The sequence below is a fragment of the Microtus oregoni genome, unplaced genomic scaffold, assembly GCF_018167655.1.
Source record: "Microtus oregoni isolate MIOR12 unplaced genomic scaffold, Mior012 000017F_ref0000208, whole genome shotgun sequence".
Classification (NCBI taxonomy): domain Eukaryota; kingdom Metazoa; phylum Chordata; class Mammalia; order Rodentia; family Cricetidae; genus Microtus; species Microtus oregoni.
In genome coordinates this window covers 33,104,496-33,168,162 of record NW_024543076.1, presented here as the reverse complement: position 1 = coordinate 33,168,162, position 63,667 = coordinate 33,104,496, and the positions used below count along the sequence as shown (strand labels likewise).

General features: G+C 46.5%; 2 protein-coding genes across 2 annotated transcripts; one reads left to right on the top strand and one right to left on the bottom strand.

The window, feature by feature from the left end:
* Window positions 1-26,839: 26,839 nt before the first annotated feature.
* On the bottom strand, window positions 26,840-53,004 carry Rdh10 (retinol dehydrogenase 10). Its single transcript, XM_041667753.1, has 6 exons — window positions 52,716-53,004; window positions 51,044-51,279; window positions 31,294-31,392; window positions 30,217-30,362; window positions 27,191-27,322; window positions 26,840-27,109 (listed from the first exon to the last, which is right to left on the bottom strand). Exons 1-6 carry the CDS (start codon window positions 53,002-53,004, stop codon window positions 26,986-26,988), a joined length of 1,026 nt encoding a protein of 341 aa, XP_041523687.1. The 3' UTR covers window positions 26,840-26,985.
* Window positions 53,005-54,567: 1,563 nt separating this feature from the next.
* Rpl7 (ribosomal protein L7) lies at window positions 54,568-57,888 on the top strand. The gene is made up of 7 exons (XM_041667754.1): window positions 54,568-54,686; window positions 55,362-55,539; window positions 55,756-55,922; window positions 56,296-56,433; window positions 56,530-56,639; window positions 57,269-57,478; window positions 57,825-57,888. The coding sequence occupies exons 1-6, from the start codon at window positions 54,673-54,675 to the stop codon at window positions 57,475-57,477; spliced, it is 816 nt and encodes a 271-aa protein (XP_041523688.1). The 5' UTR covers window positions 54,568-54,672; the 3' UTR covers window position 57,478; window positions 57,825-57,888.
* The last annotated feature ends 5,779 nt before the right edge of the window (window positions 57,889-63,667 follow it).

Sequence of the window (63,667 nt, the reverse complement as noted above, 5' to 3'; positions counted from 1 at the left end):
TTCTCAGTCTCCCTGGAGGTCTGTAGGAACTATCTCTATTTGAGCTACATAAGGACTCTCGTCTCTGTTGTTTGTCTGTGCCACTCTCCAAAGCAAAAAGTGTGTCCTCATAGATGGCATGTTTACGTCAGAGCAGGACTTTGATGAGTGCCATTAAAGGGGCCAGGGATGCAGAGTGGGAGAAGTGAAATTGGAAAGGCCAGCTCCTTCACATCCCAGCTGCCAAGGTAACACCAAAGTAATGGTTTCCTCTTCCCAGCTCACCCCCTTATGCAGCTGGGCTAGCACAACTGAACATTCCAGAATCCACCTTGACCTTGCCCCTTTCCAACCGTGGGTTTCTGTAAAGTTTTTACTGTCCGATAAGCCTCTCCACCGACGTAATAATCCAAATCAGACCAAATCAAACCAAATTAGAAAAGGCGCAGGTTTAATGGATGCCAGCACTCCCGGGTGGCCCTTCAGCCTCCCCCAATCCTCCCCGCCCCAGGAAGACCAAAAAACCATGGAGAGGGAAAAGGAGAACCAAAAAGACCATGTGTTCATTCTTTGGGGGGCAGTTTTAATAGCCTGTGGGAGTGGTCTTGATCCTCTCTGGGGAGGTCACCCTTTGGTGGGCTTTCTTGGAAGGAGGTGGAGTCTGGATTGTGGCAACTTCCAGGGAGGGACCTTGGGATGAATGCCAGGGGTGACACTGCCGACCAAACATCCCAGACTCCTTGGATATAGGAGTGTCAGGGGGCTGGGGTCTCACTTCCAACCAAACAGTTTCCTCTGTCCAACCTGGGATTCCGTCACTTTTGGACTAAACAGATTAGGCACGAAGCTCTTAATTTGGGTGAAGACTTTTCCTTTGACGTTTTACTTGAACCACCCTTTTGAAGCCTTTCCCCCCCTAGCTACAATGAACCAAAACCACTTTAGATTATGGAAACTATTTTATTCTCTTTTCTTTGCAGTACTGGGATTGGACCCAGACCTGTCTGGTGCTGTGGGAGCATCTACCACCATGCTGAGACACAGCCCACTGGAAATCATTCTTTTCTTTGTGGAGGGATAAGAGAGTTTATCCCAGAGCCATTGTGAGGAACCACAGCCTGGGAACCCAGATTCAGGCTACTCCAAATTCCACATCCCAGTGTGGAAGCAGTTTCATGGTGTTTTTATAGTTTGAAAGGACAAAGAAAGTCACAAATCAAGGCATGTTTAAAATACGCTAATGTGTGTATCCATCAGAGAGGCAGGTACAGTGAGATGGGGAAGCCTTGGTCTAGGCCCAAGACGGAGATCATTCCTGTAGCAAAGAAGCCAGGTACTGAATGAACTGGGGGTGGGGGCACTCAGGGCAATACCCTGACTGTGAGGGCTCTTCCTGCTCCTGGGTGGAGAGATGAATAGCCACCTGAGGACGCCTTTCAGCTAGTGCAGAGGAGCTCCGGGCTCAAACCATTCTTGTTGCTGATCTTCATTTGCATGGTGGGCCTGATGGCTTTATCTGTGCTCAGCATGGTGTCAGGCCAGCTTGGATTGATTTCAGGGCCCTGAAGCCAGTGTTCCCAAGCTCCCATCCAATAGATTTGGGTGGCAATCCAGAATGCTGCACCTACAAGCATGACAGGAGGCTTCCTGTGCACATCCTGCAGGCTCAATCTCCCCGTTCTACTGCCAGGCATTCCAGGACGCTTCCAATACGCCCCATCCTACCTGCCAGTCTCCTGCGGGCTGTGAGCTTGTGAGGCCTGGAAAGCCCAGGCCTTTCCAGCTTCAGATCGCCATACCTTCTCAAAGTGTGGTCTATGCCCTCAGCAAGGGCCCGATCACTGGGGTCAACCTAGGAGGTTTATATTTCTGCTTCTAGTGGGCATTTTCCTCCCCCTCTTCTCTGTATAAGTGGGGACCTACATATAAACTCTCACAGAGCGACGGGGTGTGTCCACATGTCTCTAAACCTGTCTAAGAGTTCATGGGGCTGCATATCTGTCTATGAGGCTCACGACTGGGAGCTGTAGGGACTGCCCCTCAAAGTGCCTCAGAGATGCATGGCATGCTCCTGGATCAGTACTATCTGACTAGCTAAGCACCTTCTCTTCTCAGAGTTCTCCATGGCTTGTCTTCTTTCTTGCCTCCCGCAAGGTTTTCCTTGAGGACCCATATGTCCATGCAGGGTCTGGGACAATGCATGACCATCCCACAGCAGGCCTTCCTAGACGGTTTGCCGAATGAACTCCGAAGCTAGTAAATGAGATATAGGACACCTTTTGATCCTTAAGAAGGCCCAGTATGGAGAGTGAATTGAAAGAAAACTGGATACCTAACCAAAGTCCTGTGTTTGAGAGCTCCTTCCTTCCCTCACAGACCAGGTTAACTGAAGAAGTCAGCAGGAAGTGTGGGTGTCTCCTTCCCTCATCTATGAGATAGGCTTGATAATACTTATCTGCTATGTTCTCACCTCTTACCAAGTGCCCCACCTTTGTAGCGGAACAATTCGTGTCTCAGGAAGTAATGCAGTATTCTGTTCACATATGAAATTGCTTTTTTTTCCACAAAAAATATTTTAACTTTAATATAAACAAGCCACTTGGCCTAACATCTTGTTGGCAAGAAAATCAGGAACTGATGGAGAAAAACAAATTTAGAATTTAGACTCTTCTTCAGGACAGCTGACCTGGCCACTGAGCACAGGCTGGTTTTATGAAAATGGCTCTAAAGGTGAAGGGTTGTTCTCCATTAAGATAATATTAGGGGCGTGATGTGATGGTTAATCCCTGTGGTCGGTTGGGCAGGATCTAAAATCACCTCTGAGTTTATTGTCAAGGGATTATCCAGACTAGGTTAACTGAGGTGAGAAGACCCATTTTAACTGTGGGCAGCAGCATTTTCTGGGTTGGGTTCTGTACTGAATTGAAAATGAGAAATTTAGGGCTAGAGATGGCTCAGCTGTTAAAGGCACTTGCTAGTCTTGTAGGCTACCTCTGGCTTCAGTGCCCAGTATCCACACAGTTCCTGCTACTCCCACAGTGGCTCAAGTTCTGGGAGATCCATCGCCCTCTTCTGGCCTCCATAGGTACTGCATGCATGCATGTGGCGTACATACATGCATACAAAACTCCCATACACAAAAAATTAAAAATTCATAAATAAAAAAGGAGAAAGCAAACTGAACATCAGCATTCATTGCTCTCTGCTTCCTGTGGCTACCATATGACCAGCTACTCCCCACTCCTGCTGCCAGTCCTTCTCGGTCATGAACCATGAACATGAACTTTGAACCATGAGTGGAAACAAACCACTTCCCCCGTGAAGTGCATTTGCAGGGCTTTTTATTTATCACAACAGCAGAACAAGCAGTACAAGAGGCATGAAGTGCATGATCTTGCTTGGAATGCAGTTTTCGAAAACATCATTTGTCCAGGCGTGATGGCCTGCTATTCCAGTAGTTAGGAGGCTGAAGTCAGAAAATTGCTATGAGTTGGAGGCCAGCTGGGGTTACACAGTGAGATCCTTTCTCCAAACAGAAAAGGTAAGGGAAAAATGTCTCCATCATCTATATAGGCAGAGAGTAGAAACAATAACAATGCTTAAAATGCTCAATGAACATATAAGTGTGAATATAGTATAGAAACTATAGGCATTATGTGTGCTACCTCACCTCCAGGTTAGCTTTGACCCTGTGATCCTCCTTCCTCCTTCTTCAGCCTCCCCATCTCATACAGAGGATGGAAGGCCTCCAAAGCCTGTGCCATGCTGAAGATAGAAGACTCCTCGAGCAGGCGATCCCACTTGCTGGTTGTGGAGGATGGGAGGAGTTCAAGTTTGTAGTCTCCAAACAGTTCCCTGTATAGTGCAGTCTTGGACACATCACCTAGCCAAGCCCACCTGGGTCATAGGCTTTTCTCTTTGTTTTGTTTTGATTCTTCGAGACAGAATTTCTCCTGGCTATTCTGGACCTCATTCTGTATGAGGTTGACCTCAAACTCACAGACAGTCACTTGCCTCTGCCCCCTGAGTGCTGGCATTAAAGGAGTGTCATGACTCCTAGTTGGCTTTTCCTTTTTAAGAAAGCGGTTTTTCTTTATTCTTTATTTTTATTGTTTTAAATCCTGTGTATGCATTGTGTCTTTGTATGGATATGCATACAAAAGGCAGGTGCCCGAAGGCCAGAGGTGTTGGATCCCTTGGCACTGGAGTTACAGGTGGTGTGAGCCACCTGTTATGGGTGCTGGGATTCAAATTCAGGTGCCCCGGAGAAGCAACAACTGCTGCTAGGCTGTCTCTCCAGCACCTTCCCTTTGAAAGAATAGCTTTTATTTGTTCTTTGATAATTTCATATGTGTGTACAGTGTATCTTGGTCATTCCATCTCCAAATGCCCCCCATGACCCTTCTCCCACCATGTCATTTATTTCCTGTACTTCTCATCCACCGGGTTCATTCAGCAGCCTGCTGCAATGCCGGCTGGTTTCGTTGCCTTGATCTTGTGCCGGTGACCATAACTGCCGTGAGTTCTGAGTGCCGCAGCCATACCGTGTCTGGAAGACAGCACTCACAATTGCCTTCCCTTCTGGCTCTTATAGACCTCCCACCGCCTTTTCCGTGATGAACCCTGAGCCTCGGTGAAGGAGAAAACAGAGGTGCCTGTTTGGGGTTGAGCATTCAGCAGCTGCTTCTTCTCAGCGTTTTTTACCTGTTCTACATCTCTGCATTGTGATTGGTACAACTGCCAGGAGAGATGTGCGCCCTGGTGTGATGGTGCTGGGCCTGGATTTGCAACTTACTGCATAGGACTGAACGCATAGTCTCTATGGGGAGCAACCACTATTCCTGTTTTACTAAGTGAACAAGTTGTCAAACTGCCTTCTGCTTATGTTTATACCCAGAGATTCGTGCTATTCTGTCTTGATGATTCTTTCCTTTTGGTATTGACTTTAGAGCCTTGTACATGTTAGGCAATGACTCTACCACTGAGCTATACCCCAAGCACTGTATCTAAAAACACAATGCCAACTAAATAAACCAAGCTCGGAAGAAAAAAAAAAAAACCTATCATCTGATGCACTATAGTGTGGGCTTTGATATAAACGATGTCAGGAAATTGCTAAGGCTGTGATATGATATTTTGGCAATGTATTTCAGGAGATTTAAATACCGAAGCAAGTGGAGACATAAGCGCATTCCTTTGAAATACTGAGGAAGAGGGAGAACTAGGAGAAAAGGGGAGGGGTTAGTGTTGAACGAGTTACAGGAAACAAAGTCAGTTCAGTGCTTGGTTAGCAGTGGCAGGAGCGACGTGACGCTCATTGCATTGTATGCTTTTGTCTATGTTTCTGTCTTTAATATCAAAATTGTGCATTTTTAGCATGTGTTTGTGAGTGCAGCGCCCCCTGAGGCCAGAAGAGAGAGCCAGCAGGAGTTAAGGGCAGGTGCAGCCCCCCCCCCCCCCATCTTGGCTGCTAGGACACAAACTTAGAGCTTTCTGAAGAGCAGCAAACACTCTAACCCCGTGAGCCGTCTCTCTAACCTTGGGGTTTTTTGTTTGTTTGTTTGTTTCTTTTGGGGGGGGGGTTAGAACCCTTTCGTAATTAAAAGCTGCAAAAGCATTTCTATAGACTGCTAGGTGGCTTGGTGTGTGCTCAGGAGGCTGAGACAGGATAATTGTTTGAGCTCAGGAATGAGAGACTAGATGAGCAACATAGAACTAACTTTTAAAAAGAGAGAAATGGTAAAGAAAGAAAAGGAGGAAGAAGAAGGAGGGAGTGGGGGAGGAAGTGGGGGAGAGAGAGAGGGAGGGAGGGGATTCCGTGGACCTTTTTCCTGCGCTTATGCTGCGAGGGATATGAGCAGTTGTGGTATCCCTTGCTTCTCAATCGGTGCCCCTTGGAGACCCCTCTGCCACACCCAAAAGGTGCTATGTTGGCATGAGTTGGTTTTTTAAAACATTCCTTCTGTGTGCAGAAGAACAACTTCTAGTTGAGGATAGATTTCAGAAATCCCACTTAGGGCCGGGAAGGTGGCTCGGTAGGCAAACTGCTTCTCCGGCTGCAAGGGTGAGCAAAGGTGTAATCCCAGAGACTGCTAGAAACCTGGGGCTCAACGGCTAGTCAGTCTAGCCAGAACTGGTAAACCTCAGGTCCCAGTGAGATCCATATCTAAAAGAAACAAGAAGAAAAAGAAAAGGAGAGGAGAGGAGCTGGAAAGATGGCTCAGTGGTCTCTTCCAGAGGTCCTGAGTTCAATTCCCAGCAACCACATGGTGGCTCACAACCATCTGTAATGAGATCTGGTGCCCTCTTCTGGTGTGCGTGCATACATGGAGGCAGAATGTTGTATACATAATAAACACATAAATAAATCTTTAAAAAAAAGAAAGAAAGAAAGAAAGAAAGAAAGAAAAGGAGGGACTGGAGAGATGGCTCAGAGGGTAAAAGCACTGGCTGCTCTCCAGAGGTTCTGAGTTCAATTCCCAGCAACCACATGGTGGCTCACAACCTCCTTGCCAGCAGTACATTGTATGCTTAATAAATAAATCTTTTAAAAAAAAAAAGAAAGAAAGAAAAGGAAAGGAAAGGAGAAAAGGACAAATAGAGTGGCTGAGGAAGACCCTGCATTTCCACATTCGTGCACATAAATGTGCACGCATATTTGCACACACAAAAATGTATTCAATTTATTTAATTAATACACTGCAGGGAAGAACTCTTCACTTTCTTTAAACTTTTAACTTTAATTAGCAACTTTCATTTTATTTTTGACCCTAAATCTTTGCTTTGAGGGGGTGTTTTATGTTTCACTTAATTAAATCCCCTTATATATTTTAAGGCGAATTTATAATTATACTCTATTTGAGTTTACTTATAAGGACTTCAAATGCTTAACAATCAGAACATTCCCAAACACTTAAACGATTCTAATAAGGATAATAAATTACACTTTAAAATACAGTACATCTCAAGTACTCATAAACATTCCGATATTGTTTACAAATCTAGTAAAATCACAAATCTAAACAATTACTCAATTACACATTTTAAACTGGAATCATGAGGCTCATATATTAAATTCTTTAATACTGACTCCGTTTAAACATTGCAAACACTGAAACTGCCCTGTGTACACAGATCGCTCCTAAACCACGTAGAAAAGCGTTCCCAGTCCATCTGAACCCTTCCCAAGGTCAACAGACACTTTCGCACAGAGGAGACAATTAGATCAACCCCAGCAATTCGCAGTTTCCACTCAGAGATTGAGGCAAAGTGGAAGGTTCCGCTACTATCGTGACAAACACCAACGAAAGGAATCCATGGCTGTGCAGGGCCTGAAATCCCCGGGGCTCTCTCTCTCCTCAGATACCTTTGATGTGTTTATTTATTGCCTGATTCTGCTCAGGATCCTCATGCTACGCATTATTCCTGTCTAGTGTGGCCACAGCTCTTAGCTGTTGACTAACACCCAGGTGGAATCAACATCTCTCTATTGGCTGTTTTTAGTTCCACTTTCAAGATACAAAAGTCACACCAGAGGTTGACCTGGAGCCCAGAACTCACAGACTGGCTCCTTGCCATGCCTCTGGCACCGGTCTCTCCTACACTCCAGTCCTAAGAAGCTGTCTTGGCAAGGCAAGGGCAGGGGCCTCTTTCTCTGTGTCCCCAGATCCGGAACTATTTCCCTGCTGCGCAAGTGAGTGGATGGAGGAGGCCTCTCCAAACCTCAGGAGCCCAGGAATTTAGTCTAGACTTTGCCTTTCCCCACAAATTTCTTTTTTTCTCTTAAGAGTTTTAGAAGGGCAAGCACAACAGGTTTCCACATCTCTTCCACACCCACTTTTGTGGTCTTTTATTTATTTTATTTTGTTTCTTTGAGATAAGGTCTCGCTATGGAGTGCAGGTAGCCTCAGCCTTGCTTATGCTGGAATTAGAGATGTTCACCATTCCTGGATTGCTGTTATCCCTCCCTCCCTCCCTCCCTCCCTCCCTCCCTCCCTCCCTCCTTCCCTCCCTCCCTCTGAGCTCAGCCAGCCTGGTCTACAGAGCGAGTACCAGGACAGCTAGAGCTGCACAGAGAAGATCTGTCTCAAAAACAAAATAAATAACTAAATAAAAAATAAGGCACTTGACAGCCGCAGCCCTCATCAGATATCCCTTTGGGTCTGAGGTACTTAGTACACAGTGCACCCAGTGTCAGCAAAGCGCACTCTGTCTTCTGAACTGTAAGTGAATGGCTTCATATAATGTAATCTTCAGCCATTTGCTCTTGGCATTCAGCTATATGTTGGTGTGTATATGAACAGACCAGTCCTTCTTTCTCGGCTTTCTGAATGAACGTTGGTCCATTCTCCTCTTGATGGACAGGTTGCTTCCATTTTACCTACACAGGCATACTATACTAGAGAGACAGTCTTGCCACATCCTCTAGGGTGCGTGTGTGAACCCTTCTCTAGGCGTTCTCTGTAGGAGTGGGTTGCTGGATGATGTAGCACATGCGTGCGTCTTGGCAGAGTGGGAGGTCAGAAACTCCCACCAGCAATGATGGGAATGCCTCTCCCTCCACACCCCAGAGAACCATTCTGACTGTCGGACTTCGATAGACATGAAACACGCTCTCTCTCTCTCTCTCTCTCTCTCTCTCTGGTTTGAAATTGCATTTCTCTGATTGTCAGTAAGGCTGGCCATCACTAGCTGACCCTTCCCTGCAGGATTTTCTAAGTTGTGGTTTCCATCTCCTGCACTCCTGAGCAGAACCAGTCTGGTTATTTTTAAAAGAGATGAATAGCTTCAATAGTCCTATAAAGAATATTTATTTTTCACTCTGAGGTCCTAGGTATCAAACCCAGGGCCTCTTGCTGGCCAGGCAAGAGCTCCATGACTGAGCTCCAGGCTCTGGCTCCCACAATGCCTCCTTCCCTAGTTTGTGGTGGCCTGCAGCTGCAGGACAGCCTTTCTCCAGTGCTATCACCTTGTGTCAACTGCCAGCCTTCCTTCTGTACCCTGCCATTGCCTCACCAGTGACCTTCCTTTTCATTTTGTTTTTTTCAAGACAGGGTTTCTCTGTGTAGCCCTGTCTGTCTTGGAACTTACTCTGTAGACCAGGCTGACCTAGAACTCAGAGATCCACCTGCCTCTGCCTCCCGAGTGCTGGGATTAAAGGGCTGCACCACTGTGCCAGGCTAAGGATCCTTCCTTTAACACATTCCACAAACAATGGCCAAATCCCCAAAGGCTTGGTGCCTGTGTGGACACCTTCACACCTTCTTCCTGCCGGTATGTTTTGTTTGTACCAGCTGCTTGGCCCTTTGTGCAGTAAGCGTTGCACATTGGAGCCTTCTGCCCTTTGATGCCTGATCACCTCCTCCCTTCCTAGAGCCAAGGATTCCCAGCACATAAAGAGTCTCGCTTTTTCTCAGGAAAACTCAGACATATCCGCTGTATTCTAAGGATGTGAACAGCATTGAGCCTGGGACACCTGTTGACTTTATGCCTCTTTCACTTATTTTCACAAGAAAGTAACATCTGCATTTTTGTCATGGTTTATTGCAGTTGTGGAGGAAACCCAAGCTGCCTGCGCAGAAGTCACTGGATAGCACCGAGTCTCCCCACTGAGTCCAGGGACCCCTAAGGTGTGCCCAGCCTCTCAGTTTGTAGGCTTGAAGTTGGATTTTTGAACATCTTAAATGGTGGCATTCCCACCCATTAATGGAACATTTGACGATTAAAAGTTTATTAAAGGCTGACAAAATGGCTTAGTTGGTAAAGGCACTTGCCACCAAGTTCGATGACCCCAGGACCATGTGCTGAGAGGAGAAAGTCAACTCCAGACCTCCATGCCAGAGATGTGGCAGGAAGGCACACACTCAGTTACATACATACGTACATGCATGCATACAGACACACACACACTCACACAGACATACACACTAAATATGAATGTATTTTTAAAAGTTTATTCTACATGTTCATTTATCATTTTTTCATGTATTCTTTTTATTTAAAGAGCTCTATTGGAAGATTATTATACGCCTATACACTGCCACCGTGAAGTGCGTGGTTTAACGATGTTCGGTGTCTGGAGTCCCCCCACCACCACAAAGACAGGCTCAGTTCCCTGTGGCCACCGCAGTCCTATCCCGCCACAGACACCCTCAGTCTTTCTCAACTACTGACCTTCCTGTGACGATACATTTGTTCCTCCTGGGTATTTCATAAAAATGAAGTCATACCTTTGGTATGTTATGACTGGCTTCTTTCACTTCACGTATGTTTTCAAAGCTTATCTTGCCATGTCATGTTCAACGCTTCATTCCTTTTTTAGTGGTCAAATAATATTCCATTGTATGGATACACCACATTTGTTTATCCACACATCCTTTGATGTCTATTTGGATTGTCTTTACTTCTTAAACATCTAGGCCTGGACTTCTACGAACATTCATGTATATGTTTTTGTTTGAATACCTATTTTATTTATCTTCAATTTTTGTTTATTAACAAACCCTGGTCTAAGTTATTGTTAATTCTTTAGAGTATATACTTACCTAGGAGAGGAATTCCTAGTTCACATAATAATTTGGTGTTTAATGTTTTTAGGAGCTTCCAAAACGTTTTCTACAGAAATTATAGTGTCCATTGCCTTTCTGTCCTGTGAATTTGTCTCTTCTGGAGATTTCATAGGAATCTACAGAAGCAAGGGAGAGTGTTCTAGACTCCTCAGGTTCTCATCAGCATTTATTTTCTGTTACAAAATAGCAGGTGTTGGGGGCACAAGAGATGACAGTGGGAAAGTGGGAGGAATAAACATTATCATTGCCATTGCAGAGGGTGCACAATGGTGCCTTGTTATGGTTTTGAGTTCCATTTCTCCAATGACTAAGATGTTGATTTTTTGAAAATGGCTGACTGGGCATTTATGTACCTTCTTTAAAGGTATGTCTATTCACTGGGTGGTGGTGGCGCAAGCCTTTAATCCCAGCACTCGGGAGGCAGAGGCAGGCGGATCTCTTGTGAGTTTGAGGCCAGCCTGTTCTATAAGAGCTAGTTCCAGGACAGGCTCCCAGCCACAAAATGATATGTCTATTCAAGTCTCCTCTCCTTATTTTCTTGTTTATTTTTTGAGACGTGGTTTCTCTGTGTAGCTTTGGAGTTTTCCTGGAACTCAGGCTGGCCTTGGACTCACAGAGATCTGCCTGCCTCTGCCTCCAAGTGCTGGGATTAAAGGTGTGCCCCAGCACTGCCTGGCTTCTCCTCCCCTTCTTTTAATTGGGTTGTTTAACTTTTGAGGGATGAGTTGCTTGTATTCTTTAAATTAATGTTTTCCCGGGCTGGAGAGATGGCTCAGAGGTTAAGAGCACTGGCTGTTCTTCCAGAGGTTCTGAGTTCAATTCCCAGCAACCACATGGTGGCTGACAACCATCTGTACTGAGATCTGGCGCCCTCCTCTGGCGTGTGGGCATACATCGAGGCAGAATGTTGTATACATAATAAATAAATAAATCTTTAAAAAAAAATTAATGTTTTCCCAACATAAATTACGTGCAGGTTACCGGGCTCTGGTGCTGGGGAGGAGAACCGCAGAGGTGAACCATCTAAGATTCCTGGCAGCTGTCGTGTGAACAGAGAGTCCTCCCTCTGAGAGTCAGTGCAGAGCCGGAGGGAGGACTCCCAGCTAATCCTGGGGCCTTGTGGAGGGGGCAAAAGCTGAGTGGAATGAACTTGGAAGCCACGGTTGGATTTGGGGAAATGGTAAGAATGCCGGGCTGGAGTCCAGGGATCCCTGAGGAGGTCCTGAGTGTAGAACGCCAAGCGTGGAGGTGGAAGGAGGCATGGGAGTGGGAGTGGAAAGTAAAGGGGAGATAATATAATTAAAAACTGACTGGGTTGGGCTGGGGAGGTGGCTCAGTTGCTAAGGTGCTTGCTATGGAAGCAGAAGGACTTGGACCAAGTCTGGTAGCAAATGCTTGTAGCCCCACTGCGAAGGAGGTAGAGTTGTGCACATCCCTGGGGCTTGCTGCCCAGCCGGCCCAGCCAAATAAAGCGAGCCCCAGGTCCGTGAGAGATCTCCTGAACAGCTTCGGAAGAACAACACCAGGATGACCTGGCCTCCACAGCTACAAGCACATACTAACATGCCCCTCTCCCACAGGAGCATGAGCACGCGCGCGCGCGCGCACACACACACACACACACACACACACACACACACACACACAGTTGACAAGGTAGGCTAGGCATGTTGCTCCATGGTAGAACACTTGCCTCGCATGTTTAATCTCTGGCACTATAAAAAAATAAAATAAAATGAAACTAAAGTTAAAATGTACAAGGTAAAGGCATAATGTAAAAACCATAGGAAGTTCACCCCATGACTGATAGTAACTAGGAAAATCAGCAGCAACTCTGGACTCCCAAACTCTTGCCAGAACAACTGAACCCTTGTATATTCCCAGAAGCAACGTGCAGGCTTCCAACTGAGGTCCCCCACAAAGGCAATGAGAGGCCATAGAAGCAGCAAGCACAAAATGTTCTGCTTTGTGCCTGGGCTCATAGGAGTTGCTGAGAATAGACCCCAGGCTGTCCTGGCTCCCACCGAAGATCATCAGCATCCAATTCCAGAGTGGGACAGGGGTCTGTGACTATGTGTGGCCTCGATCCCTGCTCTCGGTCTGGCTGTTCAGGAGCCACATTGGACTCTGCAGACTGTTCTCCAAGCTCCCGGGCGCCTGCCAGTATCCCAGCCTGTAGCTTCCCATCATACCTCAGGCCATCCGCTAAGGAGGGGAAAATCAGAAGAATTTTGGAGAGGCCAGCCAGCTCATTTCTATTGAGAAGCACCTTCTAAAGCATGAGGACACGGATGTGCTCTTGTCATCCTTGGTATCTAAGTGACATTGGCTTAAGAGCTATGTGCTTGTCCTGTGCTTTCTTCCTTTCTTGTCATACACAGGCAAGGGTGACATTAACTTTGGAGAACGTGAACTGTGACTACTTGAATGTCCTAAACAAGCCAGGCCACTCTAGAATCTTACGCATATCTGTGGCTATATCCACAAGAACTTAAAGTCACTTTGTGGTGGCCAAGTACAGTGGTAGCTGTCTATAGTTTTTGTTGAGGCAGAAGGATTTCTCTATAGCTTTGGAGCCTGTCCTAGAACTAGCTCTTGTAGACCAGGCTGGCCTCGAACTCACAGAGATCTGCCTGTCTCTGCCTCCCAAAGTGCTGGGATTAAAGGCACGTGCCACCACCGCCCAGCAACTCTTAAATTCCTTACAAAAATACTGTATATATTATCCAACCCTACTTTAAAATATATTAAGCTGTTCTCCACTATTGTCAATTCTGCTTTTAAGCTTCTATTGCAAGCAGTTTTTTTCTTCTTTGTCTTCCACCAAGTATAAATCTTACCTGTTAAAATCCTGAACAGTCAAGCTTGAACCCAACTCTGGAGGCAGATTCTATACTGCAGTTATACCTGATAAACAGCCCTCAACTGCTCAGAGATCTGGGGAATATGGCATTTAAATATCTAATTATTAAAAGACTTTTCATAACAAAAAGAGACACGTTGGCTCCTAGCAGCAGCACTTTATTTCCTCCAAAGAAGACAGAAGACAGATGGGCACAGAATGACGTCCATCTGCAATTCACTACATCAACTGCCAAGCGCTGACCACTGGGTAGAACCGCCTTTCATCTAAACTGAAGATCTCCAGATAGTGGACAGAATCAGTGGAATAGACAGCCTAGCTGCTCAGGTCAAGTTAGGCCTGTCTTCCTACAGATTTCTAACCCACAGGATCTTCTGAAGCCTGGCAGGCCCTGCACTAAACAGCAGAAAGCAAATACGACCCTCAGAGACCATGGAGGACCTGAGGAGTGGCCCTAGGTAGACAACCGAGTAAGTTCTCTGTTGTTTTATACTCAATAACTCAAGTAAAATTTTATCCTTCTCAAAGATTTCTGATGCAGTTTGACAGCTGAGAGGTTTTGTCAGTTTAAAAGGACAATTTCATCAGACAAATTTCAGTATAACTTCTTCACATGGTCTAAATAAAGGGTGTTTTAAGATATACAAATGCGGGGGCTGGAGAGATGGCTCAGTAATTACGTGCACTGACAATGCTACCAGAGGACCCAGGTTCAAATCCCAGCACCCACATAGCAGCTAACAACTGCCTGTAACTCCAAGATCTGACACCCACATAAACATACATGCAGGCAAAACACTAATGTGCATAAAATAAGAATAAATAAATTTTTAAAAAGATATACAAATGCAAGTTACTAAGGTATGTGCCTACAAGTTATAAAGGTGTGAGGACAAATACAAGTTATCAAATTTCTCTCTCATGCTGCCTTTCATAGTCTTAAAGATACTTTTCATTATGCAAAAACATCTGTCACAGCCATTCTGACATAAATATGCTGCTGTTTATACAATGTATATGCCTAAAACTTATTTTTTTCACAAACTCAAAAAATTCATGTGAGTTCCAGGGAGCCAAGTTGAAGGATCTACCTTAAACATGTCAGATCCACCCCCTCTCTCAATTCCCTGGTCCTACATTTTTTTCTTCTTCTTCCTAAACTTAACTTTGTCTTCTGCTCTGCCAACACCTTGCCAGGTCCAAGAGACACAGGACAGTTCCATACCACAAGCCTTGGGCAGGAGTAAAGAGACCAGCTACCCCAGAATGTGACCAGCACCCAGCTTTCTCAGCCACCCACCCCAAGAAAGATTTCTATGCTCACAAAGAAGCAGGAAACAGTCTTGAGAATTTGCTGTCCCAATTCCTTTAACCTGCTGTGCCTAACTCCTCACCTTTTTCTTATAAGGAAAAGACGGGAATGTTATGATCTGCTGACCTGGTCTGTCACCTGGGTATCCTGTTTCTTTAAGAGACAAACCCCACCCACTCCCAACCTCCTCCTTGGATCTCCTGCCTCCTCTCCAGCCTCTCTCTCTCTCTCTCTCTCTCTCTCTCTCTCTCTCTCTCTCTTCCTGTCCCTCTTCTGAAGAGGTAACTACTGCCTCTCTCCCACCCCTGCTTCTCTCTCTTCCCTTCCTTCTCCCCTTCCTTCTTCCCTTTCCTCTCCATAACCCATTAAATAAACTATATATCCAACCTCTTTCTGCATGGCATATCTATCTCTCTGTCTCTTACCCACCGTGGTCTCCCACCCACCAAGGGGACCCACCAAGGCCTTGAGTGGCCCACCACTGCCTCTCAGGAGACCAGCCTCCTCTGGTCCCCCATATATTTATAGATGATAACACAGACTGGTCTTGATGTCGAGCCTTCTGCCTCTATGCCCCAGATACTGGGATTATAGGCATACACCACCATGGCCTGGCTCATTCATAAGTTTTAAAGAGCTGGCTTGCCTTCCATTCGTGTCAACATGGTGGGGCATTCTAGTCTTCTCCATAGCTATTTTTAAGACTGGGGTTTCATTTGAGATGAGGTAGAAAATGTAGACCACTACTACGTCCTTTTTTTTTTTTAAGACTTATTATACATACAATGTTCTGCCTGCATGTATGTCTGCAGGCCAGAAGAGGGCACAGATCTCATCTTAGATGGTGTGAGCCACCATGTGGTTGCTGGGAATTGAACTCAGGACCTTTGGAAGAGTAGTCAGTGCTTTTAACCTCTGAGCCATCTCTCCAGTCCCTTCCTCCTCTCCTCTTCCCCTTCCTCCTCTTCCTCCCCTTCCCCCTTCCTTCCCCTCCTCCCCTTCCCGCTTCCTTCCCCTCCTTCTCTTTCTCCTCCTTCCCCGCTCCTCTCTCTTATTTTCCGACCTCCCAAGAGCAGAACTTTGGAGGTGTGAGACAAGCTAGAAGCACTAAGGCTGACTGCACACCCTCTGCAGATCTACCTGGGTCTGCAAACCTCTGCAGACAGCCGACAAAGAGCACTTAGTGGCCTGAGAGGCAGCTTCTGCTCCGAACCCGGTTCTCTCCTTTTCAGCTGACATCTCACCGATCTCCAAAGTCATGTAGTGTCCCGTCAGTCCATAAAATACCTCTTCCTTTCTGTGATAAGTTATTTCAAACTGACACTCCCTTGTGGAGGATAAACAGAAAGATCTCAACCAGATGAACTTCTTACTCTATGGCTCATTGAAATAAACCATCTGAGGCGGCAATGGAAAGTTCCCAAAAGTTCTGTCCTAGGGCCTTGCAGTCCCTGCTCTCCTGAGTCCTCCTTAGTTCCCTGCTGTGTGTGCTACAGGTAAGGAACTGGTTCCTGGGTTTTCAGCTGGCTGGGGGAAGGACCCCAGGGACAGGATCCAGGCGGTGCAGCACAGGAAGTTGAGCAGCTGGAGAAACTGTAGTTAGGGAATCTCCCCTGGGCCGCAGCCGCGCTTCATCCAGCCCCGTCCATGACAGCCATATTCATTTCTTACTCCCTGGCCACGATGTGTGTTTCCTGGCTCTCAGGCCTCCAAGAATGTGAGGGCAGTGACTTGGGCTCCAGAGCCCTCAGGAGGAAAACACCTCAGGTGCAGTTCCAGGGCTTTTCCAAGACCCCCAACATCCTGCTTTGCAGCTCAGAAAACCTGACAATGCCCAGCCGGCCCTGAAGGCAGAGAGCACAGGGAGGAAGTGAAGAAGCAGGCTGTAGACACCCGGCTTCCATTCCTTCTTTCCTTAGAGACAAGCTCTTCATTGTCATTTCCAGCCAAGTGGTTTTATAGGTTCCTCTCTGCCTGCCTCTGTGGCTGCCCCTTTAAAACCCTGCCTAATTCTGTTTGCTTCTCTGAAAAGCCTGGTGGCATGAGGGCTTGGGAAGGCTCTCGCTGTTCAATCCCGATCCGACTGCCCTTGACAGAACTTTGCCAATTTCTTTGGCTTTCTCTAACTCTGCACCCAGGAGAGATGGTAAGAGTCAAGGCCCCCAAAGTCTGTATATCATGGCTTGCTTTCTTCTAGCAGCTCCTTGGAAGCGACCGAGCCGGTGAAAACAAGTACATGCTTATGCGGTGTGGGAAGTCCCTTTAAGGCAGATGTTGACATGATCCTATTTCTAGGTCATAGACTATAGGTATCTGAAGAGTGCAGGGGAGCTCAGGCCAACATTTACTGAACATCTCTGTGCAGTGTTAGGTCCAAGCCCCCTGAGATAAAGAAGAGAGGCCATGTCTTGGGTGTACAGTGATTAATCCCAGCACAACAGCTAGAGTATAATAAAACATATTTGGACAAGTGCACCGTGTAGTGTGTGCACATACCCATACATAAAAAATTAAATGCCACCCAAAACATATCAGAAGTTTGTCTGTAGTTCCCAGCTCCTAAACTCAGAGATTCTAAGGAGGTAGGGGTTTCTCTTTGAATGCATACAGCGCCTCTTTCAATCATGTCTGAGTGATGCTAATGGAGGCTGGGTGCTTGCAGAGTTTCAAGTTCTCTGTCAGAGGATGAAAGGAATTTTAATCACCACTCTACAGTGGGGAGGGAGGAGGAAATGGAATCCATCCTGCAGTGGCTAATGGTTGGATTAACCACACCTCCATAGCAAGAGCCTGGATCAAACATCTTTACCTATTCTATCTATCTATCTATCTATCTATCTATCTATCTATCTATCTATCATCTATCTATCTACCTATCATCCATCTATCTATCTATCCATCCATCTATCTATCTCTATCATCTATCTATCTATCTATCTATCTATCTATCTATCTATCTCTATCTATCATCTATCTATCTATCTATCTATCATCATCATCTAACCTTTATCTATCTAATCTATCAGTTATCTACCATCTATCTAATCTATTTACCTATCATCTATCTATCTATCTATCTATCTATCTATCATCTAACCCTTATCTATCCAATCTATCAGTTATCTATCTATCTATCTATCTATCATCTATCTATTTGATACAGAGAACTTATGTAGCACTGGCTATCCTGGAACTCACCCTGTAGACCAGGCTGGTGTCAAACTCAGAAAGATCCACCTGCCTCTGCCTCCTGAGTGCTAAGGAGAAAACAAGTGTACCTTTCCACCCACCTGTACAAAACAAAAACAAAACAAAACCTCTTGAACTGCTCTCCGGGTGTGCTACTGAAGGCATGAAGTCCTAGCACTCTGGAGGTAAAGGCCTGAGGATCAGAAGTTCTGGACCAGCATTGGCTATATGGTAAGTTCCAGGCCAGTTTTAGGCTACAAGAGTAACACTACTATGCTGTCTCAAAACAAGACAAGGCAAGACAGAACAGAACAAATGAAAACCAATAACCAAAGGAAACCCCTTGAACTATAAGGCTGAGAGTTCTAGGTTGTTGAGCACACTGGGCTCCTGGGGAAGGTCAGGACCTAGACGCCTTCCCACACCCCAGGTGCCCCTTGCCACACCCCTTGCCCTGCATACTGTCTAGCTCACTGTTCATCTTCATTATCCTCCAACAAACCAGAACTACTACAGCGTTTTCCTGAGTTCTGTGCCATTTTAGGGAATTAGTGCTCCTGAGTGGAGTGATGGGCGCTTCTGAATGTGTAATCAGCGAGGTGAGAAGCCTGGTGACCCCCTTTGCGGCTGGCATCTGAAATGGGGGCAGTGTTGTGGAATTGTACCACTTACTGTGGCATCTGTGCTCATTCTGGGGCATTGTCAGAAACTGGACTGAACTGTGCTGCACCCAGACAATATCAGAACAGGCACATGCCATCGGAAACCAAACAATGGTAGAACCTGGCTGGGGGGGTGACTACTCCCACTGCCCCTTCCGCCTGCTGTTAAGGTGAACATGCGCAGCCTCCGTATATTTCAGCCTAACTCAATCTATTGAAAGAAGTCCCAATATTCAGGAGGCAGAGGCAAGTGATCTCTGTGAATGTAAGGTCAGCCTGGTATTCATATTAAGACCCTGTCTCAAAAAAAGAAAAAATAAAGCCCGGTGGTGGCGGCACAAGCCTTTAATCCCAGCACTTGGGGTGCAGAGGCAGGGAGATTTCTGTGAATTCGAGGCCTGTTGAAATAGGAGCGGCGGGGCTGCGTCCCTGGCTCTCGGCCGCCCACATGGCTAGCTTAGCTTATGCCCCAAAATAATTACACGGAAACTGTATTCTTTTAAACACTGCCTGACCCATTAGTTTCAGTTTCTTATTGGCTAGCTTTTACATATTGATCTAACCCATTTCTATTAATCTGTGTAGCCCACGAGCTGGCTTACCAGGAATGATCTTAACCTGCGTCTGTCTGGAGTGGGAGAACCATGGCGACTCCCTGACTCAGCTTCTTTCTCCCAGCATTCTGTTCTGTTTACTCCGCCTACCTAAGGGTTGGCCTATCAAATGGGTCTAGGCAGTTTCTTTATTAATAAGAAATCACTCGCACATCAGAGGCCGGCCTGGTCCACAAGAGCTAGTTCCAGGACAGCCAGGACTACACAGAGAAACCCTGTCTCAATAAATAGATGGATGGATGGATAGATGGATGGATGGATGGATAGATGGTGGATGGATGGATAGATGGTGGATGGATGGATAGATGGATGGATGGATGGATAAATAGATGGTGGATGGATGGATAGATGGATGGATAGATGGATGGATGGATGGATAGATGGATGGATGGATGGATGGATAGATGGTGGATGGATGGATAGATGGATGGATGGATGGATGGATAGATGGTGGATGGATGGATAGATGGATGGATGGATGGATAGATGGTGGATGGATGGATAGATGGATGGATGGATGGATGGATAGATGGTGGATGGATGGATAGATGGATGGATGGATAGATGGTGGATGGATGGATAGATGGATGGATGGATAGATGGTGGATGGATGGATAGATAGATGGATAGATGGATGGATGGATGGATGGATAGATGGATGGATGGATGGATGGATAGATGGTGGATGGATGGATGGATAGATGGATGGATGGATGGATAGATGGTGGATGGATGGATAGATGGATGGATGGATAGATGGTGGATGGATGGATAGATGGATGGATGGATGGATAGATGGATGGATGGATGGATGGATAGATGGTGGATGGATGGATAGATGGATGGATGGATAGATGGTGGATGGATGGATAGATGGATGGATGGATGGATAGATGGTGGGTGGATGGATAGATGGATGGATGGATGGATAGATGGTGGGTGGATGGATAGATGGATGGATGGATGGATGGATAGATGGTGGGTGGATGGATAGATGGATGGATGGATGGATGGATAGATGGTGGATGGATGGATAGATGGATGGATGGATAGATGGTGGATGGATGGATAGATGGTGGATGGATGGATAGATGGATGGATGGATAGATGGTGGATGGATGGATAGATGGTGGATGGATGGATAGATGGATGGATGGATGGATAGATGGATGGATGGATAGATGGATGGATGGATAGATGGATGGATGGATAGATGGTGGATGGATGGATAGATGGTGGATGGATGGATAGATGGATGGATGGATGGATGGATAGATGGTGGATGGATAGATGGATGGATGGATGGATAGATGGTGGAGAGGTGGAAAGGTAGATAGAAAGAGTACAAGGTGTGGAAGGCACCATTCAAATCCATTCTTCTCACCATCTCCTACCCTCAGCACTCTCTTGACAGAAGGCCTCTATTATTTCCAGTTTGTAGACGAAGGAACTGAGATAATGCTAAGACAGAGGTCCATCTGTAGTGAGGAGCTACGGGTAGGCCTGCTTTCATCCCGCCCGGCTCCTGCATGGATAGCTTTACACCCGAAATAACAACACACAAATTGTATTCTTTTAAACACTGCTTGGCCTATTAGTTCTAGCCTCCTATTGGCTAATTCTCACATCTTGATTAACCCATTTCTAATAATCTGTGTAGCACCACGAGGTGGTGGTTTACCGGGAAAGATTCTAGCCTACATCTGTCTCTGGTCGAAGAATCATGGTGTCTGCCTGAGGCGTCTGCCTCATTGCCTTCTTCCCAGAATTCTGTTCTGTCTACTCTGCCCACCTAATTTTCTGTCCTATAAAAGGGCCAAGGCAGTTTCTTTATTAACCAATGAAAGTAACACATAGACAGATGACTCTCCTACATCACCCATCTGATGAGGGACAGGCAAAGCAGGATTTGAGTGCCAACTGACAGCAGACACTGAGGTTACTGAGTCTGCAGGAAAAGTATTTCAATCTGAGAGGAGTCAGGAGGGGGTTAGCTCAATGACAGAGCACCTGCCTCCACACGCAATGTCCTCACTTCCATTCCCAGACTGTAAAGTTGAAATAGCAGAGATCTAGTCTTACAATTCTGGAGGCTGGCCACCTGGAATCAACATTTTAGCAGGGGTGGCTCTTTATGCTCAGGGAGAATCCTCTATACCCTTCTCCTAGCCCCTGGTACTTGGTATAAATCCTTGGTGTTCCTAGCTTTGTGTCACTGCCTCTGCCTGTTGTCATTTCTCTCTACACCCCTCCCCCTACTACTACTACTTTCTATCTACTTTTGAGATAGGGTCTCATCTATCCTAGGATGGCCTTGAACTCACTATGTAGCAGAGGTTGGTCTTGAATATCTGATCCTCCTGCCTCCACCTGAGATTACAGGCGTATGTCATGCCTGGTTTTATGCTGTGCTAGGGATGGTACCTATGGCTTTCATATGTACTAGGCAAGAGCTCTACCCATTGGGTTACACTCCTCACCCTCCAAGTGTCTTTTGCTAAGGAAACCAATGACTGAATTTAGGGCCACTCTGATCCAACATGATCTCATCTTGGCTCCACCTGCAGATATCCTATTTCCACATCTGGGGACATTTCCAGGACTTCATTGCATCTTCCTGGAGGACATGCTTCAGTCTGTTTTTGTACAACAACTCTACAAGGTGCTGTGCTGCTGACACATATAATGCGTCCATGTTGGGCCTAGGATGATCACCTGTCTAGCAGGCACCTGGATTACTCAGGCTCTGGATGAGATGGGCTGGCTGAAGACAGGACAGGCTTGAGTCTGTGTGTGTGGGGGGGGCACTGGGGTGGAGCTAGGTTTCTGGCTCTTCTCTGGAGAGGAGGGGAGGCCTGCAGTGGGGTCTAGGTGGACCACACAGGATGTATGGGCAAGGGAAGGGGCATTTTTCTTGGCTGCTAGGCATACGCATCTCTCCCTGCAGCATGGTTTCAATCACCCTGACAGCAAAACCTCAAGCTTCAAATCTGGCCCGAGGATGCTTTGTTTTTCTTGCTAATCAAGACTCTTGCTTTTGGCTCATGGTAACACAGATTTCAGCAGCCACAGCTAAAAAGGTTGGTAGGAGCTCCTCCAAGGCATCAGGTTAAGGTCTCTATGAGAACCGAGCAAGGTAAATGAGAACTAATCCCTGGGAAGCAGGACTTGCTGGGAAGAGGGGCCAAGTGTCCTTCAGCATCCTCTGAGACAGGTCATGAGATGTTTGATACTCTGCCATCCTTAAGTAACTGTAAACCCAGGAGGAGTTGAGAGTATGTATGAGCTGAACTGGGGCCTCAAACTCCCTGCCTTGGCATTCTGGATCTGGAGGGCAGGCGCACATCTGGATCTGGGTCCTGCCTTGGGCAGGTCTTGGCTCCCAATGATGATGATGCTTCAGGGACCAGAAAGGAGCTCATTGCTGAGCAGACTGATAGATAGAAGCTGCTCCTGTTTCAAGCCTTGTCACAGAGAGAGAATGCACTGAAACCACCATGTATCCACTTGGTGACTCTCAAAATGTATTTTGTTTCCCCCCAGAGTTCTCATGAAACACTGCCTGCACATTTAAGCAGTTCCTGCTTCTGTAGCCAAGCAAGCAAAGCAGCCAGAGAGCAACAGCTTCCAGGCTTCACTTAGCAAGAAAATTTCCTTTGGTGTTTTAACAATGGATTCAGTTACTAGAAACCCAAACGGAAGGTTAAAGACCCCTGCTAACACTGTTCTTCACCTTGTGGGCCCCTGCCGCAGGGCTGGCCACACACACTCTTTTTCTTGGGACAAACTGAGGTTTCTGAAGTGTGACTCAGGCTAGAGAAAGGATCTAGGCAGGAGGACAAGGCTTCTAATTGGGTTTCACCTTGGGAGAGGAAGTTCCAAACTTCAATCTGGCAGCTTTTGTGACCTGCTGCCAAGTTAGGTCCCTAGATCTCTTATTCACTCACCTCCCCTACCTGGATTTGCCTGTTTCATAGCTTCTGTGGGACTCCAAAGCCCAGCACCAAACGTCTTCCTAAGGGCAGGGGCCCGTGTTCAGCTCTAAGTCAATGGTGATCACCCTGAATCCCAAACATACCCACTACCCAGTACTGGGGGCTGCACTCAGAGCCTGTACCTGCCAAGACAAGGCTCTGCCAATGAGTCACCACTCAGCCATTTTCTGAGACGTGACCCCACTAAGCTGCACAGGATGGCCTTGAACTCGCTCTGTGTGTAGCACAGGTGGTCTAGAACTTTTTGCTTCTCCTGCCCCAGCCTCCCAATATGATAAGGCTTACACTGCCAGGCACTCCCCAAAATGTAACATCTCTACAGCTGTGTGGAGCCTGCTTTTTCCTTGTGGGTACCATGTTGCTCTTCGGTGCTGAAAGCCACCAAGAGAAATCAGTGCAGTTCAGCCCAAGATCTCTGTTCTCACTGCTCCCTGACTTTCAGCCGTTCCCCATCAGCCTGGCTACTGTCGTGTCTGCCCAGTGTCTTCTCACTTCTGGCGTCTCAGGCATCCACAGAAGCCTGGTGGATTCCATCAGTTTGAGTATTTCACTTTCTTCCCATATCAAAAGGAGCTGGTTCCCATCCAGAATGATGGCTATTCTCAAGACGGAATCTTCTTAGTTTTTTTTTTTTTTTTCTATGTTCTGTTTTAGCCACAATGAATAGAATTTGTTAACTTCTGGGGCTTCCCTGGAACGTTACCAAGCCCGTGTCAGCTGCCACTTCTCCCCTCCCCCCTTTACTGAGACCTCACTGCAGTCTGAGGCTTCATGCATGCCACGTGTAAACAAAGGTACCGGCATTGAAATTGACTCCAGACTGAGTCCCTGGTGCAGACGCCTTGTGTACCTGTTATGTATGAACACACACACTCTGTGCTCCCTGGCCTAGACCTGGCCACTTCTGGCCCTTACAGCTTTGGTTTTCCGCACTCATCTTTGTAAGTAGGTGCAGGATGGGCGATACATTTGGCCCAAGAAGGGCTCACCTGCTCCCCTAGTCCCCACCTATTTTAGATTTTGTTGGAAGCAAAACAAATCGCTAGGATGGAGGACAGCGTCAAGTTAATTTCTGCTAGCTGAAAAAGACAATTCACAGCAGGTGGTGGTGCACACCCTTAACCCCAGCAGAGGCAAGCAGAGCTCTGAGTTTGAGGCCAGCCTGGTTTACAAAGTGAGTTCCAGGACAGCCAGGACTCACAAAGAAACCTTGTCTTGAAAAACAAACAAGAAAGAAGGAAGGAAGGAAAGAAAGAAAGGAAGGAAGGAAGGAAAAGAAAAAAAATGAAAAAGGCGTTTCACTTTTTTTAACTTGGGAAAAATGAGAAAGGTATAGCCTTTCAAGGAAACAGGGTACTTACACACACACACACACACGGGGGGGGGGGAGGGGGCTGGCTTTATGTAGTTCAATCCTGTCAAGCTATTCTAACTTTATGTGACAGAGCAGCAGACCTAGTAGATCAAGAGGGTGACAATAGCTGGAATTCGTCTTTGTCAGCTTTGAAACTTGATTTCTGAGTCCTACTCATGATAATCCTTAAACTAGTTGAGAAGTTAGGGAAGACAGGGCCAGTGCTGGCTAGAGTGAACAGGCCAGACAACAGTAAACTGTGGGGAGGGGGAGCAAAGGGACCGGCCTTGTGAACACAGAAGTGAGCAACAGAAGCATGGGGGGGTGGGGCGCTAGAGCAGAGTCCGTGTGGAGGAAGAACGATCCACACCAGCCATTGCTTGCACATGTGTTAGGTGAAGACAAGGGCATGTACGGGTTTGTGGCTCTCAACCTGCTGTCAACAGTATCCCTTCCAGACTGGGTCAGTCACGGGAAAGACAGAATTAAGTCAGCCCAGGAGCAATTACACTGGGATGAGACATGGAAATGAAAGATAAAGTTATATGAATTAGGTTTATTAAACTTGGAGATGGACCACTCTATAAGGGAAAGCAAAGAAAACTAGGAATAGATTTCAGCATATGAGAACAAAATTAAATGTGACAAGGGTTTTCCTTGGCTTTAAGGCTGATCAACAAACTATCAATCAGCAGAAATTTCCCAGGCTGGTTTTGTATACCCTAGGCCCCGATAACCTGAGAACAGCCGCCCCGCCCCAACATTGTGGGAAGACTACTTCAAAGGGCTTATTAAGTCCATAATCCAAAATTAAGCAGCAGCTGGCCAATTTACTGTCACAATGCCTCCAGGAGTAGCTGGCTGTCATTCCTAAAGAGAAGTCTGGCCTGGGGTGGTGGCGCATGCCTTTAATCCCAGCAGAGGTAGATGACCTATGTGAGTTCCAGGACTGCCAGGTTGGGCTGCACAGAGAAACACTGTCTCGAAGAGAGAGACCTATCCAGAAGGTGGGGCCCTGAACAGTGAGACACCCACACTAACACAGGCAGGAGGTTTCCTTCTCCTATTTGTAAGCAAGCTCTTAATGAAGTACCTGCTCCAGGCAGACGGTGACACTGAGGTTGGAGCACAGGAAACCCACCGAAGTGTGACCCCCTTCAAACATTTTTCTTTACGTAATTCAGGATAGGAGGGAAAAAACCCCACACTGCTTTCCTTTATAATGTGGTCGACAGCTAATAAGCACACAGCCAGTCACGTAAGTATTTAATTAGTCCTTTAGAAAACTTCCCGATTAGTAAAGGTAGGCTTATTTTGACAGCCTTAAACATTGGTCACTGTTTAAACAAGACACCCTAAAACAAACAAACAAAAGCAATCACGGAATAGTTCATAGTCATTTACAAGAGGATGGTGCACACGTGGACACAGAGGTAGAGATTCACTTTTACAATGTTTCACTAATGCACAGATACCAAATTCAAGGCACAAAATAGCTTGCTTTACAAAAAATACTGTAAAAATGCCATTTGCTGTCCTACAATGTGAATCGACCTTTCAAAGGAACCTGTAATACAATGGGATCGTTACAGCCATCCACAGCACTCCACACGAGATCTGCTCCCCACACTAATCAGAGTTGGCACAAACATGGGGACTTTTTAATGCAGAAATTCCCATTTTCCGAAACTGTCCTTAGAGCTGCTGTGTTCTGTAGACAAGGTCCCCTCCCCCAAATGCGACTCCACAGCTCCCTGAGGAAAGGGCCCTTTATGCAGCGAAATTCACAGGAAGAAAATGGACAGTCGTTTCAATGAACCAGGTCTCTAAACAGAGATCGAATTTAAAACTCACCTAATATCTTAGTTATCGTAAGTGTGTGTGAGAGAGAGAGACCCTCTGGCCTTCGCTGTGACATTCAGACTGCACTGATCTCAAACTGACATCAAAAACTCCTCTTAACAAGAGCTAAACCCACAGACGCCATGAGAAGCCACCCACCCTTGCATGAGTAGAACCCAGAACACACAACAAAATGTGGCAGTGCCAGTCCTTGAACGCACAAAGGCGCCAGCTGGCTAGACTTTCACAATGACGAATGAAGGAATGAATGGGTTCTGTGGGAATTCGGAAGGACCATACACAGGAAACACACTGGAGTCATCATTTCTAGACTTCCTTGTTCATTACAAAAATAATGATGTCACACAGTGCTTGTCTAAATACTGGACTCATTTTTGGGGCCTTGTCTAAAAAAGTCCCCATTGGCAGAAACCCAAGCTCACATTTTTCCAGCACTCTAGTCAGTTAATTTACATTTTATTATTTTTTAAAAAGTTGGTTAGAAAAAAAAAAGTTGACACGGGGTTAGAATCCAGAGACCGTCAGCACTGCTGATGTGCACAGACCGGACCATCCTGACCGACATGGCACTCCGTACAAAGCAGTCTTAGATTCCATTTTTTGCTTCATTATTGTTTGTGGCTTGTTTCCTTTGCGCGATGAAGGGGTACATACACTTGTCAGCTCCTAGAAATCGGTACATGCACACGACTGCTTCGAAAGGAAGGATGCTGCAAAGGAAAGGCACAGTGAGCAAATGGTGGGCCGTGGTCCCCTCGGCTGGGGCGGCCGGATGGAGGGGGAGCAGTTACCTCTTCATGAAGGTCACGATGTACATGAGGCGTGGGGTGCAGATCATGGGCTGGTCGGTAAGGATGGCCCGCATGGCCTGCTTCACACAGTAGTCGGGCTTCAGAGGGGGCAGGAAGGGCTCGATCTCTTTTCTGGAATTTATATTCAAAAATGAAATTCACAATTAACACGACTTGGAAGACTGAAAACAATACATCAAAATACTGTGATGTCAACTGAGGAGCACGATTTTTAGAACATTTTGGTTCCTTCATGGTATTTTTGTTTGCCTCACATTTTCTACTATAAACACACTTCAATGTATGATCTAGTGAATAAATTCAGAGAAAAGTAAGCAGAAGGAGTTGGCTTTTTGGTAAAATGAGATGAGGTTACTGAGATGCCTTGTAAGCTGTATCTCAATCCTTCTAATGCTGTTCTCTGAATAGAGAAGGGAGCTGCTTGTCATGAGCATTAGACTAACAAGTGGTGCAGCTTTCTGCATTGGTGCGGCTAAAGCGGCATGAGCAGCAGGCAGCCTTTCCCGGCCTCACTGCTATAGCCTAGGAGCCTCTGAGGTGAAGGAAGCACACCGCAGGCTCGTGGGCACAGCACAGCTCTACGCAAAGGATAAGAGGCAGACCTGGGATTCAATTTCTTGTCTCTCATTTTCCTTTTCGAGCTTGGAACCAAAACCAGGCCTTGAACATGTTAAGCACATGCTCCAACACTGAGCCCCATCTCAGGCCCTAGAGCTAACTTCTCAGTCCAGACTTCATGCCAGCTGGAGCCTGAAAAGCCCAGACCACTCTCCATCACTTGTCCGGCTCAGTAAGTCTACAGAAAAGTCCCCAGCAAACAGGGGGACTTGACCATTGTCCTTTCACCCTTCAAAGATCTCCATGTCAGCAAGTATCCCTGCTGATTCACAGGTGGGTTCACTCTGTTGGGAGCCTTGGCAGGTAAAACCCAATGTTTAGGAATTCATATTCCCATATGCCCCTTCCCAAGTGTGAAGGAATCCATTTAACTGTAACTGTAAATAATTTCATCTTATTGGGCTGAGTCTAGCTGTATATACTTGTTAGGGGGAAAATGCTTTCAAGACTGTAGACTCCGTCTGTAGTGTGACATTCACGCAGTTTGTAGCGTGACGCTCATTTGGTCTGTCGTGTGACACTCACTAGGTCTGTCGTGTGACACTCACTAGGTCTGTCGTGTGACACTCACTAGGTCTGCAGTGTGACACTGTCTGTCGTGTGACACTGTCTGTCGTGTGACACTGTCTGTCGTGTGACACTGTCTGCAGTGTGACACTGTCTGTCGTGTGACACTGTCGTGTGACACTGTCTGTCGTGTGACACTGTCGTGTGACACTGTCTGTCGTGTGACACTGTCTGTCGTGTGACACTGTCGTGTGACACTGTCGTGTGACACTGTCTGTCGTGTGACACTGTCTGTCATGTGACACTGTCTGTCGTGTGACACTGTCTTGTGACACTGTCTGTCGTGTGACACTGTCTGCAGTGTGACACTGTCTGTCGTGTGACACTGTCGTGTGACACTGTCGTGTGACACTGTCTGTCGTGTGACACTGTCTGTCGTGTGACACTGTCGTGTGACACTGTCTGCCGTGTGACACTGTCTGCCGTGTGACACTGTCGTGTGACACTGTCTGCCGTGTGACACTGTCTGCCGTGTGACACTGTCTGTCGTGTGACACTGTCGTGTGACACTGTCTGTCGTGTGATACTGTCGTGTGACACTGTCTGTCGTGTGACACTGTCGTGTGACACTGTCTGCCGTGTGACACTGTCTGCCGTGTGACACTGTCTGCCGTGTGACACTGTCTGTCGTGTGACACTGTCGTGTGACACTGTCTGTCGTGTGACACTGTCTGCCGTGTGACACTGTCTGCCGTGTGACACTGTCTGCCGTGTGACACTGTCTGTCGTGTGACACTGTCGTGTGACACTGCCTGTCGTGTGACACTGTCGTGTGACACTGTCTGTCGCGTGACACTGTCTGTCGTGTGACACTGTCGTGTGACACTGTCTGTCGTGTGACACTGTCTGTCGTGTGACACTGTCTGCCGTGTGACACTGTCTGCCGTGTGACACTGTCTGTCGTGTGACACTGTCGTGTGACACTGTCTGTCGTGTGACACTGTCTGTCGTGTGACACTGCCGTGTGACACTGTCTGTCGTGTGACACTGTCTGTCGTGTGACACTGTCGTGTGACACTGTCTGCCGTGTGACACTGTCTGCAGTGTGACACTGTCTGCCGTGTGACACTGTCTGTCGTGTGACACTGTCTGCAGTGTGACACTGTCTGCAGTGTGACACTGTCTGCAGTGTGACACTGTCTGTCGTGTGACACTGTCTGTCGTGTGACACTGTCTGTCGTGTGACACTGTCGTGTGACACTCACTAGGTCTGTCGTGTGACACTGTCTGTCGTGTGACACTGTCGCGTGACACTCACTAGGTCTGTAGTATGACACTCAGGCTTTTTAGAAGGGAAGGTATGGTGACCCTCTATGACACTGATATTGTTTCATACCCAGGACAAAGTCACATTTAGGACTTTTCTCCTGCAGCTATCACCTGCCAAGACTAATAAATAGTAGAGAAGTAACTCTTAAGGATCTAGCGTCTAAGAAAACTCCCAGGTATCTGTGTGTCCTCCTGGAAGATGGAGAAAAGCCTACTCCTATCTGATACTCAGGATTAATCCATTAGTATCAGCGTGGCATCAAGCCCTCATTTGTCAATCTTACACATGCACGTTAGAGCCTTCCCTTCCTTCTCTGTAGCTAGGTCTCACAATGAGGCCCTGGCTGGCCTGGAACTCACCATGGAGACTAATCTGGTTTCTGACTTGTGACAATCCTCCTGCCCCTTGAGAAGTGCTAAGGGATCACTGACGTGTGTCACCGCACTCAGCTGGTGCTGACAGTTCAAGTGCAAGCCTGGCTGATGAGAGATAAGTCCATACATCTCCAACATTACTCTGTTGTATTAGAAGGAGACAGGTTCCCACTGACCTGATTCGGCAGCCTCTGAACATGCCCGTGTCTACAAGGTAAGGGCAGACCAAAGTTGTTTTAATTCCATCCTTTTCAGCAGCCTTTAGCTCATGGCTCAGAGATTCGTGAAAACCCACAACTCCAAATTTACTGGCACAGTAATCCTGAGTAAGAGGAGAGAGAACAGAAATGCTAAGTCTGTGCACAAGCTCCCAGCTGATGTGCAGCTTCCTGGTGCTGTCTGGTTAGACGTTTACTATGAAGGTTACAGGTGACGAAGCCAAGACAAGGAAGCTGTCTTCAAGGACATATATCTGATGTGGTTCAGAGCAGAAATAGCATCTTCCAGGCAACAACAGAACAGAAGAATGCTTTTTGCCACATCAACCAAGTATCATGTTACTTTGGGGGAAGTCACTGCAAAGGGTTCTATGAAAGCTAAAAGGCTGGAGTGAAAAAATGCAGGGAGCTTCTCTTTGAAGTGCCTGGAAACCTTACAAATGGCCTCTTGTTTAGCGAAGGAGACTGAAAAACCTGTTTGTTACCAGGAGAACAAAGATAAGTTAACTTGGGCTATAAGCTGTTAGGATCTGAAGTTAAATAGCAAGAGCCATATCTTCTGAACTTCAAACACAACTTGAGAGCATATGATATAGGAGTATTTGCGTATCTGCAAGAAGCGGCGTTTCGAATTTTCCAGGCATCTATAGCCAAGTCTTAGGGAACAATGTGTGGAGATGTTTTATAATCTCAACCCAGCTGAGAACGGGTTAAGAAGCTGAGATCTACACACTCATAGAGCACCTGCCCCTGGCCATGGCAGTTCACCTTTGACCTCACTTATCCGTTCTCCCCACATTGCCGTGCCGCTCTATGGGTCCATTCTCAACCCTGTACCTTCTACATCCAGCAAGGCTGCTGAGGAAAATGGGCTCCGTCCCTGCCCTGTCTTCTGGGTTGTGACAACTTGGCAAATTGGTATTGGTAAGTTTACAGCCAAGGAGAACCCCTCCTCCGCAGCTGGCCTGTTTTAGAGGTGTGGTAGCAGGTCTCTTGTGATGTGAGAAGGAAGGAAATGCTTTAGAGCTGACAAACCTCAACTCCAGCAGTGCTGAACAACCCCAAGGAGCTCGCGACCGTCACAATGTGGCCATGATTAATCTCCAGCATCGTGGGAAGAAAGGCCTTAGTGGTCTGAAAGAAGCAAGATGTAAGCTTTAGAATTGACATGTCACATCCCCTCTGAAGCCCAGATCACAGGACAACCTCAGAGCTGTAAAAATGACATCTCCCAGTTCATCTGAAAACATCTTCCAGCTATCAAAGAGAGACCTTTATTCTTAAGTGTCTGGCTAACTTAGCGCCATAGCATTGCCCTGCTAGGCCAGCTGTAAGCCGGGACCAACAAAGCTGTAACCCAAGAGCTTTGGGGGCTAATGTCCAGAGATGAAAAGAAAGTCATTAGGAGAAGGTTCTTTATCACCTTTCGAGTGATAGAGATCTGCTAATCTGAACCACTCCTGGGTCACAGGGCCTTCTCCTGTCATGCTCCGTGGCTCAGCTGTGTTCTGGTCTATGAGCAGCTGCCAGCCTGCCCACCAGCAGGTGCCTCACAACAATGTTTCCAAGGTGGCAGATCCATGAATGAAGAGCCGTCCTAGCACTCTGCAACACCTAAGGTTTACAGTCTAAGAGACGAGCAGGAGGTAAGGTACTTTAGAACATAAACACTGACAAAGCTCAGAGCCATTTTAGTGAAAAAATAGTGTCATGGTGTGAATGCCGCACTGCTGGGAACCCAGAGGAACCCGAAAGACCACAGTCCACTGTGGAGCACATGCAGGGTCTTCCCACAAAGGCAGAAGTCCACCCCTCAGGGTAGCAGATGATAGAGCAGGCCCACAACAAGGTAGCAAAATCAGACATTGCATAGGCTTCTTATTAAACTACTGACTCCTGTCTCCAAGACATAGGCAGTATTTAAACAAAAAGATCCCTTGAATTACTTAAGATGATCTATAAACCATCCCACCAGGCTCCCAACAGTTTTATAACCTGCTTCTTAAAAGAAAGCAGCGAAGAGCAATCTGTCTACTGTTGAGTTATGGTCTACTTCCAGCACCGGTCCCCATGATTTATGAACTTACAAGACAAAACACTACACAGCCTCCTCTGAGAAGAGCTGCGTTCCATTTCAGACACTTTCCTGCTGAGGTATCAGAGTCTGCGCACGCATTTCTAGTGCTTAGATAACTTGTGTGCACAAGATCAAAAACAGTGGTCCCATTAATTCTGAAGCTTTCCACACTCCAAGGGGCAGTTGCCAGATGAATCTTCAAGTGACTCAAGGTCTTGCCCAGACTGTTTCCCGCATCATCACAGAGCACCCATCCCCCAAACGACATCCCATTTGCTTGGGGCTCTTTTGGAACCCATGCCAAGCTCACTCTCATCTGCCAGCATTCCTGTCCTATAGAAACCGAAGTGTAACATTCATTACTCATTTACCTTGTTTTTAAATGAGTTTCAAATGCTCAACATCACTGGAATCTTCAATAATAACTTTACTAAGTTTTTTTTTTTTTTTTTTTTCGAGACAGGGTTTCTCTGTGGCTTTGGAGCCTGTCCTGGCACTAGCTCTTGTAGACCAGGCTGGTCTCGAACTCACAGAGATCCGCCTGTCTCTGCCTCCCGAGTGCTGGGATTAAAGGCGTGCGCCACCACCGCCCGGCTAACTTTACTAAGTTTTAAAATTCCTATAATTCTTTATTTATTTTAGTCTTTGAGTATGTGATATCAGAGATTGAACCCAAAGAATTATGTGCACACCACTCAAAATACAGCCCCAGGTCATGTGGTTTCGTATTGTTCTAGACCAGCTTGACTTTGTCTACACCCTAACATATCATTATGTATTTTACAGTGTTTTGATTCTGCTTGTCTTATACTTGTCTGGCTATCCCAGACAAGCTCAAAGACATAGCTCAGTCAGTCTTACAAATACTGGAGCCAAATCCTTCTCATACCACATGGACCAGCGCACTGTTGCTGTCCGGAACAGAACACCAATGCTTTGGTTTCACTGTTTCTCTGGAGTAGTAAACAGGAGCAAGGCAAATCCGATACTAATAATTACTTTGGTCAGTTGGCATTCCAGGTCACTTAAGGGCTCAACTTCAGGCTCTATAACTTACATGCAGTGGTTATTCCACAGAACTGAGGTAGAGGAGTTTGCAGGAGCACATACATTTCGAACTAAAGTAGAAGGTATGAAGTCTTAATAGTTACATCTCCTGAACGTCTAGTTAAGACTAATGCCTGCAGATTAATTAAAGGGTCTCTCATTGAGTGGCCAGACAGACTGAGTGGCGAACACCAGGGATCCATCTGTGCACCCTGCCAGCAGCAGCAGACTTAAGATCCACACCACCATACCTGGCCTTTATTGAGTGCTGGGGATCCAAGCCCAGGATCTTAATGCTTGTATAAGCAACACCTTATCAACTGAACATCTCCCCAGCTCCAGGGAAACATCTTCTTAACCTTCATCTGAGGTCACTTCTAGGGACTTGTGAGCCAACCTAAAAACTTACCTTAAGCTGAAAGGGAACTTACTATCCCAAATCTGCTGAACACTCCAGCTTATCCTGGCCCACCTCAAGTGTGCCCAGAGCACTTGTGTAAGCCTCCAGCCGGTTACAAGTGCAGAGCGACTGCAGCGCCTGACGCTAGTCCAGGGAAAGACCAAAATTCAAGGCACAGTTCCTTCTGCGCATATTACCATTTCAAATCATCACAAAGTCAAAGGAACCTAGTCACACCGTTCTGAGTTGAAGGGACTGTCTATATTAAGTTTGCCTAGTGTTGAAAGACAGGGATAAATTTAGTGCCTTTTAAACTTTTTTGTTTTAAAAGTTCTTAATGCGGGTAAGTACAAGGACTTGATATTAAATGCTAAGAAACGGCACAGTCTAAAAAGCCAGGAAGATTTTGGTCTTCTTGCTTTGGTGGCCATGTTCAGCAACTGGGCTGACTGAGAACCCATTCACACCAGAGTAGGTGAGATTCTGATAACCGCTAGGCCATATGTGCTAAGGGCCTGTCTAGAGGCATTAAGTAACTAACCCAGATCCCCAGCACAGAACAGGGCAGGTGACAAGTTCCCAAGGTTGTGACAAGGTCTCAACTTTAATTTGTTGCAAAGTTCTGAAACTGATTAATGTCCCTTCCTCCCTCCAGGAGGGAGTCTGGTAATATTAATGTATCCACTTGACAGGCACTCCCCCGACATCTAGTATTGGCAGGCACTATGTAGGGACCTGGCCAAGCAGCCATTAATGAGCCATTCCTCCACTCCTGTCTTTGAGCACAACTCCACACTCACCTGTGCATCAGTGTTTAAGTCAGCTCGAGTTTACCTTTTGCATAAGACGGTGCACAGTGTCAAAACAATGTGATTTGGGTCTAATTTTACTCTGATGCCCTTGGTCCATCTCACCCACCTGCAATACTGTCTGGAAAGCGAAGGTACTCTGTGTTTAAGGGAGTGAACAGAAATAAAATCCAAATATGGCCAAGTAACTGGTCTTTATGTGTGCACTACCGGAGAACTGTTTGAGTGGCTAGTAACAAGACACGGAGAGGAGTGTTTTGTTCAGATACAAACCTCTTTTTAGTCTTAGTCTTTACAGTGGCAGTGGTCAATATTCAATTAGAAACGCATGACTTCTTTACCTAACAGTTACCTCTGAATGAAGGAATTGGAACGTGCCTTTGTATTATTTACATTTTAAGACAAAGGCTCATATTTTTCATTTAGAAAGTGTCTAGTTGTAGGTGAAGCTATAAACCACTACACTCCTGACGATACGCATTACAGTTTGACCCTAAGAGGTGAAGCCATCTGAGGCCGCACAGTCTCCCTGCAGGTTTCGGGCCGTTTGAATGAAACTCTTACCAGGCCTTCCCCTTTGCGAGGCAGAGACAAGCCTGAGGTACTCAGTACCCATGTCAGGATCACTCCAGTGCCCGCTGACGTCACACGTGACTGCGCACTGCGGCCGTGGGCAATTACAGCTGCCACGAGCAACCCCACCTGAGGTATGAGCTTTGCTAGTAGATAAAGTTAGACCCTTACTTTGTAAGAAAAAATACTGCAAATGGGTGAGTAGAAACCATGGCATTTTCAGGAATTTTCTGAAGTAAGCTTTCCTGTCTGATTCTTCTTGCCCTCAACAGTCTGCTAGATGACATCTGAGATAGCACAGTATACTCCGTCCTTGACACAGCTTGACAGCACAAAGAAATCTGGCACTTGGCAATGAATTATTAATGTGCACAAATATTGTAGCATGTGTGAGGTGGAGACCAGCGAAAGGTGAAGTGCTAGTTGCCATGACACCAGTCAGTTCAAGCTAAGGTTCATCATCTTCACCTTTGTCTCAAAGAGTCTGAGCCTCGCGCCTAAGTGACTTCAGGTATGAACTTGAGCATGTTCTGCATGTGTGCTCTCAAAAGGGACAACTCAGAAAGTCGCTGACCATCGAGCGTGTTGAGACAAGAGGATCTAGATGGGGTCTTTCAGGCTGTGTAGCCAGGCCTGATGCCCACAGTGGTTGCTAAGGTTCCCTAGGTCCTGATTTTAATTCAGACAACTGTACCCTGCTTTCTCTTCTCGCTCACACGTCTGAAAGAATGGAGGAAAAAAATCTAGTGTCCATCAGAGAAGCCACAGTTGGTCACAGCACCGGCAACTCTTAGTTGGGACCTAGGACTGTTTAGTGTTTGTGTTCCCCGCTCCCCTCCCCATTTGTAAAAATGAAAACTTTAATTGGCATTCCATGTTTCCGTCGGCACAGTTCCTCAAGGTCCCTCTTCAGAGCTCTGGGCACTCTGGAAGGAACTGTTAAGGGTCCCGTTTACACTTTGAGCAGGGTCTTCCTAACAGAGAAGCAAGGGGCTGCATAGGGACACTACATGCTGCAGCTTGAGCAATCTTTGAACGCTTGAGCAATATGGTGAAGTTACACCAAATTAACTTCCAACAGCCCGCTGTCCAGACTGTTCTTGGTGCTCTTAATGACAGACTGGGCAGCATGGAGCCTGCAGCTGCAGTGTCAGAACCAATCAGGCTCAACGAGAGGATGTGGAAAGATGTGGAACCCGGCAAAGGCTAACTTCTGCCATCTGGAGACATCGCACGGTGGAGGCGCAGGTGAGACACACAGAGTGTGCTCCATATACCTGAGCTAGTTCAGGTTCACGGACACGAAGGGGAAAATTAATTTCTTTCAATAGAAAAAGGATTCACACTACATTTTTATGCATTTGCCAGACCATTCCATGAACAATTTCAGAAAAGCTATCTTTAGAAAAAATTCAAAGTATTTGTCTCTCAGTTGAATATTCAAGGATAAACAGAAACTCGTTTCCAAGTGGGATAATGGGAAATGGGTTAATAGCGCTGACATACCTAGTTAAGGGTTTGCAGATCTCCACACGGCAGCATGATATACAATTTAGGGAAGGAAAAATAAAGATGAAGGAGGGGAGGAACAGAAAGAGGAGTAAAACCAAGACTGCACTGAGCAGAACTTTCACACATGGAAACGTTGTGTCTCCCCAGGAGTAAACCTCTTTCCTTGTACTTTGCTCATTCTATCTGTGCTACTACCAGAGTCTTTACCAGGCTCACAAAAGAACACTCTGCTTACTTGCACGACCATCATGGAATCTGGCGGTGCTGCTCTGTGAAGCCTCAGTCATGTCTCCTGGAAAACTGTGACTCAATCGTGAAAACCTTTGTATATGTGTATTTGTGTGGGTGCATCTTTCTGTCCCCCTCTCTCCGTCTCTGTGTGTGTGTGTGCACGCACACGCCTGCTGGGGGTAACCTCCAGCCACTCTTTAGGAGCCATCCACCTGTTATTTTCAGACAAGGCCCCTCATGGGAACCTGGAATTCACAGATAGGGCCACAATGGCCAGCCAGTGAGCTTCAGGGATCTGTGAGTCTCCATCTTCCTGGTGCTGGGATTACAAATGTGCACCACACCTGGCCTTTTCATGTGCACGGTGGGCATTAAAACTTGGGTCCTTAGAAGCACTTTACCAGCTGAGCTATCTTCCCAGCCCCTGGGAAGGACTTTCTAAAGCACTACAAAAACAGCTGACTGAGTTTGGAAGATAATAGGATAAATCACTAACATGCCCAAAGCATACAAATGCTGATGCACTGCACTCTAGGTAAGGAATGAATGGCTAAATATTTTGAATTTTATAAAGTTGAAGGTATCTGATGAGTAAATATATATCAAACTTTAGAACTTTGGCCACAGACAAGTGATGCTTGATAAAAGCAATCTTTATTACAAAAATACCTATAGCTAAGAGATAAAGTATATTTGCTAGGAATGTACTGATGAATTCTTTTAGATGCAGTTGACAGATCCTGCTGTTCATGTAGCTGCATGAGAACCTGTGCTCCCTGTCCCAGCTGGGCTCATTTGCACAGGCAGAAAGGTCTCTGAATAGTTGTGCAACAGAGCCCCGGGGCACTGGAGCCTGGAACTACTGTTCTCTTAGCCTGAACACAATGCACATGTTACTGTCCATTAAACCGAGACACAGCATTTGTTTTAAAGACAGAGGGGAGCTAGAGAACGTCACGAGAGTCACATCTGTTCTGGTGTTGCAGACAGTTCTGACTGAGAAGCTATGGACAATGGACTGAAAGCATCAGCAGTTAATACTTGCACATGCACAAGAAGACTCCTACAGTTGCCCTGCAACCAAGAAGCTAATAAAAGCTCAGCCTTTCAAATGAACACCTAGATGATGACACCATTAGTTATTCAGCAAAAATAAATGCTTCATTAACTTGTCTTCCCACTGTTAAAGACGGGATGAATGTAGCCCAGGGCAGAAGCTGTGGTTCCAACATTCCCTTACAGCGTAGGACCTGCTGCTACACAGAAAGATCAGGGAGGAGGTGACTACACTCTATCTGTTGGGAGAGTGCACTGGTCTTCGGGATCCAGAGCCTACAGTCCCGACAACCAGTTACCTAACCTTCCTGTCTGGCTGGACAGAGCTCATTTGTGATACAGAAGGGGACCTCCAGGACTTATGCTCCATGCCCACAGACTCCTTCATCCGTCCCTCAACAGCAAGAACTCACAGCACAGGTCTTCACTCTGCAGCATTCCTTGCCTAAGCCTCTCGTAAATGACTCAATAAGGAATCAACTCTATTACTGCAGCTGCCAGCATCTGGTGATCAGTAAAACATCGACTCATTAAATATTTATTTGTTGTCGTGGCTGTGCCTTTTCACATAGTTTAACATGCATTCATACCTTTTATCTATTAAAAATTACAAACTGTCTGTGAGAAACACTTATCATTATTCTCCGTTTTGCTTAAGTCTGTGGCAGTTCCATGTGTTAAAAACAATGAACATGGGTTTTGAAATTCTGCTTCCTCTGCTCCCCAGATGATCAAAGGAGAGGTCCAGGAGCTCTTAAGCTCGGGCCCCCTCGCCTATTTAACAACTCTTATGGAATAATGAAAATAGCTCAGAAAATTGCAGCCATATCACCTGATGAGTGGCAGGCTGTTGCCCAATGCCATGCCTCACACTTGTGCCCCTTCCCAGAAACCACAATTAAGACAGACACTGGTTCTGTACTAGTGACCACAATTAAGACAGACTTTCCGAAAGGCAGACACTGGTGCTGTACTAGTGACCACAATTAAGACAGACCTTCCGAAAGGCAGACACTGGTGCTGTACTAGTGACCACAATTAAGACAGACCTTCCGAAAGGCAGACACTGGTTCTGTACTAGTGACCACAATTAAGACAGACCTTCCGAAAGGCAGACACTGGTTCTGTACTAGTGACCACAAATAAGACAGACCTTCCGAAAGGCAGACACTGGTTCTGTACTATGACCAGGAGCTACATCCAGAAGGCACAAGACGCCCACACCAGCTTAGCCACTGCAAGCGGCAGGATGTCTTTGCCCCAGTCCAAAGGCCCTATGGCCTTCAGCCCTTGTAATTCACACATGCAAATAGTTCACACACTTCACTGCTTCCAACAAGTCTTTAAAGACTTCTTTATTTAGCACAGGGTACATGTAATCAAGGGGTTAACGCCTGAAAACCTATGGCGTCTGTGCTGAGTTAGATGCTGCTAAAACACAAAGATAAAACACTTGTGACTCTCGTGAGAACTTTAGGAATTATAGAAACCACCTTTCCTTTAAAACAGTGGTTCTCAAATCCTGCTGCACACCAGAACTATCTGTGAAGCTCTTCTCCTCATGTCCAGGCCACACACACCATCTATTCCACAATTCCCAAGGGGGCAAAGCAGGTGGGACATACTCCCCGGGGGACTGCAGAGAGCAGCGGGGGATCCAGTGCTATAGCAGAGCATCTCAGACTCAGGACCACCAGGAAGTTTAGTGTCTTAGAGGCACACCTCGGGATGCTGGCGGAACATGCCTCTCATCTTCACTCGATGCCAGCTCCATCAAGGCGACAGGAAGAAATGTTTCCAAAGGTTGCCATGCTACATGAAGGCAAGGCTGCCTCCTAAAAGTCATTCTCTAAGGAACATGGTCATCAGTGAAGAATGCATATATACATATATATGTACATATACAACCAGAGTGATTTTCTTTTAAGGTCAGGAATACATTCTATGCAAAAAAAAAACAAAAAACAAAAAAACCCTACAAATTTGTGCTATCCCATCACGTTTAGCTTCTATGGCTTTACACTACCACTTTACAACTAAAATCTTTTTGGGAAGTAAAATAATGCTGAGGATACAGCTGGGAACTGAACAGCATTACAGGGTTGTGCGTGCGTGTGCAAGTGTGATGCAGGAGTTCAAGGCCGTACACACAGGGTCATTGCTTCACTACTGAGCTGCATCCCTAAACAAAGAACACTAAACAGTAACAAGAGGACTGCTAAGATCACATTAGTCAGCTCCAGCTAACCCACCACAAATGCTATTATTAAACTGTGAACTCCGAACAAGAAAACGTCCTTTTAAGTATAGCAAGTATACGTGACACCCTCCCCCATGGCAACAAAATGCCAGGGTCCTGGGCTGGGAGCTGGGACTCAAGGAGAGCAGCACCGGTGATGCCCCGCCCACCAGCCCACAAACCGTGGCCAGAGCTCACTGCAGTTCTTCATTTTCTGCCACTCAGCTTATAGCAGAGGGCAACAGTGACTTGGAGAGACAAGCTGGACTTGCTCATTCCTACCCTAGATCTGAACCCAAATTAAAACAAAACAAACAAACAAGCAAACAAACAAAAACCTCGCTGGGTGTGGTGTTTTTCTGGATCCCAGCACTGAGGCTGTGGCTGGAAGACACTGAATTCCAGGCCAACCCAGGCCGTGTAGCAAGACCTTGTCTGAAAAACAGGAGATAAGCCACTTGCTGTGCAGTGGGAAGACCCTCGTTGGAATCGTCAGGGCATAGCAGTGTGTTTGTAGTCCAAACAAGAAGACTGGAGCAGCCTAAGAGGCTCAAAGCCAGCCAGCATGGCATAGCCAATGGTGAATGAGAACCTGTCTCAGGGTGGAAGATGAGGAGAGACACTCAGGGTTGTCCTCTGATCGCCACAGGAACACTGGTATGTTGTGGAATGCACACATCTGCCCGCACACACACGAACACACACACATACACAGAGAGAGACAGAGATAGACACAGACTTTTTTGTTTGTTTAAAAAAAGAAATCTTGATGAGGGTGGGCTCTATCTACAGTGTATGACAGGACATTTGCCTAGTTTAACAGGCTGGTTAAGGAAAAGGGGAAGAGGCTGGTTGAGGAAGCTGGGAGGAAGGATGAAGACCTGCTCCTCTCCAGACAGAGATGGTACAGCGATTCTCAGAGGAGAGCTGCCACTGCTGTCATTCTCTGCACTAGCATGGCCCCACTTCCATTAGAACAAGGTCTCCAAGACCCAATATGGTTCAAAATCCACAGATGCTCTGAAGGTGTGGCTGTCGCCACTGTGCAGACCTGAGCAGCTCAGTGCCCCTTCCACTTCCTGGGACAAGTCAAGCCCAGTCCATGCTCTGTGAGCTCGTGAGCTCACCTGGGAGAAGATGGCGTCTGTACAAGTCAGGTGCTTCCGCAGCAGTACCAGCTGGTGAAAACCGCAGGATTTTCAAAATCCTCGATTAAGATTTTAAAGAGAAGTCTTAGAGTGATCTGAAATTCTGATCTCATAAGATGCTTATGGAACAGAATAAAGATTTTTGCATTTCCCAGGAGCTAAGCAAACAAAAACTAGACCCATGCTGACTGAAATTCTGCACCAAGCACTCATAGGCCTTGCTCGCCCGTCCTTGTAGAAGAGGCCTTCTCATGTGCTCTCCTTCAGGTCTCCTCTGCAAGGCTGACATAAACCAGGAAGCGAAGGAAGGGAACTGGATGACCATGGGTGCAACCACATGACTCTCCAAGATCTTGGCCTCCTCCAATGTAGGCCATGGGAAATTACAGGAAAGGCACAGAAAAACCCAGAGCTGGACGTTAGTAATAAAATTCTAGTGTGACACTGATTCTTCAAGCTACAATTTTACATGCATGTCTAATTTATAGAGCAAACTTTCTGGGGATATTAGCTAGGGTTAATAAGTCATTACTAAACTTACCATGCTAATAAAAAAATCACATTTGAAGATTCTTACATTATACCAGAGGGCAAAGACTGTAAGTGAGTCACAGGACAAGCTACTGGACAAGAGCTTTGAACATTAGTAACAACTTTACACGTCCTAACTTGGAGCTTTCGGGCGAGGGTCTGGGTCCTACCGCCTGCCTGGCTTCCTTGTAGAAGACCTGAAGGAAGTCTCGCTCTACCTCAAGATGGCTGTTTTAGCCACCGATGAAAGGATAATAGCGCTATTTAACTCAAACTTGCTGCAAGGCTCAAATGAAAGGTGAGTGTTTCTGAAGAATCTGCCAGTTCAAATACCATATAAAAAGCCCAGTGAATGGACGGAGGCTTGTTAAGGACATGCTTGTAGGCTATTTTGGCTGAGTGCTGTCTATTTTTGGCTGGCTTGCTCGTTTCTTTCTTGAGGCTCCCGCAGTTCCTGGTTCTTACTATGTATAGCTGCCAGTCCTCCCTGCTCTCCGCACAGCACCAGTCCGTACTCTGGGTTAGAACCCGGATGTTAGCACAAGAGGAAGCCTGTGGCTCATGCTGCTGAGCAGTTGTTTCACACGCCTTGTATCCCAGAGGATGCTGGGAAACAGAAGCAACACTTCACAGTGACACCTCTCCTCTAATGCCTTTCCTCAGTCCTTCTGGACTGAGCACAGAAAACAACTGTTTTAACTATGAACCAAAATAATACTTGAATGCAGGTTAAAAATACTCACTCCAAGTCTGTGCAGAAGTATTGAAAATAACTGATTAAACCAATTACCCTCTATGTTTCTTTCCCAGGAGACTCAGAAGCACCCCATTTAAAAGCCCTTGAGAAAGCAGCAGGGGGCAGTATGCTAATTACAATTTGCAGGTGGGAAAATCGAGGCTTTGAATGTGATGTTTCACTTGTCCTCAAAATACCCATGTGTTTATGTAACTTACACTACAAATATTTTCCCAGTTACACTGATTTGGGAAGTGTTATTTTGAGCCTCATTGCTTAGAATAACACTAAGAAACCAAACCTTGTTAATATTCAAAAACTCAAGTACTAAGGTATTTGAGGGAAAAGCAACAAATTCACATTTTATGCAAGCAGCAAAAGCATTTGTGTGATCTTGGAAAGCTTCACAGACCAAGTAATTGGTCTTGTAAAAACCCAAGTTTTGTTTTCAAATGTGAATTCCTTCTAAGTGCCTTGTCACTGAAGGGGCTGGTGTGGCGGTCAGGGCCCCCAGCAACTGTCCTTGCTTGTTAGACATTCTAGCGGCATTTGAGGACGCTTCTGTGATTACCAAGCAGACTCACATTAGTTTCTGAGCATGTTGGGGAAAATGCGCCCTGACAGGTGTGAACTTGAGTTTGAAGGGAATTGATAAATACAATGGAAAGGAAAAAGGAATTGCAAACAGGCCACACTTGGGAAGCTCATCGGGTAAAACAGGCCAGCATTCCTGTGGTGAAATCCTTCTTGAGAGGGGGATGTGGAAGGCTGCACAAACCCAGAGAACCAGGTGACTGAAACTGGTTGGCCAGGTGTATCACGGGAAGTGTGACTAAACCCTGAGGCCATGCTCTGCCAGCCAGGGTTAAGTCACAACACAGGGACATTTTCTGATGCTGCCTTCCTACTTTAATGTCAGAGGAAGAAGCCAAAGCTCCCACCCCCTTAGTTACTTGCTAATTATGAGGGAGGGGGAGGGGAGCCTGGAAAGAACTTCCAGGACTGCAGACAGATGTCAAGGGGCAAGGCCCTCTGAGTAGCTAACATAATGCATTGCCCTCTGAGATAAGGAATCACTAATTAACCCAAACGAGATTAACACATTTTAGTCTGAGTTTGGGCATTACAGGCTCAAACACTGGATTTAACTCACTCAAGTGAGACAGGAGGTAGATCCCTATTCCTGAGGACTGTTAGACTTTTTTCTCCCCACACTTTCAAGATTAATAGCCAAGGGTCCCTTCTCCTAGGGAAAATCGAGTTATGTTTTATGTTTGTAGGAAATAAGATATAAATCTGACCTGCCATGACACCCCCTAGTGGAACTTTAGCAAAGTACAGTTTGGGGGTCCCAAAACATCTTGGATACAGGTTATTTTTCTAATCCAAAATGCCTACAACAAGAAGGGTTCAGAATTCCTCCATATTTGCATATGCATAATGAAGTATCTTGGGGATGGAACTCAAGTGTAAATGTAAATTTGTTTGTGTTTCTCACATATACTCAGCACATATACATAGCCCAAAGGAATTCGATGCAAATATTTTGCTTCTGTTTTGACCCTATCATATACATATGGTTAAGTGTGGAACTTTCAGGTTTCTGATCAAGGTGCTCTTGTTTCTGGGGACTTCCAGTTCAAGGCTAGGGGCCAGCACCACAATCACCTGCCCACCACTCACCACTGAATAGAACAAAAGCAAGCAAGTAAATAAATGAAGCATGTGCTCTGCAAATTCCCCCAGAGTAGGGATCCGAAGAAGGCAAGCTGGCTGCTCGCCTCGGCTCAAGAGGCTTAATTTTAGTTTCTGAAAGAACTGAAGCAGAAAGTTAGGCAACTCCGCTATTATTTATATCCCTTATCCCAAGAAAAGCCTTAAATAAAAGGGATTCCTACTTAAAATTCTTCTACTTCTCAAGTAAGATTATTAAAGTGCTCCCAGTAATTTTCTGATTGTCGTTAAATTAATTCACTGAGGTCAGAGAATCAACCCACTCGAATTTGCCAAAGGTCATGAGTGGCTCACAAACAATTGCAGCAAAAACAAATTTAAGGGACAAGAATAAACGGGGAGAACATGGGTGGCTGTACGTTTAAGCACAGTGTCTGCAGCTCTGCCCCTGCCCCAGCGACTGGCCCTGCGATGAATGGCTAAGGACTCTGCCAAGGGCTCTCTGTTCAGCCTTTCTGAAGAAGCTGCTCAGGGAGCTAGCCTGGTATGGGTTAAAGAATGCCCCACTCTCCCACGCCTTTTAGATTAATTTTTACCTGGGCAGATAATAAATAAAGTCCCGGGCACAGAAACTCCAGGCATAGAGAACAAATACCACTTTGCTTCAAGAAACTGAGAAGCACCAGTCACTTGCGATCAAACAACAAGAGGTCATTCCTTGGACCATGACTTTGAGGACTGTCCACCAAGGCCTGCCATTTACAGATAAAGACCCTGTTGCCTTTCACAGGTGTGACATGCATCTGCTTGTCCCTGAGACTGGAGTCACTCTGCAGCCCAGGCTGCACCTAACTCACAACAATCCAGCTGCGGCCTCCTAAAATTTGGGTTTACAGGCTTAAGCCCCCATATTTGACATTGTTTGGAAAAATCGATTTGATTTTATTGTCTCCCAAAAAAGCCAAACTCTTCTCCAGTGCCAGAAGCACCTGGGAAGCATGGCTACACGGGCTCTCGCAGGTCAGTCGAGTGTCTAGTCCAGCAGAGACAGAGAGTGCCAGGAAACAGAACAGGTGCTGAACTGGGAAGACAGATGTCGTTCAAGACACCATGCTTATGGCCTTCGACTTTCCATTGTGAGCAATATGGTCACACTTCAAACTCAACACTGCTTAGATAACCCTGGGTTGGGCAGCAAGGAATAGACACAGGGAAGGACGTCCTGGGGTCTTAGAGTGCAGGTGAGAGGACGTGGAGGCATGCATGATGGAGTGGACATTTGTTCAAAAAGGTCTTGGTGACCAATGAATGCGCACAGGACACACAACTGCTGTCAGGCTCGGTGACTCAGCCAGAGTAGGGAGTGAAGGGGTAGGGGGCTGAGCATCCTCACAGGCTGGAGGACAAGAGGACAGCCAGGAGGAGCGTGAGCTTGCCAAGGGCCTAGAAATCAGTTAGGCCACAGATCACCCAGTTAGATAGAGGCACGGAGAGAAGGGTGTGAGCACACAACACCGAGGAGCCAGCGCTTTACCATGGAGAGCTAAGATGTGGAGCAAAGGGGAGAAGGGAATTGCATTTCAAGGAGGCGATCAAGGCCACATTCTGAGAACACAGGCTTCCCTCTGCCAGCTGAGAACACACGGCACTGGCTACCCAAGTCTGACAACCAGGCACAGACCAAAGATGGAGTAGCACTTTTAGATGAGATACCATTTTCTTCCCTGCTTACACCAGGATGCAAAGTACATTTTATCATGTTGTAAAATTTGACTTTTAGGGGCAATAGATTTGGCCCAGCATATATCAATATAGAAATTCGAAATTCACAGAGCATGTCTTATTCTGAGTACACAGTACAGCTGTGCACGCCCCAAGCAGCTGCCAATCTAAAGAGAAGTCTCATCAGTGTTCAGCGACCGCCAGAACCCGACAAGGTAGCCAACACGGACCTCTGCTCAGCCACCACCTCCTTCTGCCCTCACACGGCTATACACAGGACGTCTACCGGGTGCCAGGAGCCAGTTCTGGCACACTGACGAAGAGGCTACAAACTCCACATTTTCAGCAGCTACCCTGAAATAGGAAAGTGATCATTTCATAAAAGATTTAGTTTTATAATATTAGAGTATGACAGAGAAAGAATTAGACAAATAATTTTATGAGTACTTTAGAAAAAACACAACATTTAAAGTCTAAGAGAGCTTAAGCCAACTAGGTTTTTCTAGTCAGAGAACACAGTATATAAGATTAAAAACCAGTAAATCACATAAGAACGCAAACATTAACGATCATCAGGTACAGTGGTAGCGCGCTAATGTCTTAAGTGCTGCCTTACTCTGATCTAGCCAGTGGGCTCTCACTTCTCCTGGATGGATTCTACTAAATAGACTGCAGACATTTAGATATAGATAAATGCTGAATTCGGTAATTAGTATTTTAAAACTGTGAAACCTTTTAAGTTAAGTGGTCTATTAATTAACTACCAATTATCTTGTCTGACTACCATATCAATAGAAGTAAATTACTGACTAGCTATCTGACAGATTTAGTCCTTTACCATGGAAAATCTCTACTGCACATAAAAGGCCTGAGGTTGAATGCTTTTGCTTTTTCTCTTTCTGGTAATCCTGGATCAGTTTGCCAATTTGATAAAGGCCAAATGCAGCTCCCTGGTTTAAAAGGACCTATGGCTAAACTCTGGCTCAGAAACCAACCAAGACTCCCTCTCCGGAAAAAAACCTGAAGAGAAGCTAATTTAGTTATTTCAGGGAAATGCGAAGCTGCAGTCACTGTGTGGAGGCCAGGCTGTAATGTCACTTGGTGGATGAGAGGTGTGTTTTCAAGTTCTTGCCTCTCACGGAGACGGCATTTGTGTGAATGACTTGGATGCTCATGGTAGACAAGCAGACTAAAGCCTACCCCGCATCATCCATTTGCTGACTGGAACCAAGAGAAGGCTCCTGGAAGGTCTGCTGGTGCAGAACAACTCTGAAGGCTAGCGTCATAGCTGACGGCACAGCTGTGCCTTCCCGTCTGCAGAGTGTGTGTGCTCAGAAGGAAGGAAGCAGCAGCAATACAGGCTCTCCTGCGGAGGCCCGGGTCACAGACAAGGAATGATGGCTGCCATGCATTCAATCTGTGTTTGATTCACAGTGCTGTACCAGCAGCTGTCTTCTTAAAAGACCGAGCCTTGCACCTAGGAGTGGGCTCAGTATGCTACGGAAACAAGAGCACACAGGAGCAAGGGGAGCAAAAGTGTGGGTAGGAACTGAAGGAGACAGAGACAATGAGTGGAAGGCAACCCCGACTTGAAGTCAATAGCTTGGTTAGTCCAGCATGATGTTTCCCTGCTCAGAAGACAGCATGGACCCATCTGAGTACTCTCTGAATAGGTTACCTTCTAAATATTTAAGCAGAAGCCTTAATATGATCAAATATTTATTAACTAAATTAGAATGCAGTTCCAGGTGTGTGTGTGTGTGTGTGTGTGTGTGTGTGTGTGTGTGTGAAGTGGGGGTTCGGCTATAACAAATTGCCACCAAACAATCTGTCACCAACTTTGTTATGTGAGGCACAAAGTTGACAAAATTCTTTCAGAAAACACTTACTATGCGCCAAAGGACAAAATGACAATATATGCCACAAAAAGCAGAAAAGGAAAAAAAAAAGTTATACACAGTTCATTTAACTGTAGCATCACTAGAAAAGTAGGGATTAGGCCAGGAGTGTAGCTAGGGGGTAAAAAGCCCCAACATATGCAGGGGCTCAGAGAACAGGGTGTTGAAAGGACAGTCCTAAGGCTCCTTACAGCTCCCAAACCCAAGGTACCAGTAAAGGCAGGGGTTGGGAGGGACGCTTACATGGCCATCTTGAGCTAGACCTTAGAGGAGCAGTGGCTGGAGCTGGCAGAGCACCTCCAAGGTGGAGTCACGTGCTATTCTAGTTCCTCCACGACTTCAACTCCAAGTCAGGGTCAACACAGTTGTAATTCTACGAAAACACATTGACTGCTAGTTAGAAGTCTGGCTTAAGATGACCTGTCCAAATGGTGGAATGTACTCTGCTCAGCAGACCAACATTTTTACTGGATGGGGCAACTTCTTTTCCCAGCCCAGGCACAGTCAAAAGGCACACTGGTTATTTCCTTCTGAAGCAAGAATGGCGGGAGCCAAGGCAACACATCTCTGCAAACCTACCACTAACATTTTCAAACAAGAAAACCAGAAATGGGGCTGGAGAGATGGCTCAGAGGTTAAGAGAGAGCACCGACTGTCCTTCCAGAGGTCCTGAGTTCAATTCCCAGCAACCACATGGTGGCTCACAACCATCCATAATGAGAGCTGGTTCCCCATTCTGGCCTGTAAGCATACATGCAGGCAGAACATTGTACATGAAATAAATGTTTTTTTTTTTTTAAAAAAAAAAAAAGAAAACCAGAAATGGAAGCTGAACTCAAGTGGCGTTCAGCAATACTTTTAAACCCCCGCAGCAACCACCGTAAAGATTAAAAGCAGCCTTCTTTTATGTTGCAGTTGCTAACTCTCAGCTTCTCTAAAGGTTTGCGAAGTCTTGGCAAGAAGTCAGAAATTCCAACACTAAAATGAATTTTCTGACTCAATATTGAAAATAAACTCTTAAGTTTAGATGCTTAGGGGAAAAACAGCTGGAGAATTCAGGAGCCTCCCATAGTTTAATACAAAGTGATGTCATTACCAACCAGGCTTCCAAGAACTCCCTAAATTGTGTGGTTAAGCAACTCATAGCTCAGCGAGGAGGTTAGGAAGGTGCAGTTCACCCTTGGTGCATGGACTCGGGCACAGGGGTGCGATCTCTCCCTATGTTACAGAGTGGGTTTCCTTCAGCACTCTAAGTCAGCCCCTAAATTTCATGTCTAAAGAACTGCTGCTGCCCTGAGGCATGCATTTAACCCAAGGCTGCACGGTTTCTCTAAAAACCTGGGTATATTTAAAATTGTACAAGTTAGAAAAATGATTTGCAGAGAATAGTCAAGAAGGTGATACTGGAGGAAACTTGGTGAAAGTTGAAGTTAATAGTTAGGAAATCTTGCATCACCTCAAACGTTACTGAGGGGGAAAATCAGTGTCTAGTTAATACTAATCTTCCAATGGATGTGTCTGTTCTCAAGGCTGGTGAGGCAACTGAAATCAGCTGGAATCTGTGGCGGCTCAAACAGGGAACTTACACTGTACCCACAGTTTGTTTTTTATTTCAAATGCTGACCCTCATTTTGTTTGTTTGTTTTGGAAACAAGGTCTTGCTCTGTAGCCCTGGATGGCCTGAAACTCAGTGTTATTAGACCAGGCTAACCTTGAACTTATAGAGATCCATCTACCCCTGTCTCGCAAGTGCTCAGGTTAAAGGTGATGTGTGCTACGCCTTGTCTGGGGAGTTTTTTACACTCAGAATTATAAACACGTAGGATTCCTGACAAATTATCCTGCCAAGTCCATTCAGTTGGCCCTTACTAACTCATGGCTGTGCTGTGACACTTGATGCCTGTTCCTGCAGCAGCAAAAAACTTGTCTGCTTTGCACACCGACTGCACACTTATGTACGTGTACATGTGTGTGCTCATTCTCCCACACCGTTCACTCATTTAAAATGCCACGATGGGTGAGTTCAGCTTATTCATATGTTCATTTCCAGAAGCTTGGAAACAAATTGCATAAAGCTCATGTTTCCAAATAAAACATTAGGATAAGTTTCATCCAGGACCAGAGAAGAGCCTTGATACTGGACAAGCAATATCTGAATACTTCAGAAGACAGATTAAGTTTTTAAGCAGTTGCTAAAACATTAATGAGGTTTAATGTGACCTGTTTAGGAGAAACAGCCCTTTGTTGAGTTCTATTGGAAGACATCTCTGCCTATGGGGGTAAAACCCTATCTCCTTACCCTTTCTTCTTCCTTTCCCCTTAGTGCAGGGATATAACCCAGGGCCTTGCACATGCTCAGTTAACACCCTACCACTATCTGAACTACTCTCAATTCTTCTTGGTTCTCTTTTACTGGATCATTTCTGACTACATAAGGAAAATACAAAGAAAAAACAGTAAATCATGGATCAACACGACATGCTCAGAGTTGGAGGGAAGGTGTCGCATCTACCTTTATTGACAATCCAGCTAAAAAGGTATGGTCCTCTGGGAACTGAAGCCCCCTTGCACTCTCTGGATGCTGTAGGGCTCACAGGGACTCACAAATGCTCTTCCCCTCTCTGCAGTTCTTTCAAGATGACTCCTCATTTGAGAGGCGCCAGATAAAACAGTCCTGAGATGTCCACCATCTGAGCAGTCTGTATGGCCGATGGATGCTAAGTAGCTGCCAAGGTGGCCTGGCCACTCCCAATTAACCACAGACGCTGATCTCAGAATTTCTGGCACTTTCTAAAATGTGGCTGAGCAGTAGTTTGGAAGCCTAACCCCTGACTTTATGTATCCATAAGAACTAGGGTTTTCTAAACTCAACAGAAAGCTAAATAAACAAAGCCGGGGCTTACACTCCCTCTTGTTATTTTAACAGCAACCTTTCAAAGTAGTTCACCATCATCAATTTCTACCTTCTTAAGGAACACTGAAGGGGGCAGTTTAAAATACCCACCAGACACGGCGGGAACAGCTCATTAGATGTGGAGGGGTGCAGGTGGCTTTCATGCTGGCACACGAGTCTGTCCTTCCGAGCCTTCTCACTGAGGACCCAGGAATAAAAACAAAGACATTGATATTTACCCAGAAGTGTGCATGGCAGTTGACCATCATGGTTCTCTCGATGAGCTCATCAGGGCATTCCAGGAGGTGATGTCCAGAAACCACACCGGCATTATTGACCAGGACCGAGACCTCACCGACCTCCTTGCGGACCCTTTCAGCTGTTAGGTAGACATTCTCCCTCTTTCCCACGTCACAAGTGTAGGTAAAAACCTGCAAGTTACACGGGGGCAGGATTTCCTCCTCACCATTGCCAGCTGTCCTCAGAATCCAGATGAGGGGAGGATGGAAGAGAGAAGGGGTGCAGAGAGTGAACCACATGGCAGTCAGCAGGACAAAACTCATACAAAGCAAAAACACTACAGTGAGCTTCAAATTTCTAACACCGTAATGCTTGCCAATAATTCAGCTTACAGCTGCCTTCCTCCCCCGAAAGTCTTTGGGAATTACAGCAATTTACTGGACAACCTTGCTTAGGGGAAAGTCATGTAATTGTGGCAACTCCAATACAAGTAGACCACATGGGATCAACTTGCTGGAGCTAGACACCTGCAAAGAACTGAGCTCAGCCCAGAGAATAACACACATTACACATTCCTGGTTTCAGATGGGGGTGGGAGGAAGCCAGTGGCTAGAAAGCTCTACCCTCAGAACAGAAATCCTCTCCAAGGATCCTCTCCAAATTGTAAGCAACAATATGAACTCATTCAAAGCCAGGAAATGGATGAGAAGTTTCTAATGAAAGAATGGAGGTCACTGGTTTGTCTTTAAACCGATTCCCTTAAGAATTAATCTCACGGATGGAGTTTAGAAGTTAATGTGCAAGTTTACCACAGTAGAGTTCAAACAGCATAAAATCAAAATCCCTTCCCTAAAAATGAATATTTCTTTCTCTCAAATGTGTTGCCTCTCCATACTAGCTCTGAAAATGTGACATTCTGAATCTCACCTAAAAAGCACAGGTTCTGGTAAATTAGGTAACAAATGATAGGCATGGGGGAGAGCAGGCCAAGTCAATCTGGCCACCACCAAATTTCCCAGAACAGGATCTATAGCTGATCATGATCCTCACTTAGGTTTACATTTTTTTTTCTCAGATGCACACTAGCTGTTGAGCTCATAAAATGCAGAGTGGGGTACCCCCAAAACCATGAAAGAAGTCTACCCAAGGTCTGAAACACTGAAGCACCTTCTTTCTCAGAGGAAGGGAATCGCTCTCAGTTACTTAAGGATGGGGAAACAATGTAATTATTTCCCGGAGCTAAAGTTATAGTGAAACGATCCACACAGCTCTAGCCTAAGCGGCCCAGACCTCACAGAAACAGATAACTGCTTCAGTTCCTTGTGGAACAACTTCCCAAAGACACTTTTAGCTTCCCATCATGCCACATGCAAGCCAGACTGGGAAACTGCTTTGGGATCTAAACCTGTGGTAGTAGCAAGATTCCCCCCTGCCCTCCACTATTGGCAGAGTTTAGGAAAGCTCAGCGTGGCGCCAGAGAAACCTGGCTTTAGCGCACTTCCAGTCTTTCAACACAGAAAACAGTGCTCTCTTATCAAGGGGCAAATTCCACTCGCCTTTGGAAGACCTGTGGGTGTTCTTTTCCTGGAGAGCGGGGCTGCCCGTGACAGTAGGGTGTGGGGACCCTCCGGGGAGGGGAGAGGTTTGACCCAACAAAGCACGGGCCATTACCTTGCAGAGCAGCGGCGTCGGCCGCCTCCAGGTCCCGGTAGATGTGACGAACCATGCCTGCAGTCTCCTCGTTGCTCTGCGTGTTGATGTCCCAGAGAACCAGCTGTGCCCGGCGCCGGGCAAACTCCAGAGCGAAGAGGCGGCCCAGGCCGCTGCCCGCGCCCGTGATGAGGCACACCTGGCCGGCCACGCTCTTCTCCTTGGGCCGTACCAGCCAGCGCGCCGCGGCCAGCACGAACGCCCACAGCACTTTGAAAGTGACCACGAAGAACTCCACCACGATGTTCATCGCGACGTCCCGGGTCCCGCGCGAGTCCCAGCACCGTGTGTCCTCACCCTCCCCGAGCCAGACAGCCCAGCTCCTGGCCCCGGAGCGCTTGTCACTGCGATCGGGGCGCGAAGCGTGCGCCCCGAGTCCGCCCCCGAAATGCCGAGAGGGGCCGAAGTGCTCGGGGGTCAGTCCCGCCCGGCCACTCGGCGCGGTGGCCACGGGCTGTGCCTGCCGCTGCGGCCGCCCGGCTCGGCGCCTCCTGCTGGCGGCCGCTGGCTTGTCCCGCAGCGCCCAGCCGTCCGGTCCCGCTGCAGCAGCGGCGGTGACAGCCACGAGTTAGGCGACGCGCGCTGCCTTCATGACCAAGCCGCCGACGCCCGAACGTCCCCTGCGCCGCTGCTGCGGCTCCCTCTCCTCCTAGGGCAGGGGTGCGCCGGGCGGGTGGCTCCGGGCGCGGGAGTTGTCAACTTGACTCAAGTTGCGGGAGGGTGCGGGCAGCGCCGGGAAGGGACGACTTGTGGGGCGCACGAGAGGGCTGCCAACCGCTCGAGGTGCCAGCGCGCCTCGGGTCCCCTGCCCTGCACTCGCGCCGCTGTCACTCGGGCGCCGGGCTCTGCAGCGGAGCTGTGGCCGCGAGTCGGGGCGCTCTCCGCCGGCTCTGAGAGAGCTCCACACACCGCGCTATATAACCAGAGGGAAGCGCCGGCCGCTGCAGCGGCAGCGGCCCTCCCTCCGCTCGGCCCTCCCCGCCCCCGGGCGCACCCCGCCCCCGGCCCACCTCCCCCCCCCCCCACCGCGCCCTCCCTCCGCCCGCTGGCCCCCTCACCGAGCGGGGCAGCCCCTCTCCCACGACCGTGGCCGGAGCCTCCCGCCCTCGTCGCGCTTCTCCTTGCGGCTCACGCCCCCTGCCGTGGGTCGCCGCGGCTGGCTCCTGCCGGGCCCCGCGGTCGCCAGAGCACCCCCCATCCTCCTCGGACCGTCCGGTCATCGCTCTTGCCCGGCTCGCCACTTTCGCCAGCCGAGGGACTGTGGACTCCGCGGCCTGCGATCAGGCGCTGCGGAAGACAGCCACACTGGCGGGCGAAACGAGGACCTCGGGAGGGTGGCCGGGGTGTGGGGGGGAAGGGAGCAGGGCTGCGTGACCACGGGCGGCAGAGAGCCCGCGGAGGTGGCCGACAGTGACTTCGTTTCTTAGTTAGCCGCTGAGGGACGTGAACCCCCAGACTCTAGAGAGCCTCACGGGAATCACCACGGCGAAGGCTGCCCAGAGTCCCGGTCAACGTCGCCCTACAGCCCGGCGGGCTGTGGAGTGATGCATGCTGGGATTTGTAGTTCACATTCATGAAAGTGGCTTTTGGGTCCAACGATCCCGCGGAGTCTGAGCCTAATGTTGTCAACGTAACCTGGAGGAATTAAAGCTTCGAACTGATAAAAGTGTCAGTGTCGTGCTCATTTAAAAATAATGTACTTAGTGTATTTGTTTTCCCATGAGTTTTACCCTGAAGTTGGCTGGCAGTGAGTAGGTCAGACTTGTTAATTTTGCGCCTGCAAAGTGAGCGCTCATTTCCAGATTCTTTTCTGGCTTATCTCAGGACAGCTATAAATCCTGGGGCTTCGCGCTCGCGGACCTTTAAGGGGACAGTGCGCAGGCGCCGACTTCCTCTTTTTTTTTATCCGCCTGGAACCATGGAGGCTGTGCCGTAAGTAGAGTCTCCCCTTCTCCAGAATCCTCCTCCATCTCCCACACTAGAGGCATTTTTGTCTCACTTTTCCAGTGTCTGACTGTAGCCTGCACCACTTTCTACCTGTCTGAGTGTTTGTGACGCTGCGTGACATTAGGAGGGGGGTGCGGGCAGCCGAGGCGCGGAGGCCTCGGGGACGCCGGCAGCAAGCGGCAGAATGTGTGCGGAACCCGCCGCTCGGGCGGAGGTCCACTTCACTGTGTCATGCGTTTCGAGGGGGCCAGGAATGAGCAGGCTTAGGCATTTGCCGATCGGCCCACACCTTCGACATGTGGAACTTGAGACTCTAACCAGGAGGACATTTAGAGTCCTGGGACCTTGGTCCTACAAGTTACATCCTGTGGTAGCAGTTTCTACAGTGTTTGCCAGCTTTTCCATCAGAGGCCAGGACTGATGACTGGGAATAGGCCTAAGTCTTAATGTCTTAGGTGTTAGCCTTTAAGGCGTAAAGGTTCGAAGATGAATATTATGGACATGGAGGAAATCTAAACTCTGCATCTTCAGCAGAACATTCTAGGACAACGGAGATGCCAGTGGGTGATGGTTTTAACAGCATATCACTGAGTACCTGCAGTGTTTGAGAGACAACATTAAGGTTTTTCAGTTATCAACAGTTCTGTTTGCTAATGACAGGGAGAAGAAAAAGGTTCCTGCTGCACCGGGAACCCAGAAGAAAAAGAAGGTTCCTGCTGCGCCAGGAACCCTGAAGAAGAAGAAGCTTCCTGCTGTGCCAGAAACCCTGAAGAAAAAGCGAAGAAATTTCGCAGAGTTGAAGGTGAAGCGCCTTCGGAAGAAGATTGCCCTGAAGTCAGTAAGTAAACGTTGGGGGGCCCTGGTCGGGACTGAGAATGGAGTGAGATGTTTGTTAGTAGATTGATCTGTTTCGTAGTGGTTGTTGCTAAAGAGTTGCTAAAGTGGCAGGTCCTTGTGAGAATCTGTCTTTTAAGAAGTTGTCCCTTACTGTGGTGAGACAGTTTCCTAGAGCTGCCACTGAGCTAAAGTGTGAGTTAATTGCCGTGGTTTTCAGCTGCGAAGGGCCCAGAGGAAGCTCATCTATGAGAAGGCAAAGTACTATCACAAGGAGTACAGGCAAATGTACCGGACGGAGATTCGCATGGCCAGGATGGCAAGGAAAGCTGGGAACTTCTACGTGCCCGCAGAACCGAAGCTGGCGTTCGTCATCAGAATCCGAGGGTAAGTTCTCAGGAATCCTGTTCTAGGAGCCCTGCTGCAGAGACTTTGACATTTATCATAAGTGCAGTTAGAAAGGGGGACCAGAGATTCTTTGAGGGTTTATTTGTAAGACCTGTGCCTGAGCTCTCCACTCTGATAGCACTGTAGGAGTTGTCTAAAGTTATAATGTGCTATAGTATTGTTACGAAGATGTCTACAAAAGTAGATTCTTGGTTGTTTTTTATTGTATAACAAATCAAAAGATAGAGATGGCGGGTTAGTAGTGTTAAGTCTATTTATTGGGACTTGCATGCAGTCTTGTTGTGCTTAATTTCCTGTTATTTGAAATTATGGTAAAAGCTGCAGGAACATTCTTGGTCTCTTTCTGTGGCAGTATCAATGGTGTAAGCCCAAAGGTGCGCAAGGTGTTGCAGCTTCTTCGTCTGCGGCAGATCTTCAATGGCACCTTCGTTAAGCTCAACAAGGCTTCGATCAACATGCTGAGGATTGTGGAACCATACATTGCATGGGGGTGAGTTTTCCGCTTAGGCGATTAGTTATATGACAAGATGAACTTAGATACTTTGGCTGTATTCGGATGACCCCTTCCCTGATTTCCCTATTTCAGGTACCCCAATCTGAAGTCAGTAAATGAGCTCATCTACAAACGTGGCTATGGCAAAATTCATAAGAAGAGAATTGCCTTGACAGATAATTCCTTGATTGCTCGGTCTCTTGGTATGTTATGCTTTTTGGGGGTAGGGGTGGGTGCTCGATCAAGGTCATGCTTTCCAGCCACACTTTACTTTTGTGTATTTGCGGGTGGAGGCTATGTCTGCACTGTGTGGTGTGGCTATGTCTCACTAGAACCTGTCCTGTGTTTTCATGTGCTAGGATTACATACAGGCAGGCCACCATGCTTGTCTTGTTGGTTGGGGGGGGGGGCTTCATTGTCTCTAAACCCCGGTCCTTACTCTTGTGCAGCAAGCAGTGTTATCTCCTGAACCATTTTCCCCGCCTGGCCCCTGTGACATTCCTAAACTCCTTGATGGTTTTAAGAAAAATAAATGCTTCACACACCTTTATTTTTGAGATAAGGTCTCAATTGTACCTTTGGCTGGCCCTGCCTCCCAGCTAGGGTTAAAGGTGTGGACCACCGGGCCTGGCTAGTCCTTGTTTATTTGATGGATAATATTTAATTCCGCCTTTGTGTTTGTTGAATAGCTAGGCGGTGGTAGCACCAGCACCGACTTGTTCTACAGATTTAAGTTCCAGGACAGGCTCCAAAGCTGCACAGGGAAGCCCTGTCTCAAAAATGATAAGTAAATAAAATGGGTGATCTTAGACTCGGATTTTTTTTTTTCCAGGTAAATACGGCATCATCTGCATGGAGGATCTAATTCATGAGATCTATACAGTTGGAAAACGCTTCAAGGAAGCGAATAACTTCCTGTGGCCCTTCAAATTGTCTTCTCCACGAGGTGGAATGAAGAAAAAGACAACTCATTTTGTGGAAGGTGGAGATGCTGGCAACAGGGAAGACCAGATAAACAGGCTTATTAGACGGATGAACTAAGGTGAGAGACTGTGTCCTGAACTAGTCTTGTTTGTTTTTTGAGACAGGATTTCTACATATTTCTGACTGTTCTGGAACTTTGTTGATGAGGCTGGCCTAGAACTCAGCTTTTGCTGTGCAGTTTCTGGGATTGAAGGCATGTGTTGCTATGCCTGGCTAAAAACTAGTTTTCGGGGAGGACGTGTAATCTTGAATGCTTTCTGTTAAATGTTGATTGGGTGTATCACTGATTTTTCTTTTATTTGTATGAGGGGTTCTGTCTGCCTTTGAAGTATGTTCTTTTACAACTGATGTTGACTTATAGCTTAGAGGGTAGTTTTTAACTTGTGTATGTTTTTCCTTTTCAGGTGTTGCCCATGGTATTTTTGTAATCTGGTCAGTTAATAAACAGTCACAGCTTGGCAAACTGAACTGTGTTGGAGTCTTTGTTGGCCTGCCTTTGGCCTATTCACTGGTAGTAGCAAATCTTAGAATATCAAAAGTTAAATCATATCAACAGCCTGTGACATGCAAAACCAGCTCCAGGGTATATGTTATGAAAAACCATTTGTTAGAAGATTTTTCTCTGAAAACAGTCATTTTTTTAACTTAAGTAAATGAGTGAAACCTTGTAATTTCAAGGAAAATGCCAGAAGTTTGGTGTGTTGGACGTTTACTGCTGAAGTACCACGTCTTGGGCTTTGGCTTTCCTGGCAGCCTAACACCTGGATGCATTTTGCTGTGGGTGTTGAGACTTCCAAACCATTGCTTTTAACTGCTGAGCCATCTCTAGCACTTCCTTCTGTTTTGATCCTTTCAGTTTTTGATTGTGAGTGAATTATACTTTTTAGTGTATATTTTAAACAGATACTTTGAGCATCTAAAGCAGTTGCAGTGAAATTGGTAAGCAAGATTTAAAAGATTTTTCCTTATTTTCAAATGTGCAGTGGTGTTTTGCCTGCATGTATATATGTGTGAGGGTGTTGCGTCCCCTGGAACTGGAGTTAAAACAACTGTGAGCTGCCATGTGGGGTGTTGGGAATCGAACCCAGGATCTCTAGAAGAGCAGCCAGTGTTCATAACTGCTGAGTGATCTCTCAGGCCCCTAAAAAAGGTTCTTTTGAAATATACATGTATGTCTTCTAATTCCTCCTACTGAACCCCTTCATGTGTCCTTGCACTTTCATGTCTGTGTGTGCCTCTTGTCTACTGCATTTAATTCTGTTGCCTGCACGAGCACAGGATGTAGTTGTTTGCCCTGATCAGTTTAAAGGCTATACCACTAAGGGATATGACTGCCCCTCCCCCAGCAACTATTAACTACTTACCTACCTCGGAAAGTAACATACAACATAGTAAATGGTTTTTGGTCTTCATTAGTTGTACCAAAAGTCTTGAGTAGCCGGGGGATGGTGGCGCACGCCTTTAATCCCAGCACTCGGAGGCAGAGGCAGGCGGATCTCTGGGAGTTCGAGGCCAGCCTGGTCTACAAGAGCTAGTTCCGGGACAGGCTCCAAAACCACAGAGAAACCCTGTCTAGAAAAGCCAAAAAAAAAAAATATATATATATAGTCTTGAGAGTATTGTTAAGTAGGTGACTTAAATTTGGGGGCACTGTTGGAGAAATTAATGGTTTGAATAGTTCTCATCTCATGGTCCTGGAAGATAATTTCTCTGAATTGAGAGTCTTGAGTTCTGGAGAGAAATCCAGGTTAAGCTGATGTTAATCCCAGCAGTTCAGAGGCAGGTGAATCTTAATTCCGTGCTAGCTAAGGCTACACAGTAAGACCTGGTCTCAAAGAAAAAGTATATGCTCATCTGGGTACCTGTGAGAGGAGTTAAAAGGCTCTTGTGAGCCACATGGTATAGGTGCTGCACTGAACCTGGATCCTCCACAAGATGACTCCTCGGGGCCATACCTAACCCCTTGCTCGGGGTGTCTGAGCAGGTGGAGCCAGAGTTTATGGTCTGTCTTGTGTCTACTATGAAAAGTCGACACAGTACAACTGTTGGTGACTCCTTGGTTTCCAGGCTTTAAGGAGGGTGATAGATGGTCTCTGAGACATGAGAGTCAATACAACGGACTACTGGGTGGTGGTCTTTATCAAAGTGTTAGGGCTGTCTTGTGATAGGATCTTAGTTGATAGCCTTTTTTGGAGCATATGTCGTCCAGTGACTGCTTTAACCTGAATTTGTGAGTATGAACAAGTTAGTAAATGAGGAAATCTGAGCAAGTTAGGCATAGGTTAACATGTAGCAATGCCTGGACTGAAGAAATAGACACGAAGAGAATGACTGCATTCCTTTTGCAGATGTCCTATACTTTGTGTGTGTGTGTTAGGGGGTGGGGTTGCATGTAGAAACCAGACAGTCAGTGGGTAAGAGGATGAGAAAGGAACTATAGGAAAATACGAAATTGTGACCAGGATAAGCAGAGAATAAAGTGCTGTCAGGTGTCAAGGGTCTGTTTTCTAGTACATTTTAAAAAGTTTTGTGGTCATAGCTGAATTTTAAGTGAGACCTTCTGGGTTCATGCCCCATCTCCACACTGACTTCTGAAGTCTGGGGCCTGGGAGGTAGCTGTGTAAAAGAACTTAAGGCACAGCCTTAGCCAGACAACCTGTCAGGAACCCATGTATGCAGTGGGCTACATATGCTAGCACTCCTTAACAAGAAGGGAGACACCCCCCCACCCCCCCTCCCCCGCGCCATGGTCTGGAGTGTGCAGCCCAGAGGCAAACAGGATACTCAAACAGCTGGAGGTGAGTATGGGTCCCTGAGTTCCACAGGTGCTGTGGGAAGTTTGCACTCACACTGTGCAGATGTAAAGAAGTCTCCCTGTCAAGTGGAAATACTTGTGTTGAGCTTCATAGGATGCTAATGAAGGTGAAGTATTTCTGGTTGTCTCAAAAGTGGCTTGAAGTGTAGCTTGAACACAAATTAGCGTGTCCAACACTAGACAGAAAACAGCTTTTGGTCTTGTACATCTGTCCAACAGACCAAGAGGATCTGGTTTGGAGATGGGAAGCCAAGAGTTTATCTTATGTCTTCTCTCATTTATAAAATAAGTCGTACAGGAGAGGTGACTCAGTGGTTAAGAGCACTAGAGGACCATAGTTAAATTCTCAGCCACCCATAGAAAAATCACCTATGCATATAAATAAAGATTTTAAAATTAAAGTTGCCTTTGTGCTTATGGAGGTACCAGTAATTGAACTTGGGTCATCAGGGTTGGTGGCAAGCAATTTTACCTACTGAGCCTTCTCTTTGGACCCTACTTTTAATTTTAAGAGCCTTGTGATATCAGGCCACTCTAATAAGCCAAGGTGATTTATCCATCTCAAGGTGTTTAAATACATTTGCAATCTTGTTCCATATGGTGTTCACAGGTTCCTAAGTTTCACAAAGGGGTGCCCAAATTACCTTGTCAACTGTAATCTTGAGTCTGATACCTTGGGAAGCACCCTCCCTCCCCCTTCGCAAACCTATTTTTTTGAAGCATTTGTCAGTTCTGAAACTTGCTTTTCCTAGCCGCTCAGTGTAAGTCTTGATTCCTAACCCTGTAAAGGAACATTAGAGTAGCATTAAAGTTCCTGGTGCATTATAGCCACTTCACACACCCTTTTCTATGAATTCATTAACTGATTTAAAGCTTTTTAATAGATTAGCAACCAGTTCAGGAGGTTGTTTTAAGTCAACAAGGAAATTTTATATCCTTGCTAGTTTTTTGTCAACTTGACACTAGTCATTTTGTTTTTTTTTTAAAGTTTAAATCTAAAGTTTTTTTTTATTTATTTATTTTCATTATATATACATTGGTGTTTTTCCCATGGGTGTCAGGTCCCCTGCAACTGGAGTTACAGACAGTTGTGAGCTGCCATGTGGCTGCTGGGAGTTGAACCTGGGTCCTCTGGAAGAGCAGTCAGTGCTCTTAACCACTGAGCCATCTCTCCAGCCCCGACACTAGTCATTTTGGGAATAGGAATTTTCTGTTTTTGAAAAATGCCTCTTCCACAACCAGATTTTTTTTTTTTTTTTTTTTTTTTTTTTTGGTTTTTCTAGATAGGGGTTCTCTGGTTTTGGAGCCTGTCCTGGAACTAGCTCTTGTAGACCAGGCTGGTCTCGAACTCCCAGAGATCCGCCTGCATCTGCCTCCCTAGTGCTGGGATTAAAGGCGTGTGCCACCACCACCCGGCTCCCACAACTAGATTAATGATTGATGGGGGGAAGGCCCAAGTCATCGTGGGCAGTGGTCCTGGATGGTTTATATATTTAAAAAGGTGAGCAAGCTGGTAAGCAGCATTCCCCCATGTCCTCTGCATCAGTTCCTGCCTGAAATCCTTTCAGCCCCGTGTTGTTTTTTGTCGTCGTACTTGTTACTGCAATAGAAACAAGACAATATACTGCAAATACAAGAGAAAATTTCAGATTGTTCTTAACTGATTCTAAAAGCCAGCCAATGTATGTGTTCATGGCTGTTCATACGCGTTCAGTGCCTGTGGCTGGGGTGCTTTCTCTGCACTGTGCACCTACTTCTATCACATCTGCTTCACTGTGCGCCACCTGGAATGCCGCCACCTGACTTTGTCCAAGCATAGTGTGTTTTGTTTTTAAATTGCTGCTACTACACTCTAATGCAAGGGTGTTTGACCCACTCTTGGAAAAGCTCAAGTCTTTGATTAAATCACATTGACAGTCTTACGTGGTCCAGTTACCTGAGGTTGTTAGGAAAAAAAATGCCATTTGCTTTCAATACCCCAGAGAGATTTCACAGTTTTCCCTTCACACTGTTGGGATGAAGACATGGCTTCAACAGTCCCTTTGCTGCCCAGCCTGAATCTGCACCCCAGAGCCACAGTGGGAGGGAGGACCAATTCCTGGGGTTGTCCTCGACCCCCCTGCGCATGAGCACACAGAGAAACTTTTGTGGTTGTTTTAAAACTTATTACATACGAAATTCAGACAGCGTTGTGGGAAGATTCCAGCCTCCTGCCTTCAAATGAACACTAGGTTATTTGTCTCTAGAAAAACGTGATAAACTGGGAGAAGATCTTCACCAACCCCGCAACTGACAAAGGTCTGATCTCCAAAATATATAAAGAACTCAAGAAACTAGACCATAAAAGGCTAACCAACCCAATTATAAAATGGGGCATTGAGCTGAACAGAGAATTCTCAACAGAAGAACTTCAAATGGCCAAAAGACACTTAAGGTCATGTTCAACTTCCTTAGTGATCAGGGAAATGCAAATCAAGACAACTTTAAGATACCACCTTACACCTGTCAGAATGGCTAAAATAAAAAACACCAATGATAGCCTTTGCTGGAGAGGTTGTGGAGAAAGGGGTACACTCATCCATTGCTGGTGGAAATGCAAACTTGTGCAACCACTCTGGAAAGCAGTATGGCGGTTTCTCAGGAAATTCGGGATCAACTTACCCCTGGACCCAGCAATACCACTCTTGGGAATATACCCAAGAGAGGCCTTATCATACAACAAAAGTATATGCTCTACGATGTTCATAGCAGCATTGTTTGTGATAGCCAGAACCTGGAAACAACCTAGATGCCCTTCAATGGAAGAATGGATGAAGAAAGTATGGAATATATACATATTAGAGTACTACTCAGCAGTAAGAAACAAGGACTTCTTGAATTTTGCATACAAATGGATGGAAATAGAAAACACTATCCTGAGTGAGGTAAGCCAGACCCAAAAAGAGGAACATGGGATGTACTCACTCATATTTGGTTTCTAGCCATAAACCAAGGACTTTGAGCCTATAATTAGTGATCCTAGAGAAGCTAAATAAGGAGAACCCAAAGAAAAACATATAGGCATCCTCCTGAATATTAACCTTCATCAGGCGATGAAAGGAGACAGAGACAGAGACCCACAATGGAGCACAGGACTGAAATCTCAAGGTCCAAATCAGGAGCAGAAGAAGAGAGAGCACGAGCAAGGAACTCAGGACCGCGAGGGGTGCACCCACACACTGAGACAATGGGGATGTTCTATTGGGAACTCACCAAGGCCAGCTGGCCTGGGTCTGGAAAAGCCTGGGATAAACCCGGACTCTCTGAACATAGCGGACACTGAGGACTACTGAGAACTCAAGAACAATGGCAATGGATTTTTGATCCTACTGCACGCACTGGCTTTGTGGGAGCCTAGGCAGTTTGGATGCTCAACTTACTAGACCTGGATGG

Bases quoted from the DNA above. Each gene is read 5' to 3' on its own strand.
- Rpl7 (XM_041667754.1), top strand. The intron at 56,434-56,529 runs GTGAGTTTTCCG...TCCCTATTTCAG, and splicing joins GAACCATACATTGCATGGGG to GTACCCCAATCTGAAGTCAG. The intron at 56,640-57,268 runs GTATGTTATGCT...TTTTTTTTCCAG, and splicing joins CTTGATTGCTCGGTCTCTTG to GTAAATACGGCATCATCTGC.
- Rdh10 (XM_041667753.1), bottom strand. From the start codon at position 53,004: ATGAACATCGTGGTGGAGTTCTTCGTGGTCACTTTCAAAGTGCTGTGG. The intron at 30,363-31,293 runs GTTTGTCAGCTC...CCTCTTACTCAG, and splicing joins TCAGCACTGCTGGAGTTGAG to GATTACTGTGCCAGTAAATT. The intron at 27,323-30,216 runs GTCAGTGGGAAC...TATAAATTCCAG, and splicing joins TTCAGAGGCTGCCGAATCAG to AAAAGAGATCGAGCCCTTCC.